A 72,089-nucleotide genomic window follows, 5' to 3' on the forward strand; every position below is an offset into this window, starting at 1 on the left:
ACCATGTGGAACCCAAAGGTCCACTATTACTATGCTGATGGAGATAATGATCCAACCAAAAACACACATAAAAGTAAATGTCTATGGCTAACACTAATGTTAGGAAGTAAAGGTGACTGAAACTAAGATCATGAGACAATGCAAGTACAACAAGTCCTGGTCAGACACCATATGGGTAACTATGTAGGGATTCACATGGAGAGTAAATCACTTAGCATCAAGTAGCCCAAGATAAATATCATGTAGATTCAACTCTCCAATAGAAGGTTCTCACACTGTGTCCATTTATTAGCTTAAATTTATTACCTAGTTAATTTATTTAGTTATCACTTGTTAGAAATTCTTCATGCCAACCCTTAGGGCACAATAGTCACTAGGCTACAAGAGAGAAGCCCCCTCCATGCTACCCTACCCTACCCATACTCATCCAATGATGAGTGCTTGTAGGCATTCATATTCCCAACCTAATCCAAAATTAACATAAATCCACTAAAATAGTTCAAGCCTTGCAAGTCACCAAAAAATGCACATGCACGTGCTCGTGTGTGGTGCACCACCATCAAAAAGATCATAAAAAAAGGGCTAGATGTGAACACAAGAAAAAATAACACTCAACTATATACAAGCTTGGGAGGATAGATGTTGTATGCATCCCAATGTAACATAAAAGTGCAATAGTGCTATGAATGACTTCCTACGAATAATCCAAGTCCACATCCAATATTGTGCCAAGAAAACCCAAGAAAACTAGATGACATGCAAATTGAGGTAAAAAACTTAAAACTCAAAAAATTTGAAATAAAATCCAATAAAATTTAGGTTTGAACACTGTATGTGAAAATGACCAACATAACAGTGTGAAACCCCAAACCCTCATCCCAAAAATTGGAGGAACATTCATATCGGACCAACTAGGAAGAACAACCAATTAGAAATGGAGGGGAACACTAGTTCTTAACCTCCTAATCTACAACTACTAGAAAAATAAATTGAAATGGAACTAAAATATAAAAAATGGGAGAGCCCTACCTAACAGCCAAAAGGGCTAAAATAGGAATCAACCAAATAAAATAAATATCCCAAAAAACTTGTTGAAAGTCATGAAAAAGCAAGGTCTCCCTGAGCTAGATCCATTGAGACTGATCTCGTGAAGATCCCATGCCCATAGCTCTCACAATGAATAGAAACACAATCCTCTAGAAGAGGATTTTGAAAAAAGCTCTCAAATTTCTAATTTCCAAAAGTGAGAAGTGAGGAATAAATTTCCTCTTTAGATACTTATTCACTTTTCAAGTGAATAATTGATTAGGGTAAATAACCAGGTAGCCTAGTTAAACCCGCGATCAACCCAAATGAAAATAGGCTATTCCAAGTAATTAGAATTTAGATATGGCAAAGTTGCTATGAATAAAAATTAATAAGAATAAAATCCAAAAAACCTTAAACCTTACATTTTTTTGTTATAAATGTGAACCTCTAAATGCACTACATATTCATAGGTCTACTCACATAATGAGAATGAGTTCTGATTTAGTCAAATCACTAGAGGGTTTAATTTAAATAGTCAAATATGATTTATTGACCATATAGGGACATCATTGGTAAAATATGAATAGTTGAATCACTAACTCCATGTGCCACTATTGGGGATATAGATCCTGCACACTAAAACACATGATCAAGTGCAATTTCATATAATAACATAGTCAAAGCAATAAATGCATTAAATAAGCTAATTTAACCATTTACTTAATTATACTAAAATAATCCATTTACATCACTCACATTTGCATAAAGCATAACAAAGAAAAAGTGAATTAAATTACCCTAGCATCAAATCCAACATATAACATAATCAGAGATATGTCCAAATACCAGATAATCAAATATCATCGTAAAACATACTGACATCTCAAAATGACATCATCATGCAAATATGATCAGCTGAACAACATAGTATTCTAACATCTATGAAACTAGAAATTAAAGTATAACATCTAACCCTCAAGTCATCTCAACAAAAAAAAAGAGAGTAACAAGTATCTCTTAGATCAAAATACAACAAGCTATAGATTGTAGACATGAGAGGCACTACACTTGGTGTAACTTATTGATTCCTTTCCTTTTTACTTTTGAAATAGTGTTAACCAAGGAAGTCTCTTTCTAACCAAGCACAATATTAACCAAGTGAAGGATATGTTTGGCATAAGATAAAACATATTTTGATAAAAGAGAAAATTTTGTGAAATATTATGTAAATGAAAACATCAAAAAAATATCTAGACTATTCTAGAATATTCTAAGATAAAGACAATGTCAATTAGATAGATCAATAGATGGTATGCTTAAGGAAAGATCTGATGGTGAAGATAAGTGATGTATTTTGACATCCAAGAAAATTCAAAGTTATAGGGTAGAGACATAGCAAGAAAGATTTAAAAAGCATTTTACCAAGATTTAATGTATCCAAGTCGACTAATGATCATGTGGTTGAGATAAATTCATGAAACCCTTTGATGAGATGAAGTGGAAAAAAATTATCTATGTAAGGAAGAGACAAGAAGGAAAAAATTACTAGTCTATTTACTTGTCAAGTTGGTGGTAAATGTTGTGGCTTCACAACATGCCTCATTTTCAAGTAAAAAATGGGGACCCCCTTCTTTTGTTTTTAAGCTAAGGGATCCCACTCTCCTAAATAGGGCATCGAATTGAGCACCCTGGCCAGTGAGTCCCCTCTCTAAGTCTAGGAGAGTCTAGTAGGTTAATTTAGTCACTGCCATATAAATTCAATGAGCTAGAGAATCAAATTTTTCTAAGTCCAAAGAAGGTGTGCACCTATGCACTTGCATATATGTGCACCTATTAGGGGTATTTTTAATGTGCTAAAAACTCAATCCTAGAGTGCAAAAATGTGCACATGTGCACCATGCACACCTTTAGAGGTTTGTTAGGTGAACACCTCAACACCCTAGGCTCCTATAAATATGAGAACCCCTACATCATGCTCATTCTGCATACCAAATATTTTGGTGCTCCACCTTACACCTATAAACATTTGCTTCCTTTGAGCTACCAAGGTAAGCTTTGGATGCACATGATGCATAATGTATGTAATATGTGAATAACTAACTTAAGCATTCATTTTATACCCATAAAAATTTTACATGCACATGTGCATTACTGCATATATATGTAGGTCACATCACCATAGGGTTATGATGTGCACCATGTACACCTTACACACATACACTAGTGTACATATACACATTTTTGGGCTTTTTTGGTTAGTTTGTCAATTTTCATCAATTTCTACCCATCTAGTCATGCCAATTAGCATCTTGTCATTCTTCCAACATTGATATATGGACATGTGTCTCTTGTCTAGGTTAATATGACATCCTTATCATCATCCATGGTAGTGAAGATAGCACCCAAGCTAATGACCATCAAGTTGTAAGGTACACCAAAGAAGTCTTGGTTCATGGATAAACATTCTAAGGTTTGGGACATAGAGATGAGGCACATAGATTGTAATGTGTTCCTAGTCTTATGCAACAAAATGAGAGAGAGATCAGAGATGATCTCATTAGTGATCCTAAGTGGATTGGTAAACAAAGCTTCTCATCTGATATCTATACAATCTTCATTAATTATCATGGAATTGTCCCACCATTACCTGCCAAAAGAGAAAGTTTTGAAAAGAATCATAGGGGAGGTGATCTTGAAAATACACCCTGACAACATTGAGAAGGTTTTTCACCTACCACATATAGATGAATTCCATAAAAAAACCTATGGCATAGTAGACAAGTGGTACAAGGAACAAAAATAGGAAGTGTAAGGCTTAGTGCAAGAGAACTACCTTCTTTCTTGAACCTCTTCAAATAGAAAAGATAAAAAGGTTGACATAACCCAAGGACATTTGATGTATAACATTCTTTACAACATAGTCATCCTAAGAATAATCATGGGACTCGCCATGACTAGAGACATAGAAACTTGGATAGTTTATTTAATAGAATCCATCAAGAGAGGATTACCAATTTATTGGACCACCATCATCTATAATAATTTAAATGAGAAGCTATATTAGTGAAGTCAGGTCCTCAGTTCTACATGACATCCTGTGTGGTGTATCTTTTGGTAGAAAGGCTAACAGACTACCGAAGGTTGGTGAAGAGGGGAAAAATGCAAGATTTTAATGCATAGCCTTATTTAATGTACCCCCAGTTGGTATGGAAGAAAATCCTATTCAAGGTCCTAGAATAAAGATTGGTGAATGATGGTTTTATCTTTGCTATAATCTAGTTCATTGAATAGAATTATGCAAATAGATTGTTTGTGGAAGCCGATGCCTGAGTAGTACAAGTGGGTTCTTATTTCATTTAGTTTAACACATTCACATATATCTAGATTGTAGGGACCCTCTTCTATCCAAAGAATCCTCCTCACTATCCATTGAATAGGTTGATATTATTTGAGATAGCTAGGAAATTAGTCTCTACCTATGATAGGTTAGAAAGCAATACAAGAAGACATGGGTGTGGCCTATCACCATTGGAGCTTTTGAGGTCAATAAAAAGTAGGATATAGCCACCTATGAAATTAAATGGGATTAGTATCCCTTGGACAAGCATCCTTTGGCCTGACCTTACTTTAAAATTTTTTGGATGGTTCAACACCTTATAGGCAAGCAATTCACAGCTAATACTACTCTTGAAGATCACTAGATGATGTAATGCCCCGCCAAGGGATCCAAAGAATTAATCTAAAATTTCACTAAGTTTCCCAAACAATTTTTTTTTTTAAAAACATGAAAGTAAAACCATTCATAACTTATACATAAGCAATAACAAAAGTAAACATAGCATACATAACAAAATACATTCTTTAAGGATCCCTTAACGTTGTATCACATCTAAATTAACTATTCATCTAACATCACATCCTTAGCAATGATACATCCAATGTTCTTAAACAATATACAAGTGTCCTTTTTGTAATTACATTTTAGTTTAGCTCAATCATCCACTATACATGTTACAAGGTATGAAAGGCTTAAAAGAATATACATATGTGAAACAAAGTACATCATCATTCTAAACCTAATCCATGGTGCAATAACATAAATGAAACCACAAATCATACATGATACATCATCATCATAAATATATAAACATCATAATAGATAACCATTATTCACAAACATAATTAACTAGGTGCATAGTTCCTCCCAACCATAAATAGCATCATTAGACCATCATGGATCCTAGCCATCCCTCCATGCATAACATTCCAAATCATCAAAGAGATCATCAGTATTAAGATAGTAGGAATGCCACACCTAAACATACTACATCATATATAGAAAGTAATCTAACATGCAAATATAAGCATAAGATAACATCATCTAACATATGCTAATCATCAATGAAAGGATACATATCCACCATCATAAAGGATGCATCAGCCACGATGTCTTAAATGGATCTAAAATGATAAGAGTGGAAAAACACTACCACCTGACCACGTGGAACCTAAGTGGTCCACTCCCACCACACTGAGGAGATAATCTCAAGTCCCAAACAATTTATCAAATCACATAAAAAAAGTACTCTCTAAGTCCAGGAATCCTAAAAGTATACTAACTCAAAGATTCCAATTACAAACTGACATCTAATACTAGAGGCACACAATGACATGTAGGAAACCTACTATGCAAGCGGGAAAGTGTCATCGCATATATCATGTAAAGGTTACCCTAGCAATTAGCTATACTCCATAGGTCCCTACTGATCCTCATGCAACCACTAGTATCCTCTCATACTGACAAGGCATACTATGGAATGCAAGGTTGCAACCAAGCATTCTCTCTACTCCCATCCTAGTCTATACAAGCACTCGAGGCATGGGTGAGAACAAAACAATTATCTTTTTAGGTTCATTCAATCCCCATTTAGTGTAAATGTTATCACTTATTAACAAAACTTACAATGAGTTACCCTGGCAACCACTTAGGGCCTCGACCCCCATTGCAAGCCACTTCCTGACACTACAAGTAGATAACCTATCCTAAGCTCATGGAATCATAAAATCACCCCAGTCCTATACAAGTGACTAGAAATAAATACCAAAAGATAATCCACAATAAGAACATCAAATATCTACAATAAAAGCATCAAATCTCCATGAGCATCTAAAAAGCATCCATAGAAAATCATGACCACAACAGTTCTCTATTGGTTCTCAATAACCAAAATATATCTCAAAATCATATTGATCGAAGATTCCAAAATGGTCGAATCAAAACATGTCACAACATGACATCATCAACAAATAAATCAACACTTTAGTCCCATCATGGCGACTGGAAAATAATCCAAGGATAACTGATCGATGACTCAAAAATATGGTTAAGTCAAGTGTCTCAGATACATATGACTCAACTTCACTTAAGAAGAATTATGAGCAATAATAATTAGTAAATACAAACATCTCATAGAGCATACCATCACAAAACCATGGTTGGGTTTAGAAAGATCAAGACCAAATAAGATCAACATGCCATCACATCTCATAACCCTCGAGCCTCTGGTCACAACCTAAGACTGGTCAACACTAGTCAACCCAAAAGCCCAAAACAAGAAGCATATAGAAAACACAATGCAAACACATGTTTTGGTTTACTATAATCACATAGTTGAATAAATTGTAGAGGTTTCAATTTTTGTTTGCAAGTATACTTCAAGTGTATAGGATTTATCATTTGACCTACAAGTCAACCCGTTTGTTCCCTCGATAGCATTATTCTTTCCATTATTTAAAATAATATTTTAAGAATAACTTAAGGATAAATATCTACTCACTTAATAAAATCATTTGCTTTATTTTGCTAAAATCAATGTTCTAATCGAATAACACTTTCTTACTGTTACTTCATCTTTTCAACATAATCAAAGGATCATTATTCATTAAATTATAAGAAAGCCAGTTACCAGTCTTTGAACAAGAAGATTATAACTTTATTAAAATGATCAATTAAATCAATCAATTAACATAGGTACACAATCCATGACCCTATATTATTTAATTAAAAATCAATTAAATATTACTAAATCTTAAGTCTCTTAATTTAATTATTACAATAATTAAATCATCACTAATAACTATTAAAATATCTAAAGTCATTATTCAAGTCATTAGAATAAGACTTATCAACTTCAATGTAAATAGTTAACAACTTTGTTAAAAGAATCATATCAATTAAAACTTTATTACATAACTTAATTATTAATTAAATTTAATCAACTCTAATTAATTAATTAATAATTACATATCCATATCAACGACCCAATTAATAACTAACCATAATTTGTAAGTTAAAGGCCAATCCACAATCCAATTTTCTAATATTAATAGTTCAATGATGACTTGTTAATATTTAATAACAAGTCGTATTGGAAATCTTATTAATAAATCTATAATGACCACATTCGTCATTCTTTCAATGAATACTACTATTTCCTTGACAAATTCATATTATCGATAATCATTTCAATCTAAGTCCATTGTATAACTTAATTATCAATTGCATTTAATTAATTCTATAATTAATTAATTAAATTAATAATCACATAATTGTTATAATGATTCTTATCAGGGAAGGAGTCTCTCTATGATTTATTCCCATTTAAATTCTTGCTTAATTAAATTAATTAATGGAGTATATAAATCCCCATATACGACCCCAAATCAATTAATAGTATCTTAATTGAAACTCTACTAATAATTTTCATAATTTAAACAACTCAATAGAATAAACATTATTTAAATGGATATTAATAATATCCCATTTTAATTTAATTTTTATTTTAAAGAATGATCCATCAATTCGAACCATTTTAAATATAATACGCATTTATAATTAATAACATATAAATACATATATACTTATATACATACATACATATATATACATACGTAAATATATATATATATAGACATATATGTATGTAGATTTGCATAATTTTAAAAGAGAACAAATACATAATTTTTAAATAAAAAGGGCTTTCCAATTCTATAAGTTAAGAATTCTCATAAAATAATTGTTCTCTAATTTATCCATTAAATAAAAGGGTTTGTTCATACGCATCTAAAAATCTTTGTCTAATCAAATCCTCGATTCTATTACAATTCGAACCCAAACCCGATTTAAAACTAATTTCTTCCTTAAATTGAAACTAGGGTTTTTCTATTGTTTTCTTCTCAACCAATATCTAGATTCTAAATTTCTAAATTGTAGATTCAATGATAGAGTATATTCAGACACATATAACAGACACAACGAAGACAGGAAGAGAAAGAGTGCAAATAGAATATGCAAAAATCACAAGTGCACCTGGACACTGATGCTAATTTGCCATTCCTTAGAAGTCCATAGAAAATCCCTTCCTTCTCCAACATTCTCAATTCCTCCAAGATCCAAGCCAATTGAAACCTCCAAGTGACTAGAAGTGCTTGAAGAAGCATAGGAGCATGTAGAAACATAAGAGCTTCTCAAATGCATGTAAGCTTTGAAGCTTGTCCAAACACACTAGGAGAGCCTCTATTTAAAGGCCTCTAAGATGCATCTAGAATGTGTCTAGAAAGAACTAGAAGATAAGCATGACAACTAAGCATGAGTCTTCTCCAACCTTCTAGATGAGTCATAAGGTTGTAGAAACCATGTGCTCAAATAATATGCTAACTCCTAAGTGTAGACAACATGTGCATACTTAGAGTGCAGACTCCTGTGTTGTCTACATGACAACTCTTGAGAATTTGCAAACTCCTATGTGAACAAATATTAAAATAATGCACATAAATTAATATAATATTTACTTTACTCTTTCCAATTTAATTTATTAATTATTTTTAAATATCATGCGCTAACTTTAATATCTCCACTTGTTTAACCTTAATATATTTATATTTTAATCACATGAAATCTAGAATCTTTTAATAATTTTAATATATTTTCCACTTTTACATTTATTGAACTTAATTGCTAAAATGTTTATTAATTTAAATAAATATTATCACATTCCAACTTTAAAATTATAACTTTTATCTTCAAATTTAATTATTTTATTTAATTAATTTCCTAATTAATTAAATAAAATAAATATTAAAATATCATATTAATTTTCTATTAAATTAAACCATTAATTAAATATTTTAATTAGGTTTAATTAATAGTAAATACATCAAAGACTCATAAAATAAAATATGAAAACCCATTATAGGCAAAATATATACAAAATCAAACCAAGGGTTAATATCATGAATTACGTCATCCAATGCATTTAGAGGGTACTCAACTAAGATACTTGTCCTAATATCCAATTAGGACAAATGGCTTAAAGGGTTGGGATTTGGACTTGAGAATTTATCTACCCTCTCTTACCATTAAGATAATGTGATAGGGTACGCTCATCTTGGCAATTCAGCGAAGTCGATACCCGGTACCTGCAACCTACATAAAATCCATGCATATACAAGCACAATATATATTAAACTAAATAGGCAATGGCAGGAAGTGGTGCATTGTGTAGATCTTGACTAGCAGGTAACTACGACTCCCTTCCTTAACCACATCAGACACGCCATACATAAGAACAAACATGCACACCATACACATGCAAGTATGGGGTAAGTATCCATAAGGAAACACATATGATAATAAATCATCTTACTAATCATAACTGAAAATAATCATCATGCATACATGAAATGTAAAGTACCAAGTAATCTCATCATACAATAAACAGAATTTGAAACAATATCTGATAGTCTCAAAACAATGCTGCTAACCATCAACATAAAACTAGCCCTAAAAGAGTTCGGAAATAATAACAAAAATGCAAACTAGGGGTAGGCACTACAGATGATCTTTGTAGTTCACTACAATTTTTGAATTAGGATCTATTGTAGGATGAATCTAAAACTTTTAGAAAGGACCCTTGATCTAAATATACCTTTAAAGATATGGAACAAGGATAGCATAGATGTGCTAGACCCATTGTACAATAGGGATAGTATCTTTGGGAGGCCTATAATAAATGTTGAGATTGGCCAAGAAGAGAATGATGACATAAAATTTTGAGCTAGGAAAGTCATTTGATTGGCTAAGGATTGGGTGAGGAAGCTTTTCCAATTGGAGCTGAATCTTAATACTGAAAAAATCTAAGCAACGATGAGGCCCAATAAAGGTAAAGGAACCAAAGTCATAGTCTCAACATATCAAGATAAGTCCCTTATGTGCCCAAGGACTATATACAAGGATGAGAAGGAAGTGACATACTTATACAATGATAAGGTTAAGGGGAGGAAAAAGAAGAATGCTATGATGGGGGAGGAAACCCAACCAGAAGAGGATCAGAGTGAAGAAGAAAAATCTCTAGAAGGAGAAACTCACGCAATACATAGGGAAGTCCTAGTCCAAATAGAAGCCTCTCCATCAATACCTAAGAGGGATAGAACCAAAATGATAGTGATAGGAGAGAAGAGGAGGAAGTTGAAGAAGAACAAGAGCACCCCATCTTCTCAAATCCCAATGACCATACCCAAAGGAGAAGAAGAACAGAAAGGGGAATAGATTTAATATCTCCCACTCAATAAGAGAGCCTAGTTTGAAAGGGCTAAAAAATGTAAGAAATAGAGGAGTGTGACCCATACACCTCCCTCTATTCTAGGATATCCAATTCAACTTGAAGAGTCTATAGACTAGGAATAGGAGGGAGGGACAAAGTATATAGAAGGAGAGGGCTCTTATTTCTTTGATCTCTTAAAGTTCAATTTTATGTCAACTTAAACTTATTTAGAGGGCAGAGTGATAAAGGATACTCCATGTTAAGAATCATTAGGTGAAGATTGGAACCAATTTCCTCCACTCCCTCAAGCACCAGTAGGAATACCACCACCACCACTTAGGAACCCATCATCCCCTCCTCCTCCACAACAATAAGGATAAGAAGCCACCTCACTACAACTATCAATCACTAAATCTAATAGTCAGATGGTAGGAGGGGATGACTTTCAACAACTCCATATTGATGAGGCTTTGGAGGAAGGAAAAATCACTGGAGAGAAGGAATTAACATGACATGTATAGGGATCATAAAAATATCCTCTAATGAAGATAAAAATACTCTATTATCCAAGCCATTAATAATGGAGAGGACCCCAGAGAGAAGTGATAGGGAGAAAAAGCCAATTTAAGAAATGAACTTATCATTAGGCCAATACATGTCTCTTGTGGGCACTACTTCAACATGGTTGGAGAGAGAGGTATTAACTTGCTAAAGGAGATATGTAAAATATATTGAGATGGAAGGATTAGAGGTATTGATGATGGAAAAAAAGATTGTGATACACATTCAAGGTGATCCTAAGAAACTAGCCTTCATCATGAAAAGCTAGAGAAAAAATTTGATAGTGCTTACAACTATTCATCCTCCCTACATAGATGTTGAGGAAGTTTATCCTAAAGACTATCAGATGAAGGAAGCAGTGTTGGAGAGGACCACCTAGGAAAAACAAAGTTTTGACCACCATGGGCCTTAAACAAGTATTTTCAGACTTGGATGAGGAGATGCTAAGATTTTGGAGTTAAGGAAGCATAATAATTTTTTATGGGAGTAGATAAAGGAGGTAGTTGGTCCATTAGACCTTGACCATCCTAAGGTTACCCTATCATCTACCCTCAATAAATAAGCTCTAGCCATAAAACAAGGCAACTCATATTTGGATGTGTGTAAGAGGTGGCATCATAATTTCAAAGATTGAGGAGTACAAATTATTGAGTCAAATATGAACTCATTTCTAGGTATATAGAAGAATGTAGACATGTTGGTTACTATAGTAGACCAATATTCTAGGCTAATGGATGAAGTGGCCACCTAGATCAAAGACCTAGAAGCATTGTGGATAATTAAAGGTAAGAGATACTAGAAGTTATTAGATATATATTCAAAAAAAGAGTTAGATAAAGTAGATAAATGGATAGAGAAAATAGAAGATGGTAATAGGGTGATCATTAGACTATATGAAGAAATATAGGATGTGAAGAAAATATCCCTCAATAAATTTTTGGAAGCCAATCAATATTATAGTGCAACCAATTTGGAGATTTTTGAAGATGACTCCAAAACTTAGTTGTGCTCCAATGAAGTAGTAGTGCAATATTTTCAAGCATTATTTGAAACTATATCCTTTGAATGTGATTTTAGGCACATTTTTAGAGATGAGGAAGCACTTATAGAGTTAGAATCCATGCTTGAGATTTTTGTAGGTATTAGGTAAGAAGTTAGTGAGTATTGCAAGGTGAGAATGAAGTATGATTTTTTTGCTAGTTTTGGTCCTTTCACCTATGAAAGTATGCATGTGCGGTAGTGTGAAGGTGTGATACTTTCCAAGGTAAGTATGTACACTGATAGTTTTCAAGGGGTACTATTTTTGAAGATTTAATTTGCAGAAGCATTGTGGCTATGATTTATTTCTATTAGGAATTTCCATTTTCAAACATTTACTTTAAATTCTTGTTACCCTAAGTCTATTATTTTATTTTGAAAACATGGTTAGAATAGGAATTCGTATAGTTGTATTATTATAACTTGCATTCATCATTAAAATTTAGAAAATACAAATGCTACATTGGTTTGTAGATTGCATTTCTTTAGAATTTTTGCAGATTAAAGTACCAACAAAGTCCTCATTGTGAATGTTCACATTTATCTTTAATTGAGCTACCTAATAGGTTAAAAAAACCATCTAAAACCTTAGAGTTTGCCAATTTGATAATATTTTCAAGAGATGAATTTGTAAGAGATTTTTCCATTGGCATCATGCACAATGAATGCTCAATAAAAGTGGCACTAGAAGGAGGGCCTACTACAAATTTCTAAGTCTCAAATCTCATAGATTATCAAATTCCTGAGTCTATACTTTTCAGTCTATAGAATTTCTATGTCAAGATTTTTATAGTCACTAAGGTGTGCCAGTGCACTTGTATGAAGGTGCACTTATCAAATAGGTGCACTAAATACCATGGTATGTTAAACACTAAGGTGTGCCATCTTAAAGGTACATAAATTAGAAGATCCTAATCCAATGTCTCCCTTTCGGTGAGCCTTGAGATCCTTGCCAAGAAAAACAAGTTCTTAGAACTTGATCATTTCTAAAAGCCTCACAACAACAAAGGGAAAGAATATCTCTACCCATTCAATCCAAAAATTCCATCATCATCTTCCACCTAACTTTCCAATACATTTATCCCAACCATTTCACAAAAAATCTTGCAATTGCAAAGTCGACTTCCATAGATGGATTTCTATCCAAATGTACATGATTTTCCCATCAAATTACAAGGTCAACTTCATGACCTCCCCAAGAATCCTAAAAAATTTACTCCAAAGTTAATCTACAATGAGATACAAATAATAATATATCACATCAAAGTCTTCAGAGAAATATGCAATTAAAAGAAAATTTAGTGTGAAGATGTGGTCCTCTATCTATTCCCATATAATTTGGGAGAGGTTGCATTTTATTGGCATGTGAATCTTCTGCAGATGTCCATTCAATGCAAGGAAGCTTTTGAGAATTTTTTCTTGGATCAATTCAAGACATTTATCAATCCAACTATCTTGCATCATCAATTCCATTCAGTAAGAAGAGATCCTCCAGAAACCATCTCTTAGTTCAACCATCATTTTTGTATGACATACTAGAGATTGAAGAATACCTACACCATACCACTAGAGGCTTCTATTCAAATCTACTTAAATTCCATGGATCAACTCACCACTATCTTCCTAAGTAGTCTTCCTACTACAAATATTGATACTTTGGAAAAGGTCTTTGAAGAAGTGACCACTTTCACCAAACAAACCAATCCTAATGGTGGAGGTATGGTAGTTCAAGTGAAAACCACCTCATTGGTGATGCCATATCCAACAAGAGTACTATTAGTTCCCAAATAGTACCTCTATTGAATCTAGTGCTAGTATAGTAGGTTCCTACAATCTCAGCCCCTTCCATCACCTATCTAGGATATGAGCCTCTAAAAGTAGCATTTTTCAAATAAAAGGTTGTATCTATAGCCAAAATAGAGAGAAAAATGTCATATTAATTGGAAAAAATGAAGAAAACCATTTCCCAAATCATAAATGAACTCACTAATTTGCAATTGTCACAAGGGAAAAACAACAATTTCCAATAGTTCAATGAAAACTCGAGCAATGACAGTTATGGGAAAAAAGAGTCAAAGAATTTCAATTCATATGGGAAAAATATTATTGAAAATAACTTCAATCTATTGGATCATGATAATGGATTTACTAGACATAGCCAATAGTGGAACACTTTCTCGAACAATGGATGCATACTGACTGACAACAACAATAAAATTCAGCTTTTGAAAATCAATCAAGTGGATGTAAACCAAAGTGCATCTAATGAAAATATGTTCTATGGAGGGAATCAATACATGAGCCAAAACTCACATGATACTAGTGATATGCCCCATCTCTAGTTCAACACCATGTTGTTAGAATCGTACAATAGTTTTTTATGTAATGAGACAATAGATTTTTCTAATGAAGAATTTTTGCTCCCTTTTAACCAAGAAGAAGAACCTAAACCTATTAAAATATTTTCCTTCTACATCAACAACTAGAATAGATACAAATTATGTAGCTAGAAGAAAAAAATAATTGATTGGATTCCCCTTGGATTAAAACCTATTCCTCTTGATCCACAAGAAACCAAAACTCCTATCCCTATGTGTGTATCTATCTAGGCACAAGAAGAAATGCCCGCCTTATTAAAGAATCCTTCATGGTTCATAGAGAAGTACAATTCCATAAATTAATTGAAAAGGATAAAGGAAAAAATCTCTATGTATGATATGTTATAGAATTTTCCCACCCAAAGTTAAGAACTTTTGAAGATGTTGGATCACACCAAGGCATCCACCACTACCATCATAGAAAAGGTAAACTCTCCCCAAGTCAATACTATTAAAGCTATGCCAACCATGTTCAAAGATAAGACAAAAGTACCTCATTTTGTACTTAGTATTCAAATATTTGAGAAGAATCTCTAAAATATCCTTTTTTATTTAGGCACTTCATGCAACTTCATGCCACTCTCAATATTTAAAAGTATAGGAGTTAATCTACAAACCACTAATCGAGTTGTAATCTAGCTTGATAACACATAAGTAAAATTCATTAGAGTATTGAAGGATCTATGCATTAATATCTAGACCCTCAAATTCAAGATGTTAGTGACATTAATGTAGTAGACATTCTTGAGACATATGACATGCTCCTAAAAAGGGAATGGAATAGATGCCTTAGATGATGGTTTTTTGCAAATTTCACCCAACTATGGCTACTATGGAAGGGAGTAAAAAACCAAATTAAAATTGATGCTGAGCCTAAACTAAAGAAAATGATCAAATAATACAATGCTCCCAACATAGTGTTGTTCCTCAAATCTGACTTAGGGTCTTATAGAGTGATGACATTTGATACCTTTCAAACCAAGGAATCTAGTAAAATCCCTACTAGTAATCAACAAAAGTCCCCTCTATAAAACCTCATCACCTGGGTCATAGACAACATGGTTACCTATTTGTAGTACCTTGGGGAGGACTTGGACCCAAACATCTTTCCCCTTCTTGGGTTCAACAAGTTGCATCACATGAGCCATTCTAAATTTGAATGTCCAAGTTGCCAAGATATTATCGCCCAGGTGTTGACCCAACTTTCTCCATCAACAAGTATTGAGGTAGCTAGCCTCTTCATACTAGACAATCAAGATATAAATGACATTAAAGAGGATGATTTAAATATCCCCTCTAAAGTTACTATCACTAAGAGATGCATTTTAATAGAAGAAGGTGAATAAGACCTTAATGCATCATATAATGATACATCCTTGGATGGGGTAGCTTTATCCTCTCCTCATAAAGAGGTAGTCACCATATGTAGGAGGCAAGACTTTGTAAAAAGGTCAAGGTTGGGTTTTGATGGTTGTCCATTATGAATTGTAGAACTCAAAGGTCACTAATCTAATTGAGGAAATCTAAGAGAAGAAAAGGAGCCAAGCTATTCCAATGTAGAAGAGACTACTAACAAAAAATTGGTGTGAGGAAAGATGTGGTGGGTTCTCAAGAAGTCTTTCAAAGATCATGTAAAAGAGAAGGTCAAAACAAAAAAAAACATAAGTTGAAGGCACCAAATAATGAATCAATTTGGACTCTTAGGCTCAATGGCTCTAATTACAAACAAGGAGCTAGGGTTCAGATTGAGCTAATTAACCCCAAGGGTAAATCTTGATTCAACTAGTGATTCAACAAGTCAAGGTGATCTACTCTTGTAATGAAAAGAAGTTAATGGCCTATTGCAAGTGAATATGGGACTTGATGGAGGACTTCAAAGAAATAAACATAAAATTCATACCTAGAAGGAAGAGTATAGTTGCTGATGCATTAGCTATCTACGCTAGTGTGCTATAACCCACCAAAAGGACAAAAATAAAAAGGTTTTCTATTGAACTTGTAGTAGCCCCATCAATCCTAGACAACATTAAAAACTTCCATATTTTCATGATGATCAACACATCTTGGAATTTATCATGTGTATTAGTTTGTTCATAGGAAAAATGATTGATGACAAGCCCAAATAAGAATTAGAATATTAAGAGGACAAAGGTCAAGAATATTGGCTTGGTTTTTCACCATTTACAATCTTATTGTACCCAATAGTGAAGAACCCTAGTGTTATGTTAAATTATTTTTTCATAAACCCTTGTTTTGTTGCCCCAGGACTCTAAAGTAATCAAAACTAATATTTAAATGAATTTGCATGAGAAAATCTTATCTTAAGTTTTCATTTTTCCCAAGATTATTTTATTACTTTCATGAAATAAACCTTTTTCACTTTAAGCATGCCCTAACCATGATTATCTCTTTCAAGTCTTTTCCAAAGAATCTTAATTGTGATGGTTTGTTTTGGTCAACCATTAATCTCTCTAAATTCAATGGTGAGTGCATGCTCGCAATGTGAATTTGCATGACTTTTATGTAATGCAAGCAAACACCTTGGTTCCATATAGCATTTAGTGGCATTAAGCTTTTACTGCACTGCAAAATCTAAAAGTTGTCAGTACTTTTTAGAATTTTTGTGGAATTATTAGTGTACATTTAATTTTCCTATGATGTCATTGGTTGATCCATGTAGTCAAGTTAGGTCCATGTAGTTGAGTTACTTTTTCCTATCATGTCATTGAGCCATTGATCTTTGGAAGGTTAATGATATGCATATTACCACTTCATGGAGATGCAAGGATTTTAACCAAAGTGGGGAAGTGCCTTGGTGACACCTATCCTTGATGATGTCAGAAAGGATATTTTAGGTAGTTCAAAAGACATAGCTTGTACGCTGTTGATCTTGAAAAGATCAAAAAGTACCACATGCCCACAATGTGAAAGTAAACAAGGTTTATGTAATGTGGGCAAGTGCCTCTTTGACATGTGGCATGTGATGATTTCATGGGCCCATAATTTTGAAAGGTAATAAAAACTTATATAGTTTTGGCAACTATTAGACATGTTGTCACAAAATGATGCATTTATTGCTTAATATGGCTGACTAGATCTAAAAAAGGGTAAGATTTATCACATTGTTGATCTTGGATAGATCAACAGATAGCACTTACCTGCATTACCAAATTTGATTGAACTTTAAACAAAGTGAGGAAGCACTTGCATGCCACATGGCATAGTGGGACCTATTTCTAAAAGGTTGTCAAGTCACACCAAGGTGGAAAAGGTAATAAAATGGAATGCAGTAATTGGTAGGATAATACATGTATGTGCCAGGTTGGAGATGAATGTACCAATAGGGCCAATTTTAAAAGCTTTATTTACAAAATTATAATGATCTTTCATGATTGTCAATATTTAGAAGATCGATGATCAGTGCTTCACCATATTATGAAAATGCTCAAGGTTTAAGTAATGAGGGAATGTGCATGTTCGACGTGTGGCATATTTTATAAGCTTTTAATGTAGCCTTTTATATTTTAAAGAAGGTCATCTGATGCTTGAGGATTAATGGTTATAATTCAAATTTTATAATATGGCATAAATTTGTGACTGTACAGTATTAATTCTGATCAATGCTACTTCGTGTGAGCTTAATGCTAGAATATAATTTGAGATTCACCATTACTGAGCCACAATATCAAAAAATTATCAAAGTGCAAGTGTTTCCACAACTAGGGCACCAAATTCTTCAAGGTTTTTAGTGATTTGAAGAGTGATTCAAAGAGAAAAATAAGCAAAAATAGGTGGGTAAGTGTTATGAAACTCTCAAAAATTGAGAAATTATAATTGTCCTAGGTTAAATTGAGAAATTTTTGCCTCGTAAGGATTTTTCTAGTAAGGTGGATTACCTAAAAAAATTAGTTCATGATGATTTTCTTAAACAAATGCCTCCATCTGTAAATGAATTGACAAAGGGTACAGAATTCATCCCTAAAAACCCTACGTTGTCAGTCAATTAGGGTTTTTATGACAAGGCTAATTATTTGAGAGATGCAGAAGTCTTGGTGGGAGGTTTAGAACTATTTAAAAAATGGTTTGCAAAATAAAACTTGGTTACCCTAATGAGAAACTTGTGGGAGTTTGATATAGGCAAACTAACAATTCTAGGAGTTTTTTTTTATGGTGACTTATTAGAAGATATGGCAAGGAAATATGACCCACTTACTAGGGTGGTAAAGAATCGTATAGGTGATAATATTTTTTAAGGTTTCACCTAAATTAATTAGAGAAGTTTTCAAGCTAAACCCTAACCATTCTACCTATGAGAAAATTGATATGGAGGATTTCTAGGCAAGATATATTGTACAGAGGGTATACCTAAGGGGAGGGCCATTATAACAACATTTTCTCAAAATTAGGTCACTGCCCTTGGTCGCACTAAATATGCCAGAGCCCTTGCTAAAGAAATATTTTAATCCAAGGGTACATGCCTTATATTTTTCTCTCTAAAAAATATTTGGAATAGATGAGAATGATTATATTCAAGGTTCTATTGTTCTCATCATAGCTCAAAACTTTTAGTTTGGAATGAGCTTAATTCTTGATTTTGCCACCTACTTGGCTGAGGAAATTCATAATGGTTTGATTGGAATAGCTCAAGCTAACGTTAATAGGCCTTTTTGTTGGTATTTTTTGTTGATGTATATATTTCTATATAAAGGAGTTACTTTCTTCTCCAAAGAGATGAAATTGGAACTAGAGAGAGATGGAAAAAGACTCGCAATCCAATTGTGGAGCACAGATATGACATGGGAAGTCACAAATGCCATTTTTGTTAGATTTGATAGATATTTTGCTTCAAGGCTTAGATTTTTGTTGAGAGGGGATAGCCCTAGAATACCCCAACCCTTACTAGAATTGATAAGACCTAAGTATCATGCCAAGGGGCTATTGATCAGTTATTATTGGGGGGATATCATCCCATATCCTATTTCCATTATTTTTAGAGTTTATGGTTTCTTGGGAAAACCCCATGTGCTACCCTACCAAGTGCCTTTAAAGGTAGGAGTTGTAGAATTGTTATGGTAGATTGGGATAATTGATGAAAGGGATTTACTAGGTAAATCCAAGGGTACATTCTTCCCAATTTTTATAGTTGTGCATGATTTGTGTTTGTTAAGAAGGGATGGAGAAGTTTAAGATTTTTTTTGGATAAGTATCAAATGGCTCAATCACATGATTGTTATATTGATCTAGAGGGATTTTATGACCTCCTTAAAGAAATAAGTATGGCCAAGGATCACACACAAACTGTATTCTTCCCAGAGGATATAATCAAAAATATGTTTTCATTACAAGAATAGGAAGTTAGAAAAGAAAAGTGGATAGTTTATAGAAAATTCCTTGACCTTATAAATGATGTTAAGATAAAATATGATCCTTTGGTAGATAAGAAGTATTTGGGAGGGGCAAAATGGATATGTTGATGAACAATTTTGCTAGAATAATGCAAACCTTGAATGCAAAGAAAGACATTTTGGCAAAAGCACATCCAGATAGTGCTATTGAACTAGAGAAGAGATTAAGTAGTAGAATGGTTGTGACTCTGGGTCAGTATACACTGTAGAGTAGGGTTGGATATGTTGTAGCTCAGAATGTGCAATATGTTTCTCCTTACAAGAGGCTAAGATTAGAAAGACCATCTGACACAAGTGCCCCCAAGAAATAGAGGTTAGAACAAGGATCTTCCTATCAAGTAGGAGAGTACTCACTATCCTAGACTCCACTCAGGATAGATGATGATGCATCTCTGAGAGAATAGTTGGGGCAAATTGGAGGTGAGGGGGACATAATTGTTACAACTATTGATATTAAAGAAGGAGTTCCTGAGGATCCTCCTATGCCATCCGTTGACCTTATTGTTGCTGACTATAGAGGTAGAAAGATAGACCCTATGATTGCACAAGCCTCTCAAAAGTTCATTTATGGTGAGTGTTTTGTAAAATCTATAAATTTTGCACAATTTTTATGGAGAATAAACATAAAAAAATTTGATGCTAAATGCAAATCAATAAAAGTAGAGCAACCAAGTAAGTTGGAATTTGAGATTGAGGAAGAGACTAAGGATTATTTCTTAGATGAATTTGCACAATTAACCCTTGAGGGGGGAAGACAATTATTGAAAGAGTCAAGTGTTTTTATATTACCTAAGTGGGACATAGATAATGCTATGATTTTTGACTCTATTAGAAAAGAGAAGGATGTCCAATACAAAAGTGAAGAGGAAATTTTGCAGGCACATAGAGGAGTGAAATATAGAAATGACCACCAAGCATTGGTTATTTGGTCCACTAAAAAAAGAGATAAAACTAGGATACAAGAAATCTCCAATGCAGAGCATACTGGTACTCTTACAATATACAAAGTTGATAAAGTGGAAATCAAAGAAGTGACCAAAATGACTAAAGAAGTGGTGGATTTCAGCTTAGTGGTTGCTGGAAAAGAAAAGCATACATTCCTAGAACTCAATGCAAAATTTGAAGAAATATTAAAAGCATATGAGGAAAGAGGAAACAAGATATAGTAGCTTGAAACTCAAGTATCTCAGATGGATAAATTACTAGGAAAGAGGAAGGTCAAAGAATCTAGCAGGCCTAGAATTGTTTACCCTCACCTCCCAATTGAGCCATTTAAATCAACTCCAATTATAGAGCTTCCTGATACTCCATAAAGGCCTAAATTTTATACTACAAAGGAGTTTGAAGAAGAAAAGAATAAGCTATGGGAATTTCATGTTGAGTTGAATAATCAATATGAAGAAAAAATCATAAAAATAATATTATACTTAGTAGATAAGATTGATTGGTCAACATTCTATGACCAATTGGTGGGGATCCTAGATATGTGGAATGAGATAAGAAGAGATGAAGAAACCCTAAATCCCATTGTACAAAAATGGAGTGAAAGAGCTAAAGATATTACTCTTATGTGTATCTCAGTCATCAATCTATCTTGTAAATAAATAGAGAAGACTTTTGATATAACCAACAATTTGATGAAATTTGATCAGAAGAGGGTTGTTGTTCAAAAGAGAATAACGATTTTCCTTTCTAACTATATAGGAGAGAAATTTGATCTTTTTCTTGGTGCACTCAAAAGGATTGATAAAATAAAACAAAAGGAAGAGTGGGGGAAAGAATTAGATGATTTAGTATGCCATAGAATGAATGAAGTCATTAATGAAAAGGGGCATGTGTTTTGGGCAATGACCAATGAAGAATTTGTCAAAGTATAGCTATTCTATAATGCCATCATAAAAGAATTTGTTGAAATAGACAAAATAGGAGGCTTTGTGATAAAAAAGTAGCATGAAATCTTAAATTTTGATTGTCCTAATGATACAATTTTCACAAAATGGAGGGAAGACTTTGTGTCTTCAAAATAGATGGAAACTAAAGAAGAGATTCAGACAAACAACACCTCAACAAAAGAAGAAAAAATATAAAAATCACCCTCAATGATAAGAACAATAGTTCCAATCAATGACATAGTAACTGAAGTGTCACATATAATGGTTGTATTATTAGTAAATGATGATGTAAATGAAGAGCCATGACTAAAGTAAATATGCAGCAATTAGAGCTAGACACATCACTAATAAACCTAATGGCTACATATTCTGAAGAGTTAGAATAACAAAAGGTGTAACAGAAAGTGGTCCCACCAAAAGAATATTATGATGTAAAGCTTTCCTGTTGTAAAATTTTTGTCTTTTATGATAGAAACACATGTAAATATCTTTTGTCTTAAGGATAGTTGTCAGTTCTCTATGCCTGAAGTTTTTTGCATCTTATACTATATAAGTGAGATCCCAAGGCTAGAGAAAGGGCCTAAGTCATTTACAATTTGAGCACTACTAAGTATTGTTTAGTCCAATTTTATTGATGCAAACTTGACAATATATTCTCTCTACAAATGTCTAAGAATATCTTGATATTATAGGGTCTTTATGTCTTATCTTGAGTCATTTTTGAGTTCTTTTTCAATTTTTATACAATTTTCAAAGGAAATTATTATAAAGATGAACTGTCTCCATATCTTTTCTTCCTAAATCTTGTCTCCATTGTTATTACCTGGATGTCTTGAGATTGTATAAGCAAAGCTTGTTCAATTGAATGCACTCAACTTGAACTGTATGTCTTTTCACTATGGCTTTTAATTCGATGAATCAAATAAATGCTTTAGTGAAATTGATAGGATTTCCATGGTAGTAGGAAGGATGTGTATAAAAATGAGTTTTTAGTAAGAATTGCTAATAACATTGATTGTAATGTAGTCAATTAGGTTTGGAAGTTGGATAGACTCTGAACCCCAAAGAATAAGGTAGTGATCTATTAGTTTAGTTTGCAAATGAATAAATTATGAATAAGCATCAAGCTTAAAATCAAATCAAATCAATTTTACTTTAATGTTGGAAGAATTTCAAAGCTAGTCAACACTTGTTTACATTTTATTTTTTGAGTCTTAGTTAGCTACTATTGCCTAGAGGTACCTATAAATCTAAGAAGAATTGTGATCAATCTGCTATAAGGGATGGGTATTGTTGTCAAATGTCATGGAATGAGTGAAACATGTATGTAGTATTAGATTGAAAATCTTTTATCCCTCAGGTGCACCCACCTTGGTTTTGCAGAGCCAAAAGAGTAGAAAATCTTTTATGATTTTGTTGACGTTGGGTCTAGATTCGAAGAACAAATAACTTTTTATAGAAAATAACTAATCCTTAGGTTATTAAGATCATTAGTACCTTGGTATTAAGTATTATTTTTCTTAATAGTGTAAAAACACCAATAGGGGTGACATCCTAAACCTCAAAACCAACACTATTCCCAAACAGATTATAGAGTTAGAGTGCATCTTTTATTGTGATGAGTTTTTATGCCACAAGAAAGCCCTTGAGGAAGAGGAGAATGATGAGTGTGATTCCTACAATCTAGACACTCAAAATTATCCTAATATGGTCAATATTGGAAAGGAATGCATTGTTGAAGAAAGGGATGAAATGCTATGCCTACTCATCGAGTATAGAAACATCATTTCTTGGAGTTATGAGGAGGTTAAAACTTATGACCTGAACATCATCACTCATAATATCCCATTGAAGAGAGATGATAAACCTTTTTGATAGAGGCAAATGCTGGAAAATCCAATCATTGAGCCATTAATTATGAAATAAGTTCAAAAGATGTTGGATGCTAAGATTAACTTTCCTATCCAACATTCAACCTAGGTGGCCAACCTCATGCCAATAATAAATAAAAGTTAAGAAATATGCCTTTTTCTTGACTTCAAAAACATAAACCAAGTATCTTAGAAGGAAAATTATCCATTCATTAGCAAGTGGGGGAAATTTTCATACAAGAAAATGCCTTTTATCCTAATCAATGCAGGGTCCATCTTCCAATGACCATGGATGAATCCTGCAAAGGATTGGTAAACAAGTGCATTTTCATCTACATGGATGACCTTACAATTTTATTGAAAGATAGAAGTAATCACATTTCCAACCTAAATAAGGCATTCAAACAATGTAGGAAATATGACATATCCCTCTCTCCAAATAAGTGTTCATTTGGAGTTACCAAGGAGAAGCTCCTTGGGTATATCATCTTGGAAATTGAGATTTCCAATAATCACAAGAGAGTTGAGGTCATACTTAAGTTTCTACTACCCAATAACCATAAGGAGTTAAAGTCTTTCTTTGAGAAGATCAACTTCATGAAAAACTTTATCAATGGTTTTCCTGAGATAGTACACACTCTAACCAATCTCCTAAAGAAAAGAGTAAATATTGAATGGAAACTTGAAGTCAAGAGGTCTTTTGAAGATAGCAAGGTAGCTATTTCTATAGCTTTAGTCTTGATTAGCCTAGATTATCAACTATTATTCAAAGTCTACTATTTTTTCTCAGAGCATTCATGAGTTGGTATCATCATGCAAAAGAAAGATAGTGAAGATGAGAGACCAATCCCATTCATGATTTTCCATCTCAATAATGTGTAGTTGAGTTACCCAAACCTCAAAAAACAATAATTGCATTGGTGAAAGAGATCAAGAAGTTCTAGCATTACATACTTCAAAGATAAGTTGATACCATTGTGCTTGACTGTGTGGTCAAGTCACTACTAATGTAGAATGATTTAGGAGAATAGAGAGGGAAATGGATGGGTATCTTTCAAGAATTTTACTTGGAAATTCAACCCATAAAACTAGTAAGAGAAAAAGGTTTGACCAAAATGATGGCTAACAATGAGGAATAAGGCACAATATCCAATGAGTATACATGAGAAAGGGTCATAACTAATGCTTTGTATTAAGATATTTCATATTATCTCCTAAAAAATTGATGCCCCAAAGGCATGAAAAATTCTCAATGTTGAGGCTTAAAGATGAAATTTGAATCCTATATGCTCCAAGATAGGAAACTATAGAAGAGAAAATATGAAGGAATATACTTGAGGTATTTGGACCATGATGCAACCAAAGAGGTATTGGAATAATATCACAACAAATACAGCTTTAGACATGGGTTGGAAGAGGCTATGACTCACTATATTTTGAGGTGCAAATATTATTGGCCCCCTCTTTTTAGAGATACCCTTGAATATGTTCTCTTGTGTCTTGCTTGTCAAATAAGTGCTAACAGAGAAAGAAATCTAGCCATGCCTTCATAACTAGTCTTCAAGATCCACCTTTTTTCAAAATAGGGACTAGATTTTTTTAGATCAATAAACCCACCTTCAATTGGAAACACTTTTATATTGATAGACACAAACTATTGCACAAGGTGGATTGAGGTTGAAACATTTTGAAACTACACAATAGAAGTGGTTACCAACTTCCTTAAAGAACACATTGTGACCAAATTTAGGATGCCCTTCTTCCTAGTATGCAATAATGGTACCTCCTTTGCATCAATTTTCATTACTCAGTGGGCCTTGGAGAGTCAAGTGATAATCAAGTTTTCATCCAACTACTACCCAAAAGGGAATGGATTTGTTGAATCCACCAACAAAAATATGATAATGGTCATAATACGCCTACTCATAGAGAATACAAGTGATTGACATACACAACTGAAGAATGCTTTGTAAATTGACTTGATTAGAGTAAAGAATACTTTGGGTACATCCCCATATTTTTTGGTTTATGCCCAAGAGCCTATTTTTCCTCTCAATATCAAGATTCTAGTGCTAAAATTCATGAGGAGATATGTTAAGAATACATATAGATTCAAAGTTAGATTGGTAAACCTTTTGGAACTAGTTGAGAAAAGAATGATGATGTTAGAACACATGTCAAAACATCAAGATGTCATCAAATTTTGGTTTGAAAAAAGAGCCATAATAAAATATTTTAGGATCTTTGACCTAGTTCTCATGTGGGATAAAGCAAAGGTGAAGCTTGGGATCCATACCAAGTTTTAGTGCTTATGTGTCAACCCCTACTATACTAAAAAATTCTAGGGGATAACACTTTCAGGTTGTGCATATTAGAAGGGGAGTGGAATCCTTTACCAATCAATGGCCACTTCCTCAAACACTATTTGTAAGCCTAGACAATTAAAAATAAAATAAAATGGATTTCTCTAGTCTTTTGTGTCATATTTAGTTTCCTTTGTGTTTTCTTGTTTTGGTCCAAGTTTGGGGATAATAAGTACAAGAAGTTTGTGCACCACCCTAAATGATCTCAACTTCTAGAAGGGGTATTTATTCATCAAAGTAGGTATCTAATTTTGTCTCTTGCAATGCATAAATATTGGAGTCACATGTAGGAAATGAGGGGTTTGCATCTTGTGACCTAGACATTAGAATGATCATTCTTAACATTGCTAATTTACATAAGGAAATCACTGACCAAGTTTCTCATAACTTGAGTATACGGTGGCTAGGTCTAGCTTGAAACTCACTAGCCTAAGTAGAAACAAGTTCTTCTTGTGATCCTAAAAATACCTCTTATTGCTATGAGTCTCCCAAAGTTCACAAAAAGAGGAATGAATAAGACATCCAAATGAGGGATCATGAAAATTCAAACACCAGCTCTTGGCTGCATAGTCTAAGTGAAAATGAGAGAGTATGAAAAATGAAAGAAAAGAAAGAAGTGTAATAAAATAATATCCTCAAATTAAATGGCTCAAACAAGGTCAAAAATTCCTAATCACTACCTTACTAAAATAAAATATTCTTCAAGGGTAAATCAAGTGGAAATATGAAAACCCTACGAAGTTGACAAGATACCTACAAAAAATAAATAATGAAGTCTCATTAAGAGCCCTCTAAATGAATTTTTACATTTGGTCAATAGTGGTTGGAAGTATGATTGTGAGGGAACTCTTGAAGCTCTTGCCAGTTATTAAAGGGTTGTTTTGAAACTATTGAATGATCATGGTGATAAGCACTTGACAATGTTGGCAAAAATAACTAACTAAAGCACACATTGAATGTGAAGGTTGAAGATCTAATTTTTGAACCAAGGCCGTAAGTAAGCACTTATAAGTACCAAGAATCAAATCTAAAATTGAAACACATCTAATGATGGACTTTTGATAGAGAAATACCTCTCTCATTGCTTCCTCTCCATTGGGCTATTTGTTTTGGCTTCACAACACATGCCCCATTCTTAACTAAAAAATGGGTACCCACTTCTTTTTTTTTTTAAGGAAAAGGGATCCCACTCTCCTAAATAAGGAATCTAGTTGAGAATCTTAGTGAGTAGACCACCCCTATGTCTAGGAGAGTCTAGTGGGTTTAGTTAGTCATTACCATACAAAATTGAAGAGCCAGATAATCAAACTTTGCTAAGTTAAAATAAGGTGCACACATGCACACCTATCAAAGGTGTACAAAATTTTCTAAAAATAAAAGAATTGGGTGCACACATATGCATTTGCACACCATGCACACATTTGGATTTGTGCTAGGTGCACACCTTAACACCCCACACACCTATAAAAATGGGACTCCCCTACATCATTGCCATTCTAAATATTCGATATTCTGGCACTATATCCCCATATACCAATAACCATATGCTTCATCTGAGCTCCTAAGGTAACATTGGTGCACATATGTACACCTTTGTAGGTGTACATTGTGTATAATGTGGGAAATATGCACATAAATAATTTAAAAATCCCTTTTATTGTGTGCTCCACCAAAACAAAATGCACATGCACATGTGCACTACTATGAAAATGGGCAAGTCAAATCACCATACAATTATGATATGCGCAATGTGCAGCTTGCATAGGTGTTCCTAGTGTGTAAGGTGCACATGTGTACCTTTTTGGTCTTTTTTGGTTAAAATGTCAAATTTTTTTAGTTTTTTCTAGTTCTGTCACATCAGTTGGAATCCTTCCATTCTTCTAACATTGATATACTAACACATGTCTCCTATATAGGTTAAAATGACACCCTCATTGTCATTCATGGTAGGTAAGATAACACCCAAACTACTGACCTTCAAGTTCAAAGGTACACCAAAGAAGTCTCAATCCATGGATAAACATTTAGAGGTCTAGGATATAGTGATGGGGCAAATACATTGGAACATGTTCCTAGTCTTATGCAACAAATTTTGGGAGAGATGAGAGATGATGTTGTTAATGATCTAATAAGATTTGTGAATGCACCTTCTTATCTAATATCTACACAATCTTCATAATTGATCATGGCATTGACTCACCATTACATGCCAAAAGAGAAGGTTGTGAAAAGCATCACAAGGGAGATTGTCTTGGACATATTACCTAAAATTATTGAGCAGGTTTTTTCACATATAACTTATAGATAAATCCTAGAAAATATGTTATGACATAGTAGAGAGGTGGTACATGGAGCATGAGTAGGAATTGAATAGCTTAGTGCAAGAGAAGTGTCTTCTTGCTTGACCCCTTTCTAATAAATTTGGGGTATATGATAAATGGCCTTGGCTACATCATAGTCTTCCTAAGAAGAGTCATGGGACTCCCTACAACTAGTCACTTAGAAACATGGATGGTTCACCTCATAGAAACTATCAAGAGGAGAGGATTGCCAATGGACTAGATCACCATCATCAATAAAATATTAGATGAGAAGCTTATATTAATGAAGTTAGACCCTTGGTTCTACACGACCTACTATGTGGTGTGTCTTTTGGAAGCAAGGCTGATAGGCTACCAAGGGTTTTTGAAGAGGGTAAGCATGTAAGATGCTAATGCTTGAGCATACATAGTGCACCCCTAGTTGGTACAAAAGAAAATGTGGGTTAAGAGCCCATGATATAGACTGGTGAATGATGGTTTTTTCTTTTCTATAATCCAATTCATTGAAGGGGATTATGAAAAGAGATTGTCTTTGGAAGTTGTCTCTTGAGTAGCACCAAGTGGGTGGTCATTTCATCTAATTTAACACATTCACATATATCCAAGTTTTAGGAACCCTCCTATGTCCAAAGAATCTTTAGCACTATGCTTTAGATAGGTTGATATTATTGTTGATATCTAGGTAAATAGTCTCCACCTACAATAGGGAAAGAAAATAACACAAGAAGGTATAGGTGTGGCCTATTACCATTGGAGATTTTGAGATAAAATAAAAGTAGGAAATAACAACCTATGAAAGTGAATGGGATCGGTATCCCTTTGATGACTATAAAGTGCCTCGTGCCTACTTTGACAATATTGGGATAGTCTAGTGTCTTGTAGGGAAGAAGTTCATACTAGATGCTACTATTGAAGATCACTAGATGTACTATGTACATGACTATGGTGTTCAAATTAGGAACTATTATAGGATGAGTCTATAATTTATAGAAAGATCCCTCAATCTAAATATACCTTTAAAGATATAGAACAAAGATAACACAAATGTGTTGGACCCATTGTACAATAGGGAAAAATTATTTGAGAGGCCTATAAAAAATGCCAAGATTGGACATGAAGAGAATGATGACATACAAAATTAAGCTAGGCATGTTATTCAATTGAGTAAGGATTGGGTGAGGAAGCCTTTCAACTTGGAGATAGTTCTTGATGTACCAAAATTGTAAGAAATGATAAGGCCCAAGAAAGTTAAAGCAACTAAACTCATAGTTTCAACTTACCAAGAGAAGATCCTAGTGTGACCAAAGACTTTATACAAGCACAAGTGGGAAGTAGAATACTTCCACAATGATAAGGTCAAGGGGAAGAAAAGGAAAAAGGTTGTGTAGGAGGAGGACACCTAGCTAGAAGAGGGTCAGAGTGAAGAAGTATAGGCTCAAGAAGGGGAGGCTTAGGATCCACCTAGGGAAGCCCCATCCCAAATAGAAGCCTCTTCATTAGTACCTAAGAGGTCTAGAATAAAAAAAATGGTGATAGGTGAGAAGAGGTGGAAGATGAAGAAGAAGAAGAGCATCACATCCCCTAAAATCCTAGAGACCATACCCAAAGGAGAAGAGGAAGAGTGAGGGAAGAGATTGAATATCTCCCACTCAATAGGAGAGCCTGATCAACAAGGGTTGCAAAAGAGGAGAAATAAAGGTGTGTAACCTAGATGCTTCCCTCCATTCTATGGCAACCAATTCAACTTGAGGAGTCTATAGACCAAGAAGAGGAGGGATGGATAAAGTTTATAGAAGAAGATGGCTTTGATATCTTTGATCTCTCAAAGTTTGAATTTATGCCAATTGAGACTTATTTAGAGGGTGAAGTGATAAAGGATACTCCATCTCAAGAATACATGGGTGAGGATTAGAACCAAAAGTCTCCACTCCCTCAAGGACTATTAGGAATACTACTGCCACCACCTAGGAATACACCATCACCTCCTCCTCCATTACCACTAGACCATTTAGCCAATATGCTACCATCACCAATAATATAATCTTAAAATCAAGCAACAAGAAGGGTTGACTTCCAACAACTCCACACTAGTGAGGTTTCAAAGGAAGGGCAAATTGTTGGAGAGAGGGAACAAATACTACCTATATAGGGATCAGAATAATCTCCTCCATGGATGATAACAACCAATCTATTAGTCGAGTCATCAAGATGAAAAGGACCCTAGAGAGAAGTAATAGGGGCAAAAGATCCATTTCAGAAACAACCTCATCATTAGGCCAATACATGTCTCCCATTGGCACTAATATAGCATATTTGAAGAGAGAGGTATTGAATAAGGAAAGGAGATATGTAGAATATACAAAGGCAGAAGGATTTCATGGTGCATTTAGATATTCCTCCTCCCCACATAGATGTAGAGGAAATTTTTCCTAAAGAATATTAGGTGAAGGAAGTAGTGTTGGGGATGGCCACCTAGGACATAGCCAAAGTTTTGAACACTGTAGGCCTTAAAAAAGTGTTCTAGCAGTTGGATAAAGATAAAGCTAAGATTTTGGAGTTGAGGTGATTTGTTATGGGATTATGTGAAGGAGATAGTTGGTCTATTAGATCCTAACCATCTTGAGGTTCCCCTATCAGCTTCCCTTAATAAGCAAGCTCTTGCCAAAGAACAAGGCAACTCATTTTTTGACACATGCAAGAGTTGATATCACAATTTTCAAGATAGAGGTGTCTAGATTATTGTGTTAAATAGGAACTCATTTCTAGGTATACAAAATAATGTAGAGTAGCTGGTTACTATGGTAGACCAAGATTCTTGATATATGGATGAAATGGCACCCTAGATCAAAGACTTGGAAGCATTGCAGATAATTAAAGGGCAGAGATACTAAATGTTGTTAGATATATATTTAGTGGAAGAGTTAAATAAATTAGATGATTGGATAGAGAAAATAGTGACTTGTAATAGGGTGATGATTGGGCTATAGAAAGACATCCATGATCTGAAGAAAATAAACCTCAATAATTTTTTTGAAGCTGATAGATATTATATGCACCTAGTTTGGAGATTTTTGAAGATGACTCTAGAATTCAATTGTGCTCCAATAACTTAGTAGTTCAACAATGTTGGGTCCTATTTGAAATTACATCCTCCAAAGATGATGTCAGACATATTTTTAGAGTCAAGGAAGCACTCATAGAGTTAGACTCCAAAGTGTGCAATTTTGTGGGTATCAGGCAAGAAGCTAGCAAGTATCAACAAGAGGTGACAAAAAAGTATGAAGACCTAGGCTTGCTTGACACAATACAGATCACCTCTATGATCCAAAAGTTCAAGGTGACACATCCATACTTTCTTTTATTGGAAGGGTCAAAAAAATTAGATGCTAGAAACTAACATTTTGACACTTAGATAATTTTCTCTACTTTTGGTCCTATCACCTCTGAAGGTGTGAAGGTACACTAGTACTAAGGTGTGCTATTTTGCAGGGTGTGCATGTGTGCATGTACACCAATAATTTTGGAATGGCATTGATAGTTAACTATTAGATCTATTTTTTGAATGTTTCATGCATTGAAAATACATTTTGGCAGTAGTTTAACAGATAAATAATTACAATGGAGCTCGAGATTGCATCTAAAGAAATACCAGAGACTTCCAGATCACCTTTAGAACTCTCTCTTCTTATCTTATTCTTCTTTAGGATTTTTTGAGTCATTTAAATTTCCATTAACTATAAAATTAACAAAAAAAATAGTGTAGGCCTACTTAGCACCTAGTTAGGAGTCTTTTTTACCTATTTTTTTAAAAATTAACAATTTTAACATGATTTTTGCAAGGAAAAATCCCTAGATCCAAAAATCACATAAAGGATGGGCTTTCCTATAAATACAAAGATGTAATATGTATTCAAGGTTGGTATTTTGAACCAATAAAGTATGCTATTGGTGCTCTCATTCTATGTATAATGTTTCTTGCTGGAATGTGCATTTCCTTTATGAATTTTACTCTCATGAATAATGATAGAGCCAATAGTTTGATTTTGTTTAAATTCTTGCATGATCAATTAATTTTTGTGTTTGTCATTTTCTAAAAAATTCCTCTATTGTAATGAATTGGAGAAATGATCATCTTCAAGTTCTTGCATAACAATTTTTCTTGTGTAAGCACACTTTACATGGCTATATTATTTGATGAGTTATGAAACATCATACAATTTTCATTTTCCCCTTTGATGATTTCATTAGTGTACTTGATGATATGATGCACTAAAAGAAGGGCCCACTACAAATTTCTAAGTGTCAAATATCATGGATTTACAAATTCTTGAGTCTGGATTTTTTAGTTAGCAGAATTTCTAAGTCTAGATTTTTATAGTCACTAAGGTATATAGGTACACTTGTGTAAAGTGATGCCTATTAGCAAGGTGCACTAAATGCCATGGTGCATTGAATACTAAGGTGCATCTTTGTAGAGGTGTACAAACTAGAAAATCCTAATCCAACATCTCCCTTTAAGTGGGCTTTGAGGTCCTTTCCTAATAAGCACGAGTTCTTAGAACTTGATAATTTCTAGAAGCCTCACAATGACAAAGGGATACCAAGATCCACCCATTTACTCCATAAATTTCATCATCATATTCCACTTCACTTTCTAATACCTTTAGCCCAACCATTTCACAAAAATTCTTGCAACAACAAAGTCAACCACCACCACTTCTATGGCTTTCTTTGCAAATGCATAAGATTTTCCCATCAACTTACAAGGTCCACTTTAGGACCTCCCTGAGAATCCTAAAAGACTTAGTTTAAAGTTCATCTACTATAAGAGATGAAAAATAGAAGATCATCAAAGTATTTAAAGAAATATGCAATAGATAAAAAATTCTGCACGAAGATGTGGTCCTCCATCTATTCCAATACACTTTGGGAGAAGCTACATTCAAGTGGTATGTGATCCTATTGAAAAAATCCATATAATAATGGGAAATATTTGAGAAATTTTTCTTGGATGAATTAAAGACATTTATCAATCCAACTATCTTGCATCATTAGTTCTTGTCAATAAAAATAGATCCAACATAATCCATCTCTCATTTAACCATCATTTTCATATGACATACTAGAGATTGAGGACCTCCTACACCATATGACTCAAGGATACTATTCAAATATACTTAAATTTCATGGATCATCTTTCCACTATATTCCTAAGAGGACTTACTACTATAGATGTTAACACTTTGGAATAGGTCTTCAAAGAAGTGGCCACTTTCACCAAACAAGCCAATCCTAATGGTGGAGGTATGATAGTTCAAGATAACACTACCTCAATGGTGCCACCATATCTAGTAGGAGTATCGATGGCACCCAACTAGTACACCCCATTGACTCTAGTGGTAGTATAGTAGGTTCATGTGATCTCAACCCTTTCCATTACCTATCTAGGATTTGAGCCCCTATAAGGATCATTTTTTAGCTTGGTCATACTTGTAGCCAAAATAAAGATCAACATGACATCTAAATTGGAAAAAATAAAGAAAACCATGTCCTAAATAACAAGTGAGCTCACTCATTTGTGATTGTCACAAGGAAAAATAACAATTTCTAATAATTCAATGAAAACTTGAACAACAACAGCTATGGGAAAAACCAATCAAAAAACTTCAATTCATATGCGAACAATATTATTTAAAATAAATTCAATCAATCAGATAAAAAAAATGGATTTCCTAGTCAGAACTTACAATGGAACACTCATCTAAGCAATGGAAGCATACCAACTATAATTTTATTTTCAATTTTCTTAATTAATTAGGTAAATGTAAACTAAAGTACATCTAATGACAATATGTTTAGCAGAGGGAATCAAAAAATGTACGGAAAATTAAATGATACTAGTGATATGCCCCCTCTCTATTTCAAAAATATATTTTTAGAATCCTACAATACTTCAATATGCACTAAGACATAAGGTTTTTCCAATGAAGAATTTGTGTTCCCTTTCAACCAAGAAGAAGAAGCAGAACCCAATAAAACATTTCCCTTCCACAATGATAACCAAAACATGTACAATTTGCATAATTGGAAGGAATCTTAGATATTATAACCTACTCCTCTTGACCCATGAGAGACCAACACTCCTATGCCTATATGTGCACCTATCTAGGCATAATAGTCTTTGGAACAAGGAGCAATGCCCACCTTATTAAAGAATCCTACATGGTCCATAGAAAAGTATAGTTCCATATAGAAATTGAAAAGGACCAAGGAAAACTTCTTTATGTATGACATATTACAAATATTCCCACCAAAACGGAATCAATTTTGAAGATGTTAGATCATATTAAGGCATCCATTGATGCCAACACATAAAAAGAAAACTCTCCCCAAGTGAATACTTCTAAAGCTATGCCAACCATATTCAAGGATAAGATAGAAGTACCTCCTTTTCCACTAAGTATTCATATCTTTGAGAAGAATTTCCATAATTTCCTTGTTAGTTCATGTGCTTCATGGACTATCATGTCACTGTTAATATCTCAAAGGCTTGGAATCACTCCATAAGCCATTAATCAAGTTGTAATCCATCTTGATAACATAGAAGTAAAAGTCATCAGAGTATTAAATAATGTATGTGGTTAGCTGACTACAAACCCATGAGTCCAAGATGTCATTGATATTCATGTAGTAGATATTCTTGAGACGTAGGACATGCTCCTAAGAAGTGAATGGAATAGATTCCTTAGAGGATGATTTTCCATAGATTTTACCAAACTATGGCTACTATGAAAGGGACTGAACAAAAAAATTAAAATTGATGCTAAGCCTCAACTAAAGAAGATGATCACATAATACAATGCACACAATGAAGTGTTATTCCTCCAATTTGACTAAGGGACTTACAGAGTGATAAAATTTGATATGTCCCAAACCATGGAATGTATTCAAAACCCTACCACTAGTTGACAAAATCTCCCTCTACAAAACCTCATCACTCAGTTCATAGACAACATGGTTATCAACTTGCAACACCTTGGAGAAGATGAAAACATAAACATCTTGCTTCTCCCTAGATTTTACATTTTGTATCACATGAGCCATTCTAAATTTGAATCTCCAAGTTGCCAAGATTTTGTCACCCAAGTGTTGACCTGACTTTCTCTTTGAGGAACTACAAAGGTAACTAGCCTCTACATAGTGGATAATCAAGCTACAAATGACATTTAAGAGAGTTCTTTAAATGTCCTCTTTAAAGTGATTGACACTGGGAGAGGCATTTTAATAGAAGAAATATAAGAAGACCTTAATAAATCATATGGCTATACATCCTTGGGAGGAGCTTTTTCCTCTCCTCCTGAAGGGGTAGTCACCATATGTAGAAGGATATTCTTTGTAAAAGGTCAAGGTTAGATCTTGATGGTTGTCCTTACCGAACCCTAGACCTTCAAGGGCACAAATCTAATTAAGGAAATAAAAAAGAAGCAAAGGAGCCAAGTTGTCCCAATGTTAGAAGTGACTACTAACTATAAGATATGGTGGGTTCCCAAGAAGTCTTCCAAAGATCAAGTGAAAGAGAAGGTTAGGAAAAATAAACATAAGTCAAAGGAACCTAAGTAAGAATAAATTTAAACTCTTAGGTTTGACGACTCTAAGTGAAAATAAGGAACTAGGGCCCAAGATTAGCATATTAACCCCAAGGGTAAATCTTTCTATTATGCCTACCACTTATAGTTCATATACACCAACAATGTGGCTAAATATGAAGCTTTAGTATGAGAACTCATGTTCACACTAGAGAATAATGTGAAGGCCCTCATAGTAGAATGGGATCCACAACTAGTGATTCAGAAAGTCAAGGTGATCTACTATTGTAAGGACAAGATATTAATGGTCTATTACAAGTGATTATGGGACTTGATGGAGGATTTTGAAGCATTAAATATCAAATCCATCTCTAGAAGAATTCATATAGTTGCCAATGCATTAGCTGTATTGGCCAATATGTTCTAACCAAGTGAATGGACCAAAATCTAAAGGTTTTCTATTAAACTTGTAGTTGCCTCATCAATCCCAAAAAATATTATGAACTTCAAAAATTTTCAAGATGATCAGTATATCTTGGAATTTATCATGTGTAGCAGCTTGTTTGAAGGACAGATGATTGATGACAAGCCCAAACCAAAATCATAAGATTAGGAAGATTAAGAAAATGATGACATCATAAACCTTAAAACCAAAACTGTACCCAAAAGGATGGTAGAGTTAAAGTGCATCTTTGATCATGATTAGTTGGCCCACTACAAGAAAGCCCCCAAGGAAAAGAGGAATAGTGAATGTGATTCCCACAACCTAAATACTAAAGATGATCTCAAGATGGTCAAAACTGGAAAGGAATGCACCACTCAAGAAAGGGATGAAATGATATGCATGTTTTCCAAGTATAGAAATCATCATTTGGAGTTATGAGGAGCTTAAAATATATGACCCAAGTATCATTACTAATAATATACTATTGAAGCTAGATGGTAAACATTTTTGATAGAGGAAAAGACTAGTGAACATAATTATTGAGCCATTAATAATGAAAGAATTTTAAAAGCTTCTAGATGCTAAAATTATCTTTCCTATCTAATATTCAACCTATGTGGCCAACCTAATGCCAATAAGAAAGAAAAGGTGATAAATTTGTCTTTGTGTTGACTTCACAAACCTAAACTAGAAATCTTAGAAGGACAATTATCCATTACCATCATTTGAAAAGGTACTATAGATAGTAAATGGATCTTGAATGAATATGCTAGTATAACCAAGTGATGGAAGATGAGGAAAGAAAATTGAAGACCACAATTACTACCAAGTAGGGTCCATTCGCATACTGGAAAATACCTTTTGGCATAATCAATGTGGGAGCTACCTTCCAATAGGCCATGGATGGAGCCTTCAAAATACTAGTAAACAAGTGTATCATCATCTACATGGATGATCTTATATTTTTCTTGAAAGATGGAAGTAGTCACATTGCCAACCCAAAGTAAGTACTCAAATGATGCAAGAAATATGACATATCCATCAATCCCAAGAAGTGTTCATTTTGGGTTACCAAGGGGAAGATCATCATGCATGTCATCTCAAAAAATGAAATTTCCATCAACCCTAAGAGTTTTGAGGTAATACTTAAGGTTCTACTACCCAACAACTGTAAGGAAATAAACTCTTTCCTTGGGAAGATCAACTTTGTGTGAAAATTCATAAGTGGTTTTGCTAAGATAGTATTCCCTCTAAATAATTTTTTACAATTGGATAATTATGATATGTAATTTTTTTCATTAATGGAAACACATGATGTACATGTTGATAGGAAATGTCAAAAATAAAGATACTTAGCATTTGGTTATCAGAAAATTGTCTAAGTATAGAATTTGGTTTATAGCAGTGTATTATTTTATTTATAACATGTTGTAGACATCATATTATGAAAAGAGAAGTTACATGGAGATATTATACATGTTGATGATGATGTGCATAACCTTATAAGTTTTTACATACTATACAAAATAGAGCTAATCATGTTTTGATGAAGCAGGATGTGGAATTGGAGGAAATAATTGTTTTGGTTGCAAAACAATTACTTGTCCAATTAGGGCTAACATCCTAGATGTTTATTCTAACTTGGAAAAGTGAATTATGATCTTATCTGACCTAGCAATATTTTATGTAAAGGCATGGTATTTATGCAAAGGAATTCTTGTAATAAGAAAAAAATGTCTGTGCTATTATGTAATTGTGAAGTTATGTACAGAAAATGAACTTTTGTGAAAGTGATATATGTGAAGTTTTGTATGAACTATCTAGTGATATGAGATTGAGCTAAAGATTAGAGATCAGTTTAGGAAGGAAAATAATAGTAGATTACTTGTTTGAGTAATGAGCTCTTCTTGTAGTTGAAATTGCATGTTTGGGCAGTGGGCTCATCTTGCATACATTATTCCATAGCTCTTAACAGGGTTGGAATCTCCTAATAAGGACTGTTATATTAAATTTTCTCATTGAATCCTAATAGGGTCCATCCTCTAACAAGGAACATATATATCAGTATATTATCTAGTGGGTATCATTCTCGCTGAGGTTTTCCCTTGGCTAGGGTTTCCTTAGTTAGCAAAATATGTTGTCATGAGTTACCTTTGTGCATTGTTATTACTATTCAACATTACTTTATTGCTTTGTTATGCATTATTCAAAGTAAGTAATAATATCTAGTTGGAGACTAAATTTTGTAGATTATTGATTCACCCCCTTCTTACTAATCCCTATTTCTAACAATTAGTATCAGAGCACAATTACTTTGAAGAGGCTTAATAGCTTAAGTATGATCCCTATGGATATGAAATAGTTGATGAAGAACCTCAAAGAAACTCTTGAACAAATTGATCTCCTTACTAAAGAAAGAGATAAACTAAAGGACAAATATGAAGAATCCAAAGTATACATTGGTCAATTAAAAAATATGATTAAACATCTGAAATCCAAACTTAAATCTATTGAATCTGGAACTATTGATGATGACTATTCAAAATTGAAGATTAAAAATTTGAAGTTGACTTTGAGAAATGATCCTAGCAAATTTGAATCTAATTTGAAGATTGAAAATGCAGATCTAAGAGAAAGTCTAGCAAAGAAAATATCTGAGTTTGAAACATTGAAAGAATATCATGAAAAACTCTTAAGTACAATACTATTATGAAAGATGAATTGTCATAGTGCAAATAGCAGCTTGAGAAGCTCTATTCTAGTAGGGAAAAACTTAATGATTCTATGTCTATATAGAGATCTTCTTATGAAAAGATTGGTCTTGGTTATTTAATTAGCATGTCTATGAAGAAACTTGAGATTAGTTCAGATCCAAAAGAAAAAGGTAAATCTGATGATAAGATTCAGTCAAATCAATCTTCTGAGAAACCTAAAAAAAATGAGGAAATCAAGGAAGTTGAAATCTCGGATGAACCAAAGAAAGTGGAAACTCCTAAGAAAAATAGGAATGAATTTAGTGTTAAGTTCTTTTTATGTAATAAAATAGGTCATATGAAAAAGGATTGTACTAATAAGTCATTCAATCATGTTAAGGACTTTTATTATCATAATTGTCATGATATGGGTCATAATGCAATTGATTGTAGGAAACCTAAGTATGATAATGATGGGATAAATAATAGAATGTCTAGAAATACTAACCCTATAGATAAAAGAAGATATAATTAAAGGACATTGAGAGAAAGAAGATTTTATGATGGCAGAAGATAGATTCTACATTGTAAGTGTAACAACTTAGGACACATTGCTTAGAACTATCATGTACGTAATGATCAACAAAATCCTAGAAGCAGAGCACCTATATGTCAACTATGCAATAACTTTGAACATACAACAAGGTACTATAGAATGGACAAAAACTTCAAAGATAGAAGGAAAAATGGAAGAAATTTTGGGAACAGAAGAAATGATGGAAGAAACTATAGAATTGAAAGAAGAAACTAAGAAAGGAACTTCAGAACTAGTAGAAGCAATTAAGAAAAAAGAAAAATTGTGAGAGAACTTTGAGAAGAACTTATGAAGCATTCATGAAAGGAAAATATATCTCAAATGAAAAGTTAGATGATGATGAGATAGAAAGATTGAAGTAAGTTGTTGAGTTTGACTTAATTAAGTTGAATTAAGCTTGTTCACAGCACCAAAATTTGAGAACTTCATGCAAAGACTAAATTAGAGGTAGTGAAGTTGGAAAATGGTGTATTCAGTTGTGGTTAGTGGTACCTAAGCTTTCTTATGATTTGGAGATCAATTAAATAAGTTGTGATGAATTTTAGAGTTATTGGTATTATAGTAAAGGGTATTTCTATAACAGAACATGAAAATATTTTTTGGTAGAAAATTTTGTGATGTGAACTTTTGAGGATGTTTCTCATGATAAAAGGAGGCTATAGTAAACCTCAGATGCAATTTGAATATCAAATAGATGATTCTGGACAGTTATCTGATTGTAGAACACATTTGAAGTGAAGAGTATTTAGAAGCTACTTGTTAGAGTGATTTTGAAGCAAACCCTATTTTTGGAAAGAGGTATTTTATCATTTTCTAAAAAAACTTGTTTCATGAAGATATTGTTGATAAGAATTATGGATATTTCAGTTGTTCATAGTGTTGAAAATGAAGATAGACCTAAGTTTAAAGTAGTTTCCATAAAACCTAGTGTTGGAAACCCTAATTTTGCATTATCTATCACCCCAAACAATGTAGTCTATTTGGAAGATGTAGAAAACTATTTGAACTACAAGTTTGATTCAATTGGTAGTGAATACATGAATAAAGATATGGAATTAGTCTTTAACCATGACATGATAGTTAAGGCCAGATTTGAACATTTGAGTAAATTGGACTTGTTTAAGTATCATTTTTATCATGAACTAGATACAGATGAATGGACTCAAATTATACTGAGTAGGATACATGATGGAAAGTTATTGATGTAAGATAATGTAGTAGACATTTTTTTTGACCCTATACATGAAGTAATTGGTCTTAGCAAACAAATTTGTGTACCCATAGGAGAGAAACTAGTTAAAAAGAAAGTACACAACTACACTAAGGTCATTTACATTGGGAAGGCTATGGTAATCAGCTCCATCAAGTAGGATGATGTGATATTTCTTAGTAGAATAATAGCTTATTAAGTTTGTGCAAGTTCTAGAGTAGATGATTTTTTAGTAGGATTCATATATGTAGCCTATGAGATTTGTGTTGATAAAGGATAGGTGAATTTTAGTGAAATTATGAGAATGCAACTCTTGGAGAACCTTGACAAGATTAAGAGGACAAAGAATGGTGTATTTAGATTCTAATCATTGATAAATCATATATTCTTTCATGTGCTAAAGAGAATCCCCTAATTGTTAGCAATAGATATAATGAGCAGTGAGAGATGCACTATGGAGAAGATATCAAAGATATGTAGAAGACACCCTGTAGACGATGTATTAGATAGTGGATATTTGATTATGAGAACATTCCAAAATGAGATTAAAAAAGGTTGAGGATCTCACTTGCAATTGTGGATAGGTTCAAGGAAGACATATTTATTTTAGTTGATATTGACCATACATACATTCAAGTAGTAGAACCTAGGGAGACATTTCTAGATCATTTGAGCTATGAGTTAAGTGATGATGTTGTAGTGGGTTACATAGATTTATTGTTGAATTTTGAGAAAGATAAAGATGAGTAAAGACTTGGCATATTTGATGAGATCACACAACATGCTCATCAAGAAACCTTAGAAAAGGAATCTCACAAGAAAGTTGAGTCAATTATGAAGAAAGCATTATCTAAGGCTAGAATGTCAGAGAGTGAATTTGAGGCCATGAGATAGAAATTGAAATAAGGTGTATTGAATATTCAACCCTTATTAGGTTTAGTCATAGAGATAAATTTGGGATAGAGTATACCATATGCAATAGTATCTAATGTTTAACATAAGAGAAAATAAAAAAGATTAGCTGAAGTAGTGACTACAAAGACTAAGAGTGTCAAACAGATGGCTTGAAGACCTAGCAAGAAGAAAAAAGCATTGTTGACAATTGAATCTAGCAGTGATGAAGAGATTGAGGAATAGGAAATAAAGAAAGCTAAAAAGGTGATTCCACCTAAACAAGTAGCAAGAAAAGCTCAACAACCATGGAAGCCAAGGATTGAAAAGATTAACACAATGATTGCCAATCAGGAAAACTTTGTTTAGATCAATAAGTTTTATGATATTTATAATAATTTTGAGAAGGATCAAATTGGTATCTCTATTGTAATACATATCATTATGAATGATTTAAGTATGAAAGATATCAAAGTAGTGAACCAAAAGGTCTATGAGAGGCTCATAGAGAAGAAGGCTCCAACAAGGGAATAGGACCTTGATCTTTCAAACTCTATGCCAAGGACAATATGAAAGAATGATCACGAAGATAAGATTAAGAGATTTCTAAATAACCTTGCACCATACTTGAGGAACAAGTTAAGGCCATTATTATTTATGGTTGGTGAGAAAGATAAGTTGAGGAAGGAGATAGTAGTAGCCATCAATAAGATGTCAAAATCTAGGAAAACAACTCCTCTAGCTCCTAGAACCATAGAAGTATTAGTTAGTGATGATATTATGAAGATTGGTCAAACCAATGTTACAATAAACATTGATGATACCATTTCATTTGGTGGTTCTGAACCAAATGTACCTAATACTAAAGATGCTGAAGAGAAGTTTAAAAAAACTGAGGAGGAAAAGAGGCTAATAGAAATTGAAAAGTAGATTATAGAGGAAGCCAAGCAATAATTTCTTGAGGATGAAAGGAAAAGAAAGGAAGAAGAAGATAATAGGAAAGTTGTAGAAGAAGAAAGGAAAAGGAAAATAGAGGAAGAAGAGAGGAAATGATTAGAAGAAAAGAAGGAAAGAGAAGAAAAAGAAAGGAAAGAAGAGGAAGAGAGGAAAGATAAGGAAGCATCAAACAAATAGAGGAAGGATGAAACTAAACCATCTATTCATCTACTCCACTCTCTCTTGCTAGTTTGGCCACTGATGATGATGATTAGACTGATCTAATTTCATCCTTGTCCAAAATCCTACAAAAAATAAGATATTAAAAAGTTTGTAGAAATCATTGATGGAAGTAACTGATAGATTGTACAATACGTTGACAGTACAACATACTGAGTCAAATCCCAAACTGAGAGCACAAGTAGTGCTAAAGTCTTTTGATGAAAAGTTTACAATTTTTTAAAATGTTGCAACAACAAAAGATCAAATTTCCCATGATGCTAACTTGTTTAGCACCATCTGCCAAAATATCAAGAATGAATTAGTCAACTTGATACATGCATCAAAGAACTTTGAAAGTGTTAGCAAGAAGAAAAATCCTTGTATGTTAAATGTACCTTATCATAGAAATTGACTAAGAATTTGGACAGTCAGATAGAGGCTAAGATAAATGAACTTGAAACTTTATCCAACCTAGTATAGCACCCATCAAGTAAAGTTGATGATATTGAGAGTCAAGTTGCCAGTGTTTACAATAAAATTAGGAAATTAGAACTTCAAAAAGAATAGATATTGAAGAGAACATCTAATTTTAGAGAATTCATTGCTTTGAAGTTATCATTTGTTGAGAAGTAGCTAGAATCATGTGTCAAGACTAAAGACACATATAAAAGCTTCTTGTATTCAGATTTAAATGCAATTGAGATTGCATCATATGCATTATGTGCAATTCTTACATAAGAAAAGTCTACCAAAGAAACATGGGACAAAGGTATGGAAAGTTTGAAAGCTATTTTTGATGATTGTATGAAGATTATTTCAGCATAAAGGCAAGGACAATAGTTTTGACAATTTTGGATAGAATCTTGACATTTTGAGACCTTTGTCATTGATGTCAAAGGGGGAGAGATACATTGTAAAAATTGAATTATCAAAAGGGGAGTAATAGTTGAGAAAATTGACGAGCTAAATATTTAGATTGTTAGGAGAAATAGATGTGTAATATGAAGTAGAATGTAAGAAGGAGCATATGTAAAACTATTAATGTAAGGTGTTATTTAGATTGTTTTTGTCACTTAGCCAACTTTCCCTATTTTGTTCCCATCAATGCCAAAGGGGGGGATTGTTGAAAATTGGCTAATTATGATATGTAATTATTGTCATTAATGGCAACACATGATATACATGGAGATGGTATAAATTTGATGATAACATATATAACCTTAGAAGTTTATACGAATTGTACAAAATAGAGTTAATCATGTTTTGATGAAGTAGGACAATGGAATTGAAGGAAAGAATTGTTTTGGTTGGAAAACAAGTACTTGTCTAATTAGGGCCAACATCCTAGATGTTTACTCTGACTTGGAAAAGTGAATTGTGGTCTTAGCCAACCTAGCAATATTTTATGTAAAGGAATTGTATTTTTTGCAAATGACTTCTTGCAATAAGAAAAATATATGTGTGTGATATTATGTAATTGTGAAGTTATGTGAAGAAAGAAAACTTTTGTGAAAGCGATATATGTGAAGTTTTGTATGAACTATCTAGTGATCCGAGATCAAGCTAAAGATCAAAGGTAAATGAATGAAGGAAAATAATAGTAGATTACTTGTTTGAATAGTGAGCTCTTCTTGTAGTTGAAATTGCATGTTTGGGCAGTGGGCTTATCTTGCATACATTATTCCACAACTCCTAACAGGGACTATTATATTGAATTTTCTCATTGATTCCTAATAGTGTCCATCCTTTAACAAGGAACATATATATTAGTATATTATCTAGTGGGTATCATCCCCACTTGGGTTTTCTCTTGGCCAGGGTTTTCCTTTTTAAGAAATATGGCGTCATGAGTTATCTTTATGAAATGTTATTATTGTTTAGCATTACTTTATTGTTTTGTTATGCATGGTTTAAAGTAAGTATAATCTAGTTGGCAACTAAAGTTTGTAGATTACTGATTCAACCCCCCTCCAAGTAATCCCTATTTCTAACAATAATATCCTAAAGAAATGCATAAATATTTAATGGCCACCCAAAGTCAAGAGGTCCTTTGAAGATGTCATGGTAGCTATTTCTATAACTCTAGTCCTTGTTAGTCCAGATTATCAATTTTCATTCAAAGTCTACTCTTTTTCAACATAGCATTCATGTGTTGGTATTCTCATGCAAAAGAAATATGGTGAAGATAAGAGAACAATTGCATTCATGAGTTTCCCTCTCAAGAATATGGAGTTGAATTACCCAAACCTCAATAAACAATCATTTGCATTGGTGAAAGAGATAAAGAAGTTCCACCATTATATACTTTGGAGAAAAGTGTATGCCATTGTGTTTGACCCTATGGTTAATTTACTACTAATGTTGAATAAGTTAGGAGAATGGAGAGGGAAATGGATGGCTATCTTGCAAGAATTTGACTTGGAAATTCAACTCATGAAACTAGTAAGAGGACAAGTATTGACCAAAATGATGGATGAAAATGAGGAACAAGGTGTAGTATCCCATGTGTATGCAGGTGATGGGGTCATAATTGATGTTTAGTATGTTGATATAATATTGTTTTGAAGTGAAGAGCTTGTAAAGGAACAATCATTATTTTGTCAATGATGTCAAACCTACTACCTATTGGTGAGATAGTTGATTTTTGGTTTGAAAGCTATCATTTAGTTGAATGATGAAGAGGATTTGAAAAGAAGAGATAATAAGAGCACTTAGAGAAAGGTTGAGTTATTTGGTATGTAAAAGAAGCACTAAGACTAAGTAAGACATTGATATTATAGTGTATTATTTATCTACTTAAAGTTTGAAATGAAAGATTAATCAAGTTAAGAATCGAAGAAGATCAAGTAAGAAAAGTGTCTTCTAAGCCTTGCTAATAAGTTAGTGCAAATTGAGAAGAAATTAGTAGAAGTTGAGTAAAAATTAAGAGGTGCCAAACAAAAAAGAAAAATAGTGCAAGATGAGTGAGTGTTAGTATATGCCAAGTAAATTTTAGTTGGTGATGAGCACTAATAAAATTTAGTTTTTTCTGAGTGAACTTTAGTGTTTGTTGAGTGAACTAGTGTTAAATGAGTGAAATAACAATATACATGCCAAGTGACAAAAAATAGTGTTAAATCAAAGATTTGATGAATTTGAGCTAAATAATTTGATTTCTTGAATTGTGTGAAGCATGTGGAAGATAACTATGATGGGCTAGTGGTATAGAATTGAAGGTAAATCATTTTGAGGCAAATTCAAGGAAGATTGAAGAAGAAGTTTCTAGAGGAACCAAATGGAAAAGTGGGCAGATTCATTGAATTTTACCTAATCCTACCTAACCCTAAAATGGACAATTCTGGTTAAGCACTAAAAGATCTAACTTCTCTATTTATAGAGATAGATGGTTATAAGAAAAGGTTGTCATGTGCGAGAACCTAAGGAAGAAAATGAGTCTAGGGTATTGCTTCATCTAGTGACCGAGTAAAGGTGATTGTAGTTGGCATACAAAGCAAGAAGGATTAAAGCGGATGAATGATTGAAGGGTGAACAAGATATCAAAGATGAAGAGTATGAATGACAAGTAGAATGGAGGACTAAAATAGAGATCTATAATCTATAATTGAGTGGTAACTTTTTCTTAGATCAAGTAATACTTTTACTTTCTAATAACTGTGCCAATGTGGATAAAATCATTTGGATTAAGGTTGACCTAACAGTCATTTGTAAATCCTTTAATCAATTGAAATTATAATGGAATGGTCTAAAGTCCTCTAATAAGGATCATTCATAATAGGGTGATTGAAATCCTTTAAATAGGTAACATTTAACAATGTGTATTGTAACCTTAAATAGGGTTGGCCTTTGACAAGGCATCACCTTAGAAGAGTGAGAATTAGTAGGATGTTACTAGTGGTTTTTCCCAAATTGGATTTCCATGTAAAATCCTTGTGTCAAATTGTGTGAATGCTCTTATGGTATTTCATGTTTACATTTCTACAAAGTTATTTTGACCTAGGACAACAACTTACAAAGTTTAAGTATTGTATGATCTGATGGATGGATGCATGTTGAAGTTTTATGGATATGGGTCTACTAAGCTTTGAAATTTTTTATTTGCACATTTGGACCATGGATAACTAAGTCACACCCCCCTCAATTATTCTAAAGAATTAAAACATGGTATCATAGTATTGTGTATTATCTCTTACAAAACTGTTGCCCTCAAGGGATGAACAATTCTCAACATTGAGGTTTAAAAATTAAATGTGAATCATATATGCTCCAAGACAAGAAATTCTACAAGAGGAACTATGAAAGAATATACTTGAGGTGTTTGGACGATAATGAAACCAAAGAGGTATTGGAATAATATAACAAAAATATGGCATTTGACATGGATAGACAGAGGCTAAAGCTCATCGGATTTTGAGGTTTGGATATTACTGGCCCACCATTTTTAGAGATACCCATGAACACATTTGCTCCTATCATGTTTTTCAAATGAGTGTGATGCATGAGGGTGAAAATAAAATGCATCAAAGTATTCTATAGTATTCACAATTAAATTCAATTATGTTTTCATTAGTAATGTCATCAATATTAAAGGTTAAAAGAGCCCATTGTAATGAGTTGTCCTAATATGGTCTTGAATTGGTTATTTGATTAAATTTGTATAAAATAACCATTAAGTCATAAAATGATGATAAAAGATATTATAATTCCATTCTAATATTTTTGGAATATTCTTGTGAAGTTGTAAATTCATTTGAGTCAAATATTATAAAAGTTGTAAAATGTAACTTTTCAAAAGTTGCAATAAAGACAAAATGGGAATTTAGATGGTCATAAGAGGAAGTTGAGTCATTATAACTTCCACAAAAAGTTTTAAAGGCTATTAAAAACTTTTTAATGGTCAGTCATAGGCAGGATGTAAAGTTGGATAAGCATTGGAAACATTTTAATACCATATTTTCATTGTTTAAATCTATTGTTTTGTTGTCTTGAAAGTTTTTCCTCTTGTGTTTGGGCCTTGTATGACTATGTATAGCCTAGAAAAAAGTTTATTTATATTATGGTAGTTTATTAAATTTAATAATGTTTCCATTTGTTTTGGTTTGAGATGATTTCATGCACTATTAAGGAAGTTATCAAAGTTTTGGTGAAAAGTGTTTGTAACTACCTAAAACTCTAATTCATGGTGACTGGTTTTGGGGAAAAAAATAATAACTTTTTATTGCATAGTTGGATATTTTTATAAATTGGATACATGGTATATAATTACCAATTATACAATATGAATGGTTAGATTAGCTTGATTATAAATATTTAAAGAGTTATTGATGATAATTTATGCTTGTATTTTCGAGACTAGAATAGAGTTTATTTCACATGTTAATGCCTCTATCATGTTGAAGAAATTATGTTGATCATTGAACTCTATGGTTGATTTTGAGTTTTTCAAAGGGTTTTAATATTCTACTTCCATCATAGGGTACATCCAAAAATGTGAGACTATACCAACCTCTACCTATTCCTACAAGGCCTTCGAAGAGTTGTAACATGGATTGTGTCATGGGATTTCCTAAGACACAAAAGGGGTATAGTAGTATTTATGTAGTAGTAGACATGTTTAGTAAAATGGCTCATTTTATCCCTTATAAAAGTAACAATTATTAATCATCTATTTTAAATCTATTCTTTAAAGAAACTATGAGGATACATGGGTTGCTTCAAACCATACTATTTGACAGAGATGTGAAGTTTATTGGTCACTTTTGGAGGAACTTATGGAAAAGGGTAGGGACCAATATGAGTTTTAGTTCTACCTACCATCCAAAAATAGATGGATAAATAGAAGTTATCAAAAATCACTTTGTAATCTACTTAAATGTTTCACAAAGCAATATGGTGATAAGTGGAATTCATCCCTACCCCAAGTAGAGTTTTCTTTCAATGACGCAGTCAATTGGAGTACAAGGAAGTGTCCCTTTTAGATTATGTATGGGAAAAGTACAAGAGAAATCTTGGAAATCAGAGAACTACCACCAAACACTCCAGCCAATACTCATGGAGTAGAGTTTGCAGAGAGTATGAAAGAAATTCATGACTCAATGTAGTTGGCATTGAGAAAAGTGCAGAGAAATACAAATAGGCCAAGGAAAAGCATATGAGGGATGTCTAATTAAAGGTTGGAGATATGGTGTGGGCATAATTGAGGAAGGAAAGACTACCTAAGAGAAAACACACTAAATTAATCATGAATAAAGTAGGACCTTGCCTACTATTGTAAAAGCATGGGTTGAATGCCTAGAAGATTGAACTAACCTCCCACCTTGGTATCTCCCCTATATTTAATATTTGTGATCTAAACCCCTATAAAGGTGATGTAAATGCAAGTTAAAAATTACAAATAGAAGAACTTGAAAGAGATATTATAGGAATACTACCTCATGACCAAAGAAGTTTGACAAAATCTTGGACACAAAGATCATCAAACAAACAAGGAAGAATGTCTACAAGAAATACTTGGTCAAGTGGCAAGGGAGTCCTGAAGAAGAAACAATATGGATGGATGAGCAAGAATTCTATAGGCATGGCTCAAGTTTATAAGACCTCATCTCAAGTGGACTTGAGATTAGTACACCCTAAGAGTATGGTGTAGGAACACCCCCCAATTCATCCATTACAAGCACACTAGTGGACCCAAAAAAAAGGGGTTATGGTTTTTATTGGATCTAGGACCCAATGATGTCAATAAAGTTCTATTTGTAAGGCAAAGGGGCACTAGGTGATCTTATAAACCTAGTTGCCTACCTTAGTCATTTTGGGACAATTTTAAGATAGGGTGGGTTGTAATAGTCTAGGACCCCTAAGGAAGGTTAAAGATGTTAATTAATCCTTTCTTAGGTCCTTAGTAGAGTCTAGTCTTATAAATTTACTAGTTTTGTAACACTTGACATCTTTTGTAAAAAGTTATCAATGTTGCAATATTGCATAATGCAACTTTTTTGTCAAAAATTGCAAATTTTGAATACCAACATTCACAACCAAAATGATTGGTTAGAAATATTTGGGTAATATATAAAAAGTTTGAGAAACCTTGCTCTAGGTAGAGAGTGATGTATGATAAAGTTTTATGCCAAAATCAATAAAAATCTAACTATTTTCTTGAAAATCCAATTGTATTTTGAATTGTATGGATTTGTATGGATCCCCATGAATGATTAAGGGATTATGAAAGTTATCATAGTGCCTTATGTGAATTTTGTAGGTGGTTTTAGGTCTTGAAGTGGAGTGGAATGAAATTTATACAATTTTGTTTACCCATTGGTTGTAGGAAGGCCTTAATTAGGGTTTTGAGACAAAATTCCTCTTTCCTAGAGACTCCACAATGGAAACTATCTAAACCTTTTTGGAAAGAAAGGAGGGATGATATACTTTAATATTTTTGGGTTTCATATTAGGAGTAATTCAACAGAGGGAAAAATCATTAAACCCTCTAGATAGACATCTAGATGTGACTATCTAGAATTTGGGTTTTGAAGCATAGCTTGTCCCGGTGGTGGAATTAAGACCTAAATCCTTTGATTTAGTAGTTTGGTATGATCCTAAAAGTATTAAAATTTGATTTATTGTAAATATATTTGAATTTGAGGAACTTTTTTGGTAAAAAAAATCCAATTACTCTATTAGTCCCAGGAGGGAATTGTGCATAACAATAGTTAGGAGATTGATCAAGAGTCCTAGATTGGAGGGTGTTGTTGATGAATGGATTGAAACATTTTAGGGTGGTCTAGACTTATTTTTCTAGACTTTCATGTAAGTTTCCTTATGCTACTTGTAACCCTATATAGGCTTTGGTGTCTAAAAAGTGTCTCAAAGTTGTTTATGTATGGGATTTGTCTTGTATTGCATCTAAATATGATATAAAACCTTGGTAGAACCCCTATTCCATCCCTAAATTTATCAGTTCTAGTTGTGACTTAATTGTTCCTTAAGGGTGTTGAAGATTAGGGAGATAATATAATCTTGTAAGTGCAGGTTTTAGGAGCTCTAGTAGAGCCCTAGATTATATGTTGAATATAGAGGGTTGAAAACCTTAGAGTGTTTGATGGATATAGTATGGGGATCTTCTCTAGAGTGCTAACTGAAAAATAAATCTTGCTATGATTTTACAACCAGTCTTTGAAATCCTCCCCTTTTCCAAATGGGAACTAGATTTCATCAGACTAGTAAAACCAACATCTTTAACTAGGTACACTTTTATATTGACAGCCACAAACTATTGCACAAGGTGGACTCGGGCTAAAACATTTCTAAATTACATATCATAAGTAGTCAGCTACTTCCTCAAAGAATACTCACCATCCTCTTAGTTATCTAATAGCTAAGTTATCAGTGATGGTGTTCTTGAATTTATTATGTCATCATTCATTCTCTTGTGATAGCTTTCAAAATATGATATTAGTGGGTGAGATATATATTTAGCTGAGGCCTCTTTCACTGGTTAGAAATGGGGTTTAGTACTAACCCCTTATTGTGTCTTTGTCTTTCTGGCTTTTTTTTTCTTTTTTCTTTTCTTTTTCACCCTTGTGCATGGATGTGGTGTTAGGACCCTTGGTCTTGGGGGCTTATTCCCTTTGACTAAGTGATATTTTATTTTTATGTGATTTTATGAATTCTTCTCTTTCTTATTTCTAATATTCTATGAGTGTGGTATGATCCATACTCTCACTAAAGTTGGGGCTAAATGAACCATCTTAAAATGAAAGAACTTCAATTTAATGATGGTTTAGCACCCATTTAATTTGATTTCATCATTCATTTTAATTCCTCCTCTTTTTGTCTCATTTCTTCTTGGAAAAATTAGGGTTAGACCTAATAGATCATATTTAATGATCCTATTTTCATGGGGTAAATATTGAGGAAGGATCTAGCCACCTAGTTCCTCCTTTTCCTCAATCCAATCAGTTAGGATCTATTTTTCACACTAGAATGATCATATCTCTATTTTTATACCCAATTTATAGGATCCGTGACCTATTTCAAGACCCTAAGATAATCCTAACAATTTTGGGCCTTGGATAGTAGGGAAATATTGCATCCCTAAAAGGCCAATTAGAGATGCAATGTTCCCCTTCATGGTCCCTATTTTGGGTATCCTTCCTAGGTACCATGTTTGGATTATATTGGTGTATTAAGTTTTTAAGGGATGTCATCTTGTAGGAGAAAAGGAATTCTGAGCCCTTTATAAACCCATCCATTTTCTCCATTTTACATCTCATCTCATATCATGCACACACAAGATCAATATTTCTATCATCCATCACATGCTTAAGAACTAAAGTTCTCAAACATTCTTCAAGGATTCAAGGCATTTAAGCAATCTCTCCATTAAAGATTAAAGATTCATGCATTCAATCATGTTGGTGTTTGAAAATGTTGGAGGGTTTTCAATTATCCAACTAAGAATATGACATATCTAGGGGTAGCTAACTCCCATTTTCAACATGCCATTTCAAATATTGGGCCAACTATAAGGCTAGACCCTTCTTCTACTTTAGGCTCTACAAGACCTAGGTGGGTGGACCTCATATTCAATTGATACCATGCTAGTGCAACAACATATCCCTAAATCTATTAAGTAGATGAAAATCCCTTATATCTCCTAAAACCTTACATAGTAACAAAGAAGAGCAATAGCTAATTACAACTCTACAAAATGCACAAGCTGAGTGAGGGTTAAACTTTGATAGCTCTTCAACATAAAAGGGTAAAACACATTTGATTAATAATATTGATTTTAGCAGACCCTTCATATGCAATAATAAGACTTAATGATCCTGTAACTGATCAGTGCCTTAACCATTGGGAAAATTCATGAATCACAAACATACATATGAATATTTGAGACATATGTGTATCTTCAAATATTTGATCTATCTATTCAACTTTTAAATAGACATCAATGTTCAATTTAAACCTCATTCTTACATGATATCCCCATTAGTAACCTCACAACCTTGTTGATTTCCTTGAAGTATTTATGTAACCCTTTGAGTCACAGGCAACAATGAAATAACATATAGCCTTAAGGGACTGCAACTACAACCTAAGCTCTATGTCAAAGATTATAAAACATTGAATATCACTGATAAGGGAGACAAGATTCAGGCTGAAACTCAATCATCTACAATTCTTGGTATTAATTTCTTTGAAATTAATCCATTCATATGCATGAAATGAAAACATAGAAAATACCTAATAGATCTGAATTATTTGTATTATCCTTCCTAATGTTGTTCATACAAGAGAGAAAATGCTAAAATAAATGGTGTCTCAGCATTGGGAATGCATCAAGAATTGGATCCAAAACCCTGGTATCACAGCAATGAGTAGAATTTTCTCCAAAAAATTGGAACCCTGTTGGTATTACCTAGAGAAAACTACCAACCCTTACAATGAAAGAAAGACAGAAAGATATAGAAGAAGATGAATTCTCGGATCTGATCTATGCTTGACATGCGTCCACTTGGAATTCAATCCCTTGCAATTGAATAACCTCTCACTTCCTTCTCCCATTTTGATCTAATTTGGTTTCATCATTATTCTGTAACTAATTTGAAAATATCTTCTGTTCAATGATGAAAACCCTTCTGCTTGTCAAAATCTAATCTACCTCATGAAATGCTGGTGAAATCTCAATTTTTACTGAATATGGGTGACCAAATTCGACGTTAACTACATTCTCACTATCTTTTAACCATATTCAATTCATTACCATGTTATAATATATTTCTAAACTTCCTCACCTAAATACAGTTACAAAAAAGAAACCTGAGAGAAAACTTTGAATAACTCAAATATACTGCTCCTTGTATAGAAAATAACTACATTATTAGAAAATTTAGATTCTCCTAATTCTAGTGATATATAACATCACATATTTTTCCTATCAAAAACCTCCTAAATCTCAGTTTGAAAATGTCCCTCTTTGATATAAAGTTCAGGTCCACATCCTTGATTTTAAATTTTCAAAAATTTAAGATTGCCTAAAGTTGAAACTTTCGAAAATGACCTTTTTAAATTTAAAAATAATTTGATATGCATACCCACTTTTGAAAAAAAAGGTTTAAAATAACATTTTAAAACTATTTTTTTCTCTTCATCCCCTTCAAATTTGAGGTCAAACTGGGTTTGATCGAGCGCCACGTGGTACTTTGTGATTGGCTACTCAAACATGTATTTGCCATGTTAGCGCCACCCAGGACCCATTACCACATGTCACATTTCTGTAATCCCACATTCCTTAACTAGTGTGCATCTCTATTTTGTGGAATTGCACAAGCCATCGGATCGTGACATGTGTCACAATCCTATGACCTCCATTTGAAAATACTCAATTGCCACCTTGCTGCCAATCGCGACCCACTACCACGTGTCACATTTATATAATCTTGCATTATTTAACCATCGATCACTTTCATTTTGTGGATTTGTGCTATCTATCAGATGAAGACATGTGTCAACATCTTAGTGTATCTTGTCCACATCAGTGCACTTGTCTGTTTGCTCAAGATATTGCTTTGGAAGCTTGAGGGTAGGCCCGTGGGAAAGGCTTCACATCCACAAAAGACTGGTGTCTTTAAGACATTTATGTTATTGTAAGCAATTTTATTTAAACCATAAAATCCCCCTCCCATGAGCAATGTGGGATATTGATCCTTTTAGAATTATTTCTATGCACTTCTTTTGTGTTAGGCTCTGCAAATTTCACCCTTGCATGGAATTCTTCATTCTGGTGTGGTCTTCTTAATGCATGTTCTGCTCTCGAATGGTTGCTAGATGTTTTCCCTTTGCTCCAGTGTGGACCCCCAAAGACGTTGCAAATTTCAACATTCATTTCCTTGCAGATGCTGACTCCTATACCTATGTGGGCTCTTCCTTCTCTGTTCCTACACGCGGATGCCTATTCTTTTTAAAACATGTGTGCTTCAAATTGATCTGGGAACTATTCTATTGATCATATAGCAGCTCCTCATGTTTACCCATGACTCTATTTCTCATCTGAGGAAGACGTGGATCTAGGACTGCTCATTACTTGCTGTAGGTGACTTCTTGTTTGAAAAATGAATATTGCTACTCTTTTTTGATATGGGCTCATCTGTAAGTTCATGGTTCAAACTTTATTTGGCATGAACTTATTGACTTTAATGTGTGTGGAGAATCCTTTTTATTAATGCCTTGCGTGGAGAGATCTCAACATGGGCTCTTTTATTTGTGTTGACTGCCCAACGTGCCTGTTGTCATTTCTTGCCTCTCATGCTCTGCTAGCATATAATCCTCTACTCTATGCATGGGTGTTTTTCTTATGCTACTCATGAGGTCACTAATCTTTCTCACATCCATGTTTTAGAGAAAAAGTCACGACTAAATTCATGCTTGTTGGAAATGCCCTTTGTACTCATGCTGTGGAGTGGACACTGGCTTAATTTTTGTCTTCTCTGCATGTTGGCTTTGCTTGGTTCTTGGACACTAGTCCTCTGAAGTATTGTATCCAGTTATTTCACCCCAATGCTAAAAAAAGAATAATGTTGATACTTATTAGCATATGGTGGTGCTTGCCAACATTCCTTTTGCCAGACTTTGAACTCATTGAAAGGAGGAGGAAAATTAAGCCTTGAGTCAACACTCTTTGGATCAAGGGTCTCCATCTCTTTAGGACTTTAGCTGCATAAATCTAGGGAACAATACTCTTTTTCATACATTTTTCCACAAAAGATGCCTCAATTGAATCCAAGTATGAACTATGCTTCTCAAATTACAAGCGACCATCTCATGGATAGATCAAGGTACTAGTTCCATGGATGGTAACCCATTTTAGAGTGACAAATATATTTAAAACTTCATGACAAAAAATTAGCCTCAAAATGAATTCATTCATCCTTGTATAGTATTCTAATTTGTAAATGGTGATTAGTGCATAAGCAATTCATCTTTAAAGACCATCATCATTATAGAATATCATAAAAATTCATAGTATTTTCGTCAATCTAATGGAATTAGTCGGGCCCCAAGTGGGTTTGGCTAAAATATTTTTTTGTTTTCGAACAACTAAATTCTTAGACTGATCCATTGACCTTTTAATATTCACTAGAATTGATTTCGAGCACTAATTGATCATTAGAATCCCATTTTATCATTTTCTGTCAACTATCAAATTTGTGTCAGGAGGTCCTTTGACTGGCCTTAAAAATTGATCCAAACCTTTGACCGAGCTTTGAAACTTGGCACACTAAATCTCTATTCTACATGATTTCATGCTATCAAATCTCATCTTATGACAAATTTGGGGTCAAAAGATATTCACTGTCAAAGTTGACCTCTTAGAACTACCTGCAAATAAATATGTCAGAAAACCATAAATTGGATTCGGATTTGGCTTTGAAAATTGGGCAAAATGAAACTTGGGGAGACAAAAATTGGGGCATTAGACAATATGAATCTATGATTTGGGCTCATGATGAATAATAGGGCACAAATGGCGAGTGGTCAAAGTGGGCTACTCAAAATCTAGCAACTAGAAACAATGTCTGAAAAATGATTTTTGCAAATGAAATTGACCCAAAAAAGTGTGCAAATGGATTTGTTAAGATGTGAAAAATGACATGCTTAAATTATTTTTGGATGAAAACACAACTGCACAATCCATTCAATCTCACCTATCATATATTAGGAGTTACAACATCACAAACAGGGGTTTCGACAAATCTGTAAATGCTGACACAAGTAAAAAGATAAAAATTCCATTTGGAATCATGTTCAAAAACATATCAAACAGATTTTTTAAGACTTAAAATTGAAATATATGAAGTCTTTGATGTCTACAATGTAATGAAAAAATAATTTCATCACTTGGGTCAACTGGGTCAAAGTTACAACTTGTCAAATAGGGCTTCCCAGAATTGTGAACAACTACACAAATGTATGAAACAGTAAATGACCAACTTTGAGGGCTTGAAACCTACTCAAATAGATTCAAAATGACTCAAAATCTAGAAAATAGGCTCTCAGTTATGGATATTAAATACTCCCAAAGTGGCAGGCCATGAAAAATTTCTGGGTGCAAGATATTCACTGACAAACACAGCCTCCTGTCACTGTTTGACACTTAGGTGAAAATGCAGATTTGGACACTAGCTCAAAATAGGACTTCATGAAATGGCTCAGAATCTCAAATTAACTTAATGGAACAAGTAGACAAACTAAATGAAAGGTGTTATAAACATTAAACACCTTACAAGGCTCAAAGGTAAAGCCAGGTACACATGCATTTAAAAGCATTTATGGGGCTTGATTTCTTAACGGTACTTGAAATTGACCATTCAATTTTTAGTCCCAACAAATCCATTGAGGGAGTTTATGCTATATCTTTAATAGAATTTTCAACATTTAAGATCTTCCTTCATACATTCAAGAACCTTTGTTTCATTTTCTGCATTCATCCTCTCAATATCTACATGCATCCTTACATTTATTCCTAAAAAAAATTTCAAGCATACTCATTCATGAAGGTTTTATCTTAACTTTAAGTTCCTTTCCTAGGTTTTTGGAAGTTGAGTTAAGGATATTCCATCTACATACTTGATTACATTCTAAATTCAAGAAAATATTCATATATTTACATTTCTTCATGTTATATCTATTTATACTACTTGCCAATACTCTCTATTTCTATCCCAATTCAAGATAAGTTCCTAAATTGGGGTTTGACCAAGGCTACCCTCCCCACCAAACAACAAACCAAAAAACCTTCACTTTGAAGATTTTAGATTTACAAAAGGATGAATAGGTTACTAATTCAGACACCCTTTCATTCTATGGAATTGTAAAATTAGATTCAATTTTGGAGACAATTGATCAGGGACACGTTGCTCCCCTGCTTTAGGAGAAATTCACCCTTGCACAAAAATTACCTTTGCTAGATCTCTCACCATTTTTTTGGGTTTTACTTTCCTTTCTCTTTCACTAGTACAAACATAGCAACATGTGACTAAAAAACCACTAAAAATTATACATATGTGACTAGAATTAGTCACACGACTAATGGTAGTTAATATTGAGATCAATTATAACACTGCTAAATTTACTACTGAGAAATTTTGGTCATTTACTTGATCAATAATTTTAATAAAATTAACTGGTATATTTAGTGGTATATCTAGTGGTATATTTAGTAGTATATTTAGTAATTTATTTAGTAGTACACTAAATCATGTGGCTAGTCACATATTTAGTAGTATATTTAAACCATGTGGTTAGACACATTTAGTAGTATTAAATAAGTCATGTGATAAATAATTTATTAATACCATGAATTGAATAATGTAAAATAACATAATCTTAAACTTTAAATAAGCAATAAAAGAAAATAAAAAAATTACATTTATGAACAAGCATACAATAAGCTAGCACTAGAATAAGATTGATACAACATTATAATTATGATATATAGATAAAATCTACAATAGAAAAAATTAATGCAAATATGTATATATAAAATCTTAGAGTATACCTATAACTTAATAAAAAATTCCAAAGTTATCTGAAGAGTTTTGAACTCTTTGAAATACACCATGATCACTAAAATCCTTAAACAACACTTTCAAAATATTGCATAAAAAGTAGTGTTGTAAGAATAAATGTCTAATAATGTTTAATACATGATAAATATGTTTAATCACGATATTTTTTGTAAATAATTTATTGGCCATCATGTGAAGGTCCTGAATTTCTCTTTTAGGCAAATGGTTCCATTTACTTTGTTAATATAAATAAGAGGTGTTTACATTTGCATCTCCTATTCCTTCAAATTAACTACACGAGCAATATATACAGAATGAATCCCCCTAATTCTTGAAACATCTCCATCATATAGATCCAACACCCTAAATTTGTCACCTTCCTTGAGCTTATTATCAATTTCTTTTGTGATGTTTTTTACTTTTTTTTTTTTTTAATGTTACATAGTTACTTATGGAAGCCCCAATATAAACACTACATTATCATGCATGCATACTGACATATAAAATTATGACAACATTATTACACATTTGATCAATAAAAAAAGGATGATACTCTTAAGTAATGCATTTAATGAACAACACCAACAATGTAAATAACAATAGCAATACATATAATAGCAACAATAATATATATTACAAAAAAGAAAAACAATACATGATATAACAAGAATACATATTATGAGAATTGGAAACAATACATATAACAACAACAATAATACATATTATGAGTAGGACCAATGAAAATATTAATATTTTCTAAAATTTTCTAATTTTTGTTGCTGTGGAGCTTGGTACATTCATACATGACATTTAAGCAATCTAAAATTCATCTTTCTATTTGTAATATTAGTTATACTTCAAATAAGACCAATCCCATTGATTTTGGTGAATAAAAAAGTGAGATATTGATGCTTTTCCATGAGCAGGCCTATAGACCTTGCATATTTTTATATTCTTTAGTTTTATTAACAATAGGAACATATAGTCATAAATGTGAATTGAGTATGTTTGCATATTCTTTTGTTTTAACATGGAAATTGATAGAGAAACTAAATATAGATCTAAGGTTTTTTAGAATCTTCATCGTTAATTTTTTTTTTTTATTCTATATTATGGCATGGTGGTTGTGGTTTTTCAAAAAATATTTGTTTTAATTTAGAGATCTATAATACTTACAAGAAGTTGAGCTGGACAGTTATACTTTTAACTTCCTCAACTAACTAACCCTAAAAGTTAGTTGAATATCCTTGAAAGATTAATATTAAGAACTTTAATGTTGGGATAGTTATTTGATGGCTATTTTATTTTCTCGTTGCTTACACAGAGCCCCAACTTGAGTTTTGTCTTTGGAATTACTTGTAAAAGAAGCTAAACATCTAGTTCTAAATTTATTGAGATTTCCCACACAATATCGCTTTAATTGAAGTTACATGGATTTACTTTAGCATATACTTCCCTAGGTCCTATTCCAAACTCTAATATTAAATGCTTCTATAGAAGTGAATCTAACTAATGCATTAATGAAGGTAGTCTCAAGAGAGAAGCTTGAGTCTAATAGGGTTTGTATTTGTTTTAGCATATACCATTCTAGGTCTTATTTGGTGCAGGGGCATTGGTGTAGGAGCAGCTGAAGGCAATAAGTGGTTTTAGTTAATTTTTTTTGTTTGATGTAATAATTCCCTTGTGGCAACACATCTATTCAGGGTGAGCCTTAGGTAACCTTTGAACAAGTTTGTAACTCTAGTAGTTTGTTTACATAGCTATTTGTGCCTTCTAAGCCTAAGTTCTTTAGTTCATTAAAGTTGGTCAATGAATAGTCAAAGAGGTTCACCTAGGGATTGGAAAATAATGTCTAACCAAAATATATCCATTGTTGAAATTTGAAATAGTTTGGTGGATATTTGCAATGATTTGGGAAAAACATGAAAATTGCTCAAAATGTACATTTAGCAACTTTGATAATTTTTGCTCACAATTGGCAATCAGCTAAGATTGGATGGGAACTAGTTGGGAGGATTATAAATAATCCATATATCCTATAAAAATGTAAAAAATAACACTTTAGGGGTTCTAAGGGATTCCAAAACATTTTTAAAGGAGTTTGGCAAGTTTTTTATATTAGTTTTTCAAGTTTTCATTGTTCTGTTGTTGTGCCATACAAGAAATTTGAGATCACATATTTAGAACCATGTAAAATGGATTAGTTTATTATTTTTAGTAATTATGTATGTTATTTACTTATTTATTTTTATTTTAAAGACATTTTTAATTTGTTTGCATATACTTCCTTTTGGTTTTGGTGTGCTTTCCTTTACAAGGGTTTTGAGCCCATTATGGAATAGTCTTGCCACTCTAAGGTATGAATTATTTATGCCCTTCTATAATGGGAAAGAAAAGTAAATTATCTATCCTCTAAGTGTTTTGAAAAAATAATGGCAATCTTGGATATCTTTGTATTGAGTTCATGGTTGATCATGAGTGTTGACCCATTGAAACAAGGCAAGAAAGAAATAGTTTGGAACAAGTTTCACATCCTTGAGTTTGAATGTGCAGGGTGTGAACATAGTTACAATCATAAAGAAATAAAAAGGAGAGGTTTCAAAATCATTAAAGCCCCATAAAATTATTAACATGTGAATCCAATCAGCCAACTCACAAGTAACAATGAAAGTCAAGGTATTCAGAGGGTTTTTGGAGTTAACTATGAAATCGATAAAAACCCAGATGCTAAAATGAGATATTTTTCATAACTTCTAAATGGGTATTCAAAAATGTAAAAATAGTGGTATCTTGTTAAGGTAAAATTTTAGAAAAGATAAAAACACTAGTTTTTGTTGATCTAGTCTACTAGCTAGTTTGCATAGTTCAAGCAAACAAGAGTTAAAGAGCAAAGACTAGTTGAAACCCATTAAGGGGGATGATGAAACAATGTGTTAGAAGTCTATTAATTGAGAAGTTATTTTTATAATATAGTGAAGATCCTATATCAGTGGTAAGGGTGCTTTGAAGGATAAAGTACTTTGGAGGAACTACAAGGGAATAGGGAGATTTCTTGGTTGGGTGAGTTTTCCTTGACTTGGGAGATTAGTAACTCATCCTTCAAAGCCTTGGTAAGGCTCTAAAAAATCCAACCTTTGTGGTGCTGGAGTACCTAAATTTCAAGAGAAAAAGTAGGTCTCAATATGATTAGTAATGTTAAAATATTTATTTAATAGGTTAATGGTTCTAATTTTATCCATCTAAAGTCATTTGATTCATAATCTTAGTCTAGGTTGGGTTTATATGAAAGTTATAATAAAAAAATGCATAAAGTACATAAAATGTTGTCAAAAATGCAAAAGTGTTAAAAGAATGTAATGGGTTTTCTTAAAAGATGGTTGGGAAGTTTTAAACCACCACAACCACTATAAAATCATTGTATTGGTCATTATAAATAGAAGAGCAATGAGTGAGGAGAAGAAGATCATTTTGAATCAATTGGTTTCTTAAGAAATTTTTGTTTTGATTGGTGTTAACTGTTTTTGTGTTGGTTCTAGGTCTTGTATAGACTTGTATAGCCTATAAACCATGTATATTTTGTGCATTTGAATATTAATATGACTAATATTCCTTCTCCTTTTGGTCTGGAGCAATTTCATTAAGTTTTGAATAATGTAAGCAAGTTTTGTTAAAAGTGGTTATTTGAAGATTTGAGGATACCCAACTACAGTCAGATTAAATTTTTTGGTACAGATACATTTGGATGAAAAAGGAACTCTATTTATATTCATTGGAAATATATTTCAAATATATTCCCATTAGTTTGAGTCATTTTCATATAGATTTGTATAAGTTATGTGTAATTGAGTAAAGATTGGTATTTAAGGATCTACATTCAAGTTATAGACAATGAATTGTTCTTGTAGAAAGATATATGCATTGGATAAATTAATGTCTAACATATTTTGAAACTAGACTCATATAATTTAAATTTTAAATTGGTTTGGTTTCATTTGGATTTATTTTGAGAAAGATATGGGATGCCCTAGGAAGGGTTACTGGTTTTACTTCTGATTTATGATAGATAAAATTGGTCTCAACACAAAGAATATAACTTGTAATGAATTAATTATTTTTAGTTCATCTTTGGATATGTTTTATTATTCCTAAATTGGAATAATTTAACAAAAAAAATTTGCAAGAAAATATAAGGAACACAATTTATGAATAATATTCTATGGAATAGAAATCAGACAATGTAAATGGTGAACTATAGGTAAACTTGTGTTGAAAGTATTATATTTTGTCTCATGAAATGTCTCTAAGAATGGAACTTATTTCATGAAGTTTAGGGGTTTTATGCCAAAATTTTTCAAATAGTGCATTTTGAGAAACTTGTGATAATTTGTCTTGTTTGTAGGGTTCCCTTGTGATTGGGGTTTTCCTTGTTTGGGTGAGTAGTTGTGATAACCTAGTTTCATCCTTGAAGCAGTTGTGATTGGTGCTTGCATTTTTTTATCATAATTAAGTCATTTGGTTGATAGAACTTCAGTGAAGAGGGTATTAGAATTAGTTGATCATTTCTTGATCTAACCTACTAGGCTTCATTGCATCAAGTTGTATCAGAGCTCAGAAGATTTTGAGCATGTACATTGAAGGAAATCTAAACTAGGTAGTGGTTGGATTTATTTTGATTCTTGATATATATGTTCATGGTTGAAATTTGGTTCTAGCTCATTCAACTAAAATAGGTGGACATGAAGGTATACTAAAGACCATAGGAGATGGTCATGTGTTTCACCAACAATCTTGGGGAGAGAGGCATGAAGGGAATTCCAAGTGAAGGACAAAAGTTGTGTAGTAGCATGGACAAGTGGATTGTGCAATGACATAAGAACCATTGAAATCAATCAACATAAAATCCATGGATAGGAATCAAAATAAGATTACTTATATGATGATGATTAAGACACAAAGATGAAAAGGAAAATTGTAGTAAAAATGATGATTTTTGGTCTAATTTTTTTTTTGTAGGTTATTGATTCTATGTTTTCAAGAGACTTGGAAAATTTTCAAGGTTGGGAGTGTAGACACCTAAATCTAATTACATCAATAGGTAATCATAGTTAGTCATCTCTTAGGACATTATTGATTAAATATTTACTATTTAATTAATTAATCATCATCCCCTAGTTAATTAATTAATTTAATTAACTATAGTCCAATTGATAAAATCAAATGATCACCCAAAATCAATTTATCAATTAAATCCCTCTTCCCCTATTAAATTGAATACATCATTAAATCTATTCAATTTAATTCCATACTCCCCATTTTATTAAATAAAACATTTAATAAAATATCTAAAATCCAAAAGCCTTCCTAAACCTTATCCTAACCCCTAATCCAACCCATTCACCCATATTAAACTCACTTAGCCTCCTAACTAACCCATCCCATCAAAGCTAACTCCCTCACCACCTAACCCCCCTTATAAACTAATCCTAAACCTCTTCTAATCATGTGCACAATCATAAACATGGGTTAAGACTTGCTAACCCAAGCTAAATTCAACAAATATCTTCCCCTCACCCTCCAACATAAATGACCGTCAAATATCTCTTACACTCCTCTTAATGGCTCTTACACCTTCATTCATGAGTCTTGCATACTCACCCTCCCTTCATTACTCCCTTTGACTACCTCATACCCTATCCCCTCACATGCACTCTCCTTGTGACACTTGTCACCTCCTCATTGGTAATAAACAAGCACAATCCTTGTGCTCCCCCCTTTTGAGTGTATCCTAACCCTCTCTCACCATCTCATCATCTTGACATCTTGGCCATCCATTCCTTCAACCCTTGGCCCATAAATTGAACCTCCTCCCTTCACAAAAGCATCCATCTTCCATGCAAAGTTATAATGATATTTTGAGAGCACACACACTACCAAAATACCATTATAATGGAAAAATCACTCCATGACTCCATTGTTGTAACCTTATTTCACTCACCCCATCCATCCATTTGAAGCTTGAGCTATACTTGTGAGCACACATACCTTAAATTAGGGACAAATCTATTACATCATTGTGTTATACCATTTGGAGCTTACCATTCTTAATTGGCCTCCATTTGTGGTGATAAAAAATCAGTCCTATCTTAAGTGTTTACTCATTTTAGTATTGCTAATGGTTTCCTTAATAGCTAGTATTCATGTTACACTACTAAATTAGGTGATACAGGGAGTATGGTGTAGGAGCACCTAAATTTCAAGAGAAAAAGGAGGTCTTCATATGATCAATAATGACAAAATATTTATTTAATAGGTGAATGGATCTATTTTTATCCATATAAAGTCATTTGAGTCATAATCTTGGTCTAGGTTAGGTTTATATGAAAGTTGTAATGCAAAAATGCCTAAAATATTGTCAAAAATGCAAAAGGGTTAAAAGTATGTGATGGGCTAGTTAATTTAAAAGGTAGTTGCAAAGTTTTCAACCACCATAACCACTATAAAATAATTTTATTGATAATTCTAAATAGAAGAGGAATCAATGAGGAGAAGAAGATCATTTTGAATCAATTGCTTTCTTAAGAAATTGCCATTTTGATTGGTGTTAACTATTTTTATGTTGGTTCCAAGTCTTGGATGACCTTTTATAACATATAAACCATGTATATTTTTTGAATTTTTATATTATCATGACTAATCTTCCTTCTCCTTTTGGTTTGGAGCAATTTCATTAAATTTTGAAGAATTTATGCAAGTTTTGGTAAAAGTGGTTATTTGTAGATTTGAGAATGCCCAGCTATAGTTGAATTGAAATGTTTGGTATAGAGACATTTGGATGAAATAGGAACTGTATTTATATTCATTGGAAAGATATGTCAACTATATTTCATTTCCAATTAGTTTTAGTTATCTTCAAGTTATGTGTAATTGAGTAAAGAGTGGTGTTTAAGGATCTCCATTGAAGTTATAGACAATGAATTATTCTTGTACAAAGATATATGCATTGGATAAGTTAATCACTGATAGATTTTGAAACTAGACTCATATACTTTAAATTTGAAATTGGTTTGGTTTTATTTGGATTTAGTTTGAGAAAGATATGGGATGCCCTAGGAAGGGTTATTGGTTTTACTCTTGATTTATGATAGAGAAGATGGGTCTCAGTACAAAGAATATAACTTGTAATGGATTCATTATTTTTTGCTCAGTTTGGATTATTTTATTATTCTTAAATTGGTACAATTTAACCAAAGGTTTTTGTAAGAAAATATTAGGAAAAAAATTTATGGATAATATTCTATAGAGTAGAAATCAGATAATGTAAATGGTGAAGTACAATTAAACTTCTGTTGAAAAGTGTTATGTTTTACCTCATGAAATGTCTATAAGAATGGAATTTATTTCATGTATTTTAGGGGTGTTATTGCAAAATTGGTCAAATAGTGTACTTTGGGAAACTTTTGATAAGTTGTCTTGTTTGTAGGGTTCCCTTATGATTGGGGTTTTCCTTGTTTGGGTGAGTGGTTGTGATAACCTAGGTTCATCCATGAAGCACTTGTGATTGGTTCTTGCACTTTTGATCATCATTAAGTCATTTGGTTTTTATAACTTTAGTGAAGAGGGTCTTAGAACCAGTTGATCATTTGTTGATCTAACCTACTAGGCTTCATTGCATCACTTTGGAGGTTGAAACATTCCCTTAGTGAGGTAATTGGACCAATTGGAGGAAAGTGCAAATTCAACTTGCATCAGGCACCCAAGAAATGGATTCATCAAATGAAGACATCAAGTGATGAGGAAGATCTCTGCCAAGTCCTATTCTACCCACTATGACACTCAAGGCTCTCTTACTAGCCTTCTTAGGGTCTTGTTATTTCCCTAAGCTCAAGGGAACTCCTCTCCTATTCCCCTACTCCATTTATCCTCTCTTATCAATTGAAATAGTTCACCAAGCTTGGGACTAACCTCCCCTCCTTGTCTCTCAATCCTTCTACATGAAAATCTAGGGAACTCACTAGGCCCACTTCATTTTTAGAGATTCTACACATGTCCATACAATGATTTCTAGGGTCCATATTGTAGTTTGAGTCATCATTTCCCAAATAATCACAAGAAACCTTGTAAAAAGGGATAGTAGGACTAGTACCCAAATAGACCTCCTACTTAGGTTTTTGGCTTATATCTCTCCAAAATTTTTAAGGATGTGCCAAACAAGCTACTGATCCAAATACCCTTTTTTAGAGTATTCCAATATTTTCTTATTTTTGGGTCACCAAGATCTCTATACAACACAGTACCAAAATGCCCCTATTTTCAAGGGTTTTAAAGGTTTACAACTATAGTCACCTAGGCTCAATTAAAAATCATTTGAGATAGCACCCTCCTATTAGAATGAATGTTGATGATACTACATTGGGGGAGTATCCTAAGCATTATACAATATTGATATGTTGCATTCATGACTATGTTTTTCATTGATGTCAACATAGCATTATTTCTATAAAGACTAGCTAAATAACAAACATAGATATTGATGGTACAAAAAATAGTTTGATTATCTTGTGATGCACAATTACGTACATGGTTTTATAGAGAGCAATTCAGAGATAGAGTATTAGGAAAGCAATTCTTGATGGTTGTTGGCTATCTTACATCTAAGATGTAATGAAGAGATGTGTAGTTAGATGATTATAGAGGATAGTCAGCTAATGACGTTAGTAAGTGTGCAAGCCTTAGTATCACACATGTGAAGTTTTGTATAGATTCTGAGCTAACAGTGCTATTATAATTGTAATTAACTAATTATCTTATTATAACTAATTGAGAAAGCCTCAAGGCCACCTCAAGGAATTATTATGAAGATATGGTATAAAGGAAAGATGTTTTCCTTGATTGTAAAGTGTATCAATTATTACATGAAGTGTGAAGTATGAAAAGAAGTAGAGTGCTTGAGGAATGTGTGTAAGCAATTCAAGGGTTTATTGGATACACGATTCATGATGTGGTTGCAAGATTAGAAGGAGTAGAGGTTAGAGTGATAGGATAGAGAAAGAGGAAGGAAAAAAAAATACTAATTCTATTATTTTGCAAGGAATAATATAGAGATAATTTGGATAGTGGGTTCATTGGTCTTGTCGTTGAAGCTATTTGGGTAGTGAGTCCAACTATCTTCCACAACTCCTAATAGGGATGGATTCCCCTAATAGGGATTCGATTTCTCCTAATAGGGACTCATATGTATTGAATGTATTCATAGACTCCTAATAGGGTCCATCCTCTAACAAAGAATATTTATATTAGTACATCATGTTGTGGGTACCATCCCCATTGGGGTTTTGCCTCTAATCAAGGTTTTCCCTAGTTTACATATTTGGTGTTATTGTGTATGAGTATCTTGTTATGGTTTTAATTTATATTGATCATATGGTTAAGGTTTTTTAAGGTTGATAATTCTGATAATAACTTTGGATAACCGATTCACCCACCCTCAACTATATCAGTGGACTATATATTCTAACAACTGGTATCAAAGCATTAGGTCCTTGAAGGATAAGCTTAATAGCTTTGGGAGATTTATGGAAAATATTTTTAGAAAGGGTAATCCTAGATTTTATTAGGCCAACTATGATAGTTGGAAGGAGAATATGAAGACTCATCTATTGTGCATGGGTCCAGGATATTGGATCTTGATGAATAGTAAGAAGATAATCATTAAAGAAGAAAAGATAGAAGGTTACAGTGAATAAGAGAGAGATCTATTCATGTGTAACATGAGAGCAAGAGAACCTTTACTAAAAAATCTTCTAAAGAATGAATATAGTTAGTTAAATTCACTTGAAACTTCTTATGAAATTTAGAAAGCATTAGAATCTACTTTTGAAGGTGATGATCATGTAAATAGAATGAGATTACACAATTCGATATGTGCATTTCAAGATAATAAAATGATTGAAGATGAATTTGTAAGAAGTTATAATGGTGAAATATTAGAAATTGTTATAGGAATTTAGTCTCATAGTGGAAACAAGGAAGATGATGAAGTTATATGGAAGATCTTGAAAATTTTGACCCCACCCTTTAAACCTATAGCTTAGATGATTCAGCTATTAATGCCCTGCACTAAGGATTTTACAAAGGAAATGTTGCTTGGAAGATTGGAATTAGTAGAAGTAGATCCGAGACATTTTGGAGATCTAGTAAGAGTTGAAATAGCTTTCAGTGCCCTAAACATTCAACCTAATTTGACAAGGAGTAAAAGCACACGAGGAGATTTTGCTAGTAGTAGCAGATCTGATGAAGACAAGAAGATTGAGGAAGGTATAGCCCTTCTTGTGAGAAGAGAAAAATATGGTAAGAAAATCATGAAATGTTTGAATTGTAATGGATTTGGTTACTATGTGTCTAAATATCCTAAAAGAAAGAAAAATCATAAGGGAAATTTCAAGCCTAGAAGAGATAGGGATAGAAATTATTTGTATGCAAATGAAGATGAAGAATCTAATGAAAAAGATCAAAGTCAAAGTGATGATGAATTAGGATTTATAGCTATCAAGGAAGATGATATTGATAGAGACATTAGAGAAGAAAGAGCTCTAGTTTCCCAAGTGGAAAAGAAATTTGATTGGATAATTTATAGTAGTTATTCACATCACATGACTGGTGATATGAATAAGTTCATTAATTTCAAGAAGCATGATGGAGGTATTGTTAGAGTTGCTAAGAATGCAGCCTATCATATGATAGGAATTGGATCCATTACTATTGATGGTAAAACTAACACTAATGATGTTTATTTTGTTGATGGATTAAAGGATAACTTGTTGATTGTTGGAAAGTTTGTGGAAAAGGGTTATTAGCTATAGTTCACTAAGAAGAACTGCATTATCAAAGATAGACATGGCAAACTGATTGAAACTGACACTAGATCTAGAGGTAATGTATTTTAGTTGAATCCTACTAAAATGGCATGTTTAAAAGCTAAAGTGGATAATAGTTGGTTGTGGCATCGAAGATTCTATCACATAAACTTTGATAATATTATAAAGGTTAGTAGCACTTTTGTAGTCAGAGATTTTCCTAAGATTGATAAGTAGGAGATAATTTCATAGCAAGTCAAATTGTGATATTGCTATCAAGATTTAACTATGTGATTTTGAGTCAAACTCATTGACCCATGTTTCATGAGTAGTGATTCAACATGAATCTATCTCTCATGAGAATAAATGGAACACTTAGCACTCATTGTATCTAGGTGATGCTCATAGGGGTGAAGCATCGAGACTTCCCAGGAGGTCACCCATCCTAGTACTACTCCAGCCTGGGAGTGCTTAACTACGGAGTTTCCTCCATGGTTAAACCCAAAGCTTGCAACCATATTTGAAAAACCTTCACCAAGTGTTGTACCTTATGAACCATTCATTATAAATCCCCTTAAGTTCATCAATTAATAAGTAGAAGATAATTTCCACAACAAGTCAAATTGCGGTATTGCTATTAGGATTTAACTATGTGATTTTGAGTCAAACTCATTGACCCATGTTTCATGAGTAGTGATTCAACATGAATATATCTCTCATGAGAATAAATGGAACACTTAGCACTCATTAGATCTAGGTGATGCTCATAGGGGTGAAGCACCGAGACTTCTCGGGAGGTCACCCATCCTAGTACTACTCTAGCCTGAGTGCGCTTAACTATGAAGTTTCCTCCATGGTTAAACCCAAAGCTTGTAGCCCCATTTGCAAAACCTTCACCAAGTTTTGTGCCTTATGAACCATTCATTAGAAATCCCATTAAGCTCATCAATTGATAAGTAGGAGATAATTTCCATAGCAAGTCAAATTGTGATATTGCTATCAAGATATAACTGTGTGATTTTGAGTCAAACTCATTGATATATGTTTCATGGGTAGTGATTCAACATGAATCTATCTCTCATGAGAATAAATGGAACACTTAGCACTCATTGGATCTAGGTGATGCTCAGGCTGGAGTAGTACTAGAATGGGTGACCTCCCAAGAAGTCCTGGTGCTTCACTCCGATGAGCATCAACTAGATCTAATGGGTGCTAAGTGTTCCATTTATTCTCACAAGAGATAGATTCATGTTGAATCACTACTCATGAAACATGGGTCAATGAGTTTGACTCAAAATCACATAGTTAAATCCTGATAGCAATATCATAATTTGACTTGTTATGGAAATTATATCCTACTTATCAATTGATGAGCTTAAGGGGCTTTCTAATGAATGTTTCATAAGGCACAACACTTGGTGAAGGTTTTGAAAATGGGGCTGCAATCTTTGGCTTTAACCGTGGAGGAAACTTCATAGTTAAGCACTCCCAGGATGGAGTAGTATTGGGATGGATGACCTCCCACAAAGTCCCATAGATTCACCCCTGTGAGCATCACCTACATCCAATGAGTGCTAAGTGTTCCATTTATTCTCATGAGAGATAGATTCATGTTGAATCAGTACTCATGAAACATAGGTTAATGAGTTTGACTCAAAATCACATAGTTAAATCCTAATAGCACTATCACAATTTGCCTAAGATTGTTAAGCCTACAAATGTTGTGTGTAAGGAATGTATTTTGGCTAAGTAGAAGAAAGTATCATTCCCTAGCAAGAAGTTCACTACCATAGAGAAGCTGGAGATCATTCACATAGATCTGAGTGGTCCCTCTAGAATAAGAGGATTCTATGGTGAAACGTATTTTATGATTTTTGTTGATGATTTCACTAGAATGATGTGGGTAGCATTTCTTAAAGAGAAATATGAAATTTTTGAGAAGTTTAAGATATTTAAGAATAGATTTGAGAATGAATTTAGTGTTAGGATAAAGTGTTTGGGACCTAATAGAGGAGGAGAATTCACCTCTAGAGAATTTAACATATTTTGTGAAGAGAATGGAATCAAAAGGCAAATATCTTCACCTAGAGCACTTGAGGAAAATAGGATTTCTGAGAGAAGAAATAAGTCTATAACAAAAGAAACTAGATCAATGTTATTTGAGAATGATATTTCTAAGACATTTTGAAGAAAATTAGTTAATACAACAGTGTATACTCTTAACAAAGTATATATCAGAAAATGTATAAACAAGACACTTTATGAACTATGGTTTTGAAATTCACCATTGGTCAAGTATTTTAGTATATTTGGGACCAAATGTTACATTAAGAGAGATGATGACATTGCTAAGTTTGATCCAAGTAGTGATGAAGGTATGCTTTTTGGCTATTCATTGAAAATCAAGGCTTCTAGATGCTTTTACTATAGAACTAAGATAGTATTTGAATGTGAAAATGTAAGTATTGATGAAAAGTTTGGAACTAAGGAAAAAATGGTAGAATATAATTTAGATGAAGAAGAAGATAACTCTAGAATTGTTAGATAGAATGCTAAAGTCTTCTTTAAGACCAATAATGATTTGCAAAATGATGTACTAATTGTTAGGTAAAGAAAAGAATAGAGACCAACA

This window comes from Cupressus sempervirens, chromosome 6, assembly GCF_028749045.1.
Source record: "Cupressus sempervirens isolate cs-2001-9-10 chromosome 6, ASM2874904v1, whole genome shotgun sequence".
In the NCBI taxonomy this organism is placed as follows: Eukaryota; Viridiplantae; Streptophyta; class Pinopsida; order Cupressales; family Cupressaceae; genus Cupressus; species Cupressus sempervirens.